The sequence below is a fragment of the Chelonia mydas genome, chromosome 1 (genome assembly GCF_015237465.2).
Source record: "Chelonia mydas isolate rCheMyd1 chromosome 1, rCheMyd1.pri.v2, whole genome shotgun sequence".
NCBI lineage: Eukaryota > Metazoa > Chordata > Testudines > Cheloniidae > Chelonia > Chelonia mydas.
This window is the reverse complement of record NC_057849.1, coordinates 218,064,947-218,136,423: the sequence shown is the minus strand read 5'-3', so window position 1 is coordinate 218,136,423 and position 71,477 is coordinate 218,064,947. Positions and strand designations below refer to the sequence as shown.

The following is a 71,477-nucleotide window of genomic DNA, read 5'->3' as shown; positions in this document are numbered from 1 at the left end:
GCTATTTTAAATCTACCACCTTCAGAAGTGGTTGATGAAAGAATTCTTCTGTTAACCTAGCAGTGTCTCCAGTGGGGGTTAGGTCAACCTAACTACATCACACAGGGCATGACATTTTTCACAGCCCTGAATGATGTGCTTAGGTCAACCTAAGTTTTAGGTGTAGAGCAGGCCTAAGTAAGAGACTGCCCAGCCCCAGAGAGCCTACAATCTAAACAAAATAAGACAGACTAAGAGTAGGAGGGGAAACAGATGCACAGAGAGGCGCAGTGACTTGCCCAAGGTCTCCCAGCTGGTCAGTGGCACAGCCAAGATTAGAATCCAAGTCTCCTGGTTCCCACATTAGTGCTCTATCTACTGAATCAGACTGCCTTTCCTGAAACCCTCCTCAAATTTCAGACTAAGCATGTTGTGCATAATAAAGGAAGCCTATTGAAGTAGGCTTGCTTTGACATCAGTAATTGGACATGGGGGAGGGCTCATTTCTTGGGAAACAGGATTAGGAAGGTAAATAAATCAGCAGGCTGGAAACAGAATGTCTGTGCTAACTGAGATAGGTAAATGGGTCAGTAAGCTAAGAGACAGAATGCGGGAACTAGCTAAGAGAAGGGGGAACACCAAGGAACCATTTACAATGGACAAAACAACAATGAAACAAAATAAGCCTAAAACGAAAAATGAGGTAAAGAGTAAGTCATGAATGGAGAGTGCATAGACAGAGCTTGTTGTACAGGGATTGGTTCCTACAACATAACCAAGTTAATCCCCAGACTTGCAGTGCAATGTATAGTAAATGCAATTGAATGTGTAAATCTATAATAAAAAAAGTATCAGAGGGGTAAGCCATGTTATTTTGTATCCACAAAAACAACTAGGAGCCCGGTGGCACCTTAAAGACTAACAGATTTATTTGGGCATAAGTTTTCATGGGTAAAAACCCACTTCTTCAGATACATGGAGTGAAAATTACAGATACAGGCATAAATATACTGGCACATGAAGAGAAGGGAGTTACCTTACAAGTGACAGGTTTCAGAGTAGCAGCCATGTTAGTCGGTATTTGCAAAAAGAAAAGGAGTACTAGTGGCACCTTAGAGACTAACCAATTTATTTGAGCATAAGCTTTCATGATCCAATGAAGTGAGCTGTAGCTCACTAAAGCTTATGCTCAAATAAATTGGTTAGTCTCTAAGGTGCCACAAGGACTCCTTCACCTTACAAGTGGAGAACCAGTGTTGACAAGGCCAATTCAGTCAGGGTGAATGTAGTCCACTCCCAATAACTGATGAGGAGGTGTCAATACCAAAAGAGGGGAAAGTGCTTTTGTAGTGAGCCAGCCACTCCCAGTCCCTATTCAAGCCCAAATTAATGGTGAAAGTTTGTAAATGAATTGTAGCTCTGCAGTTTCTCTTTGAAGTCTGTTTTTGAAGTTTTTTTTGTTGAAGGATGGCTAATTTTAAATCTGTTATTGAATGTCCAGGGAGATTGAAGTGTTCTCCTACTGGATTTTGTGTGTTACCATTCCTGATGTCTGATTTGTGTCCATCTATTCTTTTACATAGAGACTGTCCGGTTTGGCCAATGTACATGGCAGAGGGTCATTGCTGGCACATGATGACATATATCACATTAGCGGATGTGCAGGTGATTTAGCCCCTGATGGTGTGGCTCATGAGATTGGGTCCTATGATGGTGTTGCTAGAGTAGATATGGCGACAAAGTAGGTAACGGGGTTTTTACAGGGATTGGTTCCTGGGTTAGTGTTTCTGTGGTGTGGTGTATAGTTGCTGGTGAGTATTTGCTTCAGGTTGCGGGGCTGTCTGTAAGTGATGACTGGCCTGTCTCCCAGGGTCTGTGAGAGAGAGAGATCATTTTCCAGGATAGGTTGTAACTTTGGATTTGAGATGTATCTTGCACTCACTCTCTGCGTTTGAGTCTGATCAACTTAGTATGGTGGTGCTATATGCCAAACCAAAAATACCTGAACACCAAAATTTGGAATTGAACTGAATTCTTAAAAAGCCAAGGGAAAGATGTCTTGGAGGGAATCCGTAACATAGTGCTGCCATGACTCAGATTCCAGAGTCCATTTATCTGGAGCAGGTACAGAGTTTATTATATGTATAGCTTTGCTGTCAAGGATTGTGACCCAACAGCTTAGCAATCGCACAAGGATTCAAATTTGAGGAGGTTTCCAGGGCACTGGAGGAGTGGGTTAAATCCAAAGGAGGTCCCTATGGACTCCCCAGAGACATATTAGAGGGAGATTAGGACCGGATGGAAAAGGTACTCCACACATAGTACTGGATAAGAAACATAAAAAGGTAATAAGGTAATAAGAGTCTTCTGTTTCTCAAGACTTACTGTTAAGAATTGGACCCTTGACTCAGTAGTTAAAGGACTTAAAAATGCATTCCACTGAATGCATCCGATGAAGTGAGTGTAGCTCACGAAAGCTTATGCTCAAATAAAGGTGCCACTAGTACTCCTTTTCTTTTTGTGAATACAGACTAACACAGCTGCTACTCTGAACCCCAGTTCACAGTGTAACTATGGGATGTACCTGTGCAGCAGGGCCCACACAGGTTCCCATGACCCCCACTGTTTTATGAGACTGCTAAAACAAGTTAGCCAGGGTATGAGTTAAGAAATATGTCCAGAGAATATGTCTGCACCTCAGATCCCTCTTACAGTTAAAGTTGAAGAACAAAGTGACAAGGGTGAGATGATCATTACACTGAGATTTACAAGTTTCAGTAACAGGGCTCACTCACCACTCTGGTGCCTCCTGCTTGCTGTCATGGGAATTAGCTCTGTATGTTAGTGCATCCTCTTCGGATGGTGCCTCGCCACCATCACTCCTACTGTAGGACGCACATCTGTCCAAGGACCACAGTGTCCTCTTCAGCGACACAGCCCTCTGGCCATGACACACACAGTGCTCCCCCCTTCTGCAGGACCTGCAGTCCGCTGTTTAGCCACTTCCCTTAGTGGCTACTGCAGAGAATTGTCTGGCCACTTCCTTGTGGCTCCAGCATCCTGTTTGCCCTTGCCTCAGGGCCTCAGCCTGCAAACCTCAGCAGCCAGCCAGAAGCTGTCTCTTGCTCCCCTGGTCCCTGCTAGCAGCATTGCTCTGTCCAGGGTGCTGGCAGTTCTGTCAGCCCTCCAGAGACACAGTCCTTCCTCACTGGGCTCCCAGCAGAGAACTACCCTCCTCTGCCCGGCAGCTTCTTTTTCATATGGGCTTGCTGGGCCGTGATTGGCTGCTCCCTTCAGACCTTCTCTGATTGGCTGCCTCCTGCACAGCCTCCCTTAGAGCCCAGTATGAGGCAGACACCCCCTCACACTCCACATCCAGGAGCTGGACTCCCTTATTAACAATTGGGGAACTCCTTCCTGGGATGATTGGAACAGGTTTACATAATGGTGTTTGAAAGGAATAGCCTTGAAAGAGACAAGCCACCTAACTATACAGGATTGGGATAAGGTATTGCAGAGATCTTCGGAGTGCTTATGGTTACAGGTTATAAGTGACACAACTTTAGGGGGACAATTGGTAAGAGTGCTGTATAATTTTAGTTCAGCTCAAGTGGAGGTGTTTAACATGAAGCTCCTCTTCGAGGAGAGTCCAAGCAAACTAGCAGATCACCTCCTTCAGTGGCGGAATCTGGAAGAGCATGGTATGTGTAAGGCATTAACGAAAGGAGAGAAAACACACATTGAAATGTTGCTCGTTGTGGTGCCTCTGGAGTGAAAGGAATATTTTTTGCAGTTTGACCCGGATCAAGATCATTTGAACAGTTTCTTAGCCAGGGCCAAGCACTGGTGGCAGCTAAATCAAACACCAGTGTTGGTGGCGGAAGCCAAGATTTTTTGAGTGGAATCCAGCCCCAGAGGTAAGGGATTCCGGGGGAGGGGCCAAGGAGAGCAGGAACACAAAAGAAAATGGGTGCTGTTCTGGCAGCTTAAGAAAGGAAGGAGGAATTGGAGGAAGTAAAGAAATTGAAGGCTCACCTGGTAAACTTCCATTAATGCTGCCGCACCACTGCACCACAACTGTTCTTCATAGCGCCCCTTTCACAGGATGGCTGGGGATGCCCCATGGTAAAAACCAGTATAGCAAGGGTGAAAAAAGACATGTTACTAAATAGCAGGGCAGCAATAACTAGTAGAGGGTGCTTGTCATAAGGGGGAAATGTGATCAAATGGACCCTCAGAATTCACTTGAAAGGGAGGACCCACGGTCCCAGAGGCAGTATCCGTACCTAAGGAATCCATAGGTCTAATTCAGGAGGTAGTGGAGGCATTGATAGAACAATACATCCTAGGCAAACACTAGCAAACAAAACTTGGAAACGTTGTGGCATATTGTTGTATCAACCAGGCAAGGTATTAACAAGCTTCAACAGGACTTTATTTTCAAAGTGGAAACCTCTTTACCAAGCTGCTGCTGCACCCTCTGTAGCTTTCTCCCAGCCTCTCAACTCCTCCCCCATCCTTCCTCTTTCCTGTCCTTTCAGACTCCCAACAGCCAGTGCTCCCAATTCTAATAATTACAAGCAACATCTAAACACCACATTCCCTCCTCTCTTAAGAAACTCTCCCAATTAAAATAAACATTATTGTTCTAACCACAGGAACAAATATGAAACCAGACACTATACTGCTGGCAGAAATATTACATTGAAAACACTGTAGATACTACATAACATAGTCTCTAGTCCAGACAGGTGGTCGTCTGGGTCTGACAGGCCGTCTCTCAAGCCCCGGTTCCAGTGCAATGTCTTGTTGTGTTGGTACTACAGTGAAGTCATCCAGTGCAGACTGGGTGTTGGCATAATCTCCTCTTGGTGCATAGGCAGGTGCAAGATAAGAAGCATTCCATACCCGCCCATCAGAAAGTCCATAGGTATAAGGTCCCTTCTTCTCTATGATTTTAAGAGGAGCTGTGAATTTATGGTCCCCTTTGCATAAAATTCCAGGGTTTTGTATTCTAATGAAGGAACCACACTCAACCTTTGGTTCCTTAGCACCCCGCCGCTTGTCTGTGAAAGCCTTAGACTTTGCTTGGTTCTGTTCAACTGCTTTTCTCACATCATCCTTGGTTGGGGCCTCAGGTCATGCCTTTAACAATCCAGCAACGTTCAGTTTAGTATTCATCCGTTTCCCATGCAGTAACTCTGCGGGTGATCTTTGCATTGTGGCATGTCGTGTAGCCCGGTATGCTTGCAAGAAATCAGTAGTGAAGGGTATCCACAATCGCCCTTCCAGTTTAGCCATTTGCAAACTCTCTTTCAAACTTCTGTTAAACCGTTCGATTTCCCCATTGGCTTGAGGGTAATATAGGGATGACCTTCTGTGTAAGATGTTCCTCTGTGCTAGAAAAGTTTCAAACTCCAGGGAAGTAAATTGACTACCATTATCTGAAACCAGTTCTTTCGGGTTACCTTCCCTGCTAAAAACTGAAGAGAGGAACTTAATTACTGTAGCAGAAGAGATTTGTGACATAAACGCTACCTCAGGCCATTTACTGAAATAGTCTGTTGAAGTGATGACATAATGGCAGTCAATTGGAGCAGTATCAAATGGTCCTACAATGTCAATCACCACTTTTTCCCATGCAGATTCAGGAAGAGGAACAGGCTGTAATGGAGGGGTACACATGTCTTATCATGCATTTGGCAAGTGACACAGGATTTTATGAGTGCTTCAGTTTGAGAGTCCATCCCTGGCCACCAATACAGATCCTGTAATCGTTGTTTGGTTTGGACAATTCCTTGATGAGTATTGTGTGCCAGGTGTATGGGTTTTGACTGTAATTCTTCTGGCACAAGGAGCCGGTGTGTACCTCGTAGCACACAGCCATCAAACAAAGAAAGTTCATCCTGAACTGTAAAATAAGGCAGCAAAACTGGGTCAAGGTTTTTAGAGTGACTGGGCCATCTCTGTGTCAGAAATTCCTGTAGTTTTTGTTGAATTGGACACGCTGAACGAGCAGCTTAAAATTGTTCTCTTGTAAGTGCAGTGAGAGTGCTTGTAATAAGCACAACCACTACATCCTCATCCTCCGTTGGACCATCTGGTGAAGGCAAAGGCAGGCGAGAAAGGCAATCAGCGACCACATTTTAGTTTCCAGGCTTATATTCCAGTTCATAACTGAAAGAGAGTAGTCTTGCAGACCATCGAGCAATACGGTATCCCGCTCTTTCCAGTCCTTTTGTGGTGAGCAACGCCGTCAAATGGCCGTGGTCCGTGCGCAACTTGAACGTGCGGTCTCACAGGTAAGTTCTCCATTTTTCAGTAGCCCAGACACAAGCAAGTGCTTCTTTTTCAACTGTAGAATATTTTCTCTCAGCATTACTTAGTGTCCTTGAAGCAAATGCAACAGTCCTCTCTGTGTTGTCCTCATGCAGCTGTGTGAGAACAGCCCCAAGTCCATAATCAGAAGCATCAGTACTTACAATTGTGGGCAATGCAGGACTGAATAGTGCAAGTACTGGATTATGTACAATCAAGTCTTTCACCGTTTCGAAACTAGCTTGTGCATCCGTTGTCCACGCTAAGGTTGAACTTCTCTGTAGTAATTCCCATAATGGTTCAATGACAGAAGCATAATTGGGAATGAATTTTGCATACCAGGAGGTAAGACCCAAGAAGGAACGTAAGGTTTGAAAATCTGTTGGAGAGGAGCATTTGAAATTGCCAGGATATGATCTGGATCAGGTTTTAGTCCAGCCTGTGAAATTGTATGCCCCAGAAAGGAGAGTTTAGTTTGTCTAAATTTGCATTTGGACCTATTGAGCTGGAGGCCTGTTGTGCTGATGCAGTTTAGTGCAGACTGCAGGTTATTGTCAGACTCCTCAGAAGTATTTCCAAACACGATAATATCATCCAGATAGCACTGAACTCCATGTTGATTCTTCAGAATCAATGACAGCATTTTTTGAAAGGCACTTGGGGCAGATGCGAGACCATATGAAACATGTTTAAAATGAAATAGTCCCTCGTGTAATAAATGCTGTGAGGTCTCTGATATCTTCATGCAACATAACCTGGTGGTATGGAAATCAAGAGTAGAAAACATCTTTGCTCCACAGAGTTCTGCAAATACTTCTTCTATATGAGGAAGAGGATGGCTGTCAATCACACTAGCTTGATTTGGCTCCCTTAAGTCCACATAAAGGCGAATGCCTCCACCCTTCTTCTGCATCACTACGATAGGTGAAACCCGTTCCGAGGAGTCGATCTCTTCAATAATGTCCTTTTGAACAAGTTTTCTAAGTTCCTCTGAAACAGCTTCCCTGACTGAAAATGGCAAGCGCCATAACCTCTGTCGTACAGGCATCACATTATTCCGCATTTTAACTTTATGCAGAAACCCATAAGCACAGCCGAGTTTCTCCTCAACCTGGTGTTGGGTCCCAGCTGAAACTGGTGTGTGTACCGCAAGAGTGCTTTGCTGAGGAAGATCAATTTGTCCATTAACTACCCTGAGATTTAAAGCAGCCAATAAATCTCTGCCACGGATAGGAGTGCCTTTGTGGACAATGTAGAGCTCTGCAGTTACACAGCAATCACCAAAAGTAACTATTACTGGCAGGCAGCCATGTACCGGAATATGATTTTTCAAATAGCACACCAAGTGAAGTTTGGGTTCAGTAAGAGGCACATCTTTAAAGTGATGCAGATAGATGGAATCAGGTAGTATAGATACTGCTGAGCCAGTGTCCAACATTAGCTGAATAGAGTGTTGTTTGCCTGAGGGTAGGGCGGAAACGTTTACAGTGCACTTTACCTGTTCTGGAATATGTGCAGTAGTGATTTTGTCCACGCTCAGCACAGTAACATCTGGTATTGTAACTGTATGCACCTGTTCATTGAACTGCCTACTGCGACATACTTTAGCAAAATGCCCAATCTTTTTGCAACGATTGCACTGAGCTACTTTTACCAGACATCCTGTGTAGTTTGCAAGGTGTTGTGGGGATCCACAGCGAAAACATGCTTTTATTGTATTTTGAATTTGCTGATTAGGTGGTTTTTCATTAGTTTTCCTCTTGCAATTGTGTGTCTGCAGTGGTAGTGAACTTTTCTGCAAAGGAGTCACAGCCTGGATTGTGCCTCCTGTATCCATGCTCATTATTTTGGCTTCAGCTGTAGCTGACTCAATCTGAGTACCAATGGTTATTGCTTTTTCTAGTGTAAGTTGTGGTTCTAGAAGTAAGCGTTCTCTTACATGAATCATGGTTGTTTTCTCAACGAGCTGGTCTCTAATCATCTCATCTGCCATATTCCCAAAGTCACAAATTATAATCAGACTCCTCAGGGATGCAATATACTGCATGATAGTTTCCCTTGGTTTCTGCTCACTCTGGTGAAATCTGTAGCAATTAGCTACTACATTCACTTTTGGCACAAAAAAATTCTTTAATGCAGTGAGTGCAGTCTCATATTTATCATCTGCAAGGGGAAAAGTGTAAAATATATGCTGCCCTTCTGCTCCAAGGCAGTGGATTAGCAGAGCACGCTTTCTTACTTCAGAAATTTCTGTAGCACTGATTGCAAGCAGATAAGTCTCAAACATATGGATCCAGGTAGTAAAAGCAATTGGAGGCTCACCTGGGCGTTGCAGAAAGGGTGCAGGTGGGTTCAGAGGCAGAAGATCCATCCTCGTCACCAAAATGTTGTATCAACCAGGCAAGGTACTAACAAGCTTCAACAGGACTTTATTTTCAAAGTGGAAACCTCTTTACCAAGCTGCTGCTGCACCCTCTGTAGCTTTCTCCCAGCCTCTCAACTCCTTCCCCCTCCTTCCTGTTTCCTGTCCTTTCAGACTCCCAACAGCCAGTGCTCCCAATTCTAATAATTACAAGCAACATCTAAACACCACACATATGAATGTCTGTTTTGTTTTTTAGACAAAACAATTGTATGGTAGTAGGCCCAGAATGGTTGGTGGGCATATATGTAAATCAAACCCAGCTGTTTTGGTGCAAATAACAAACAATACATAACACCCCATGCCCCTAAAATAAGCACCTCCACCATAGACCTCCCCCGCCCCAAGAAACTATTCTCTTCCTCTATGGCCACTGACCACTCCATGTTTTAATCTGGTCTTTCTCTGTTCTTAGTAGACTTTGTTTTATCTAGACCACTTGAGTCTTAGGCTGTTTGGGAATTTCAGGCACACTATGCTGGGGAAGGAAAGCTTTTGATCTCCAAGAAGAGAGAAAATAACTGGGGCCTATCCCCATTGGCAGTCTAGGTTTAAAGGAAAAGAGTCTTCTCACATAAGATGTGTGACTTTCAGTGCTGTGGTATGACAGATGCAAGGCAAATGCCTACTTACTGCAGACTAGAACTGAGCTTAAGAGACTTTAAAAAGTCAAGCAGTTCTGAGAACAGTTGACTGTTGTGCCCATTAGCATTCTATGCCAGCAAATCACTTAAGACCAAATCCTGAAGTCCATTTTACTCTTCCCTTACTCATTTACTTCCACAGGATTTTTGCCTGGGTAAGGACTAAAAGACCGTTCAAACAGAAAAGGTTTTCCCCAGCTATTTGTCAGCACGCTCTTAGAGCAAAATGATGTAAGTGGCAACATCCATAATTCAGACTGATTTAATTTTTAGAAAATCTGGAATGTATTAAAAGCCTTTGACGGGGACACCACAGCAGACGTGAGCAAAACTGATCAGCCCTCACAGTTATCACAGTGCCTGTGCAAACAAACAGCGCTGTTACAGATATGCTCACAGCAGGGAGAGCCAAAGCAAACTCCTGAAATGCAGCCCGCAGCTTACCACTGTGTTTAGCTGCTGGTCGAATCTAATCAAGGGCAGGTTATTGCTGGTGAACTCAGACAAAAAGCAACTCCTATTTACCCAGCAAAGAAGGTACAAATATTGGGCCACCAAATGAGGTCTTTGCTTTACCCCCAGTCCTGCAAGGATGTATTTACCTGCTTAATTTTTGAATGCTGCATCCAATCAATTTCAAAATTTCAGTGAATATCCTAGGCATCAGTGGCCAGAACCCTATTAATTTTGGGGGGAAATCAGCAAATGGAAAGGGCGGAAAAATGAGGGGCACATGATGGGGACAAAATAGGCCATCTGGTTAGCACTGCCACAGCTTCAAGCACCTCTTCAATTGTCTACATATCAAACAACTTGTTGATGGCACCCGCTAATGCCTTCCAGCATAACAATACCCCATCTCATCTCTCTGCTCATCCTCCCAATGGAGTTTAACATGTCAACCCCTGACACCCTGTTTGATTTATCTCTTAGGCAAATAATAATGGTGAGGCGTAGGGAAGGGGAGAATGGGAGTGTGTACACAGCCCTGGCCTGGGGATGAGAATGAGAGACCCTGATATAGAAGGAAAGGGGCACATAGAGCTTGTGGCATGGGGAAGGAAGGGAATAAGAAGCAGCTAATATGGAGTATGAGGGGTAAACAATAGATATCCTGGTATAGGGGGAAGGGGGAAATGGGAGACATAGAGCAAGAAGGAAATGGGGGTGCACACAGAGCCCCTGCCATGAGAGGAAAATGGAGGACTTTGGAATGGGAGAAGGGGGAATGAGAAGGCACAGAGAACTACTGGCAGGAGGGGGGCATTAGGGAGATGCTGGTTTGGGGGAAGGGAGAATAGAGAGAAACAGGAATAGGAGGGCAAACACACCCTTTGGTAGGGGAACTGAGGAAGCCTGGTATCAGGGGGTGAGGGGGGAGGAAGGACACAGAGATCTCCTGGCATGGGGAGCATTGGAGACCCTGCTTTGGTGGAAAGGGAAATGGGAGTGCATCCAGAACTCCTTGTGTGGGGGAAGATAGGGGACCTTGCTATGTTGGGAAAGGGGAGGAAAGAGAAGAATGGGAGGGCACACAGAACCCCTGGTGGTGGGGAATTGGGGGACCCTAATATGGGGGGTGCGGTGAACACCAAGCCTCTCCTGTCGGAGAAGGAGGACATGGAGGGAAGTGGGAACAGGGGCTCTGGTATGGGAGGAGGGAAGAACGGGGGCACACAGAGATCATGACAGGGGGAGTTGCAATGGGGTCCCTGGGATAGACGGGGATGGGAGGGTGGCTGACAAAGAGCTTGTGGGAGAAATGGAGGGTTGCAAGGAGCTCGCCTACAGAAGGCATTAAGTGTGCAACTTTCTAGATATTATTATTATATCAGCAACGTGTCAGGATAGTACAGGCAGTAACAAGATACTACAGGCCCAGCCCTTAGGCCCCTAGTATTTTAACCCTTGGGCCCTCAGTGTGGACACCCTTGAGTAATAAAAACTTACACTGCACCTGGAAGAGACTCTGCCAAAGTGGCCAGTTAGCTTCTTTCATTCTTGAAAATATCTGGATATCAGCAAAATCCCAGGCTCAGACTGCATTTAAAGCACACTGGCTAAGTGTGTGTGGCCATGTCTCCTGCCAGTGGCTGGTCTCACTGAGGATAAGAATATACTAGTACTGCCAGCAAGGATTAGCACAAGTGGTAAATTAACTATATGTTTGGTGCTGAACATCAGACCCTACGGGTGAGCAAGAATGGGGCACTGTTATACTGAGCTGACATAACTGTGTATCATGGCATGCACACAGGAATCATGTTAGTCAAAGCTTGCCTTTATTAAATGGGCTATTTCGAACAGTGCAAAAGGAACTGGACCAAGAGCTACATACCTTTGAATCTGAAAAGCATGTGGACAGCAACAGTGCACACAAAATCATGCTTACGCTAGGTATTATTAGCTAGAACCACTAATCCAGCAGGCTTGACAACTGAAAAGTATTAAAAAAGACTCACCTCTGTAAGGATACCTTGAAGAACTTACTGAAGGTGTAGAGAGGAGTTTGACAAAGACAATGATAGGACTGCAACATTCTTGATTAACTCAGTAGATTTTGACTTTTCCCTTTTAAGTAGGATGTACAGAAAATAGGAGAAGCCTACTGCATTTAATAGAGTATGCGAGGCCGGCTGATTATCGAGTTGTTTTCATGTCTTTCAGTGCAAAGAAATCATTCAACAGGGTTGAGAGAGACACAATCTGTTTGCAGCCTTAAAAATGTTCAACTTTGGTCCAACTTTTTACAGTGGGCCAGATTCTGCAGTTAAAGTGATATAAACACAGACTAACCACCCTCAACTCAATAGAGGGGCTCCAGACTTACACCAGTATGTTTATGTTATGCTAAAGAATATACATAGAAAAAGAGCAATTGACAGGTGCCATCGTGTATGTCACTGACTTGTGGAATATAGCAAAAATATGGAGTTAAGTGTAATGTCGATTAATTACACAGAGCAAGTCACAACTCTCTCGTGGGATGAAAATACAAATTGTGATAATGTAGTAGTGCCACAAATTAACTATACATTTACAAGTGAAAGATTTTAAACAGGCTTCAAAATAATGGATAATGTCATGTGATTCGTGTGGTATGGCAAAGAGTTAGGGATTATACTTTCAGTATTGTAAGCACCTCATGATACAGGAGGATGGGGAGTACTTGATTTAAGAAAAATCCAATTGTCACCATTAAAAGTCAGTATCTGTCAGTCAGCATGCTGCTGAGATTACTATACAAAGCTACTTGGATGCATAAAATAGCCTTCTTTAGAGTCAGGGAATGAGAAAGCTGTTAACTAAGATCCAAATCCTATAAAAATATATGCACGTGCTTAACTTTATGCACGTAAGTTGTTTCATTGACTTTAATGGGATGCAAGAATGAACTGGATACTGTGTACTTCTGCCCTCTACTGGATGGAGTCAGAACTTCTCAATTGGGTGTAAAAGGCCCTGTACTAACAATCCATGGAGATCACCTTTAGCTCCTGGGCCTTTGGAGTGAGGAAATGTGAACTCCGTACTTATTAAAGTGCCAAATGATTACAGTACACAGTATAGTGATAACTGGGAAGTTCCTAATTGGCCAGTGATTTCATTACATTACTATTTAACTTGAAATGAAAATGAGTAACAATTAACAAGTCCCGAGGCAAAATATCTCCTGGGCCTCCCAAAAATTGTAGCTGTGTAAAAGGCCAGGACATGGCTGGAATAGGTGTTATTCAGTCACTGATACAACTACCACACTTATTTCATTTACCTCAGACAACTTCTTTACAGAGCTCCTACAATGTCAAACCATCACTAGAAAAACTACCAGGTGAGCCAGACATTGCTTTAGCCTTTTCCCCTTTGGAAAATATCAAAGATTCCCTGGCCTCCAATATAAGGAGCTTATCTCAGCAGTATATAAAGTACTAATCTCATCAAAGGATGTTATGGCAGCCAAGACAAGGGCTGGGAGAGGATTGAGGGAATGAGTCAGTGAAACACAGATGCAGAGGTCTGTGTAAGAACATTAATACATCTTCAGTTGCTCTACAGGAAGCAAAGGTGAGAATCAGGGCTAGCTGTTCTGTTTCTCTAGCCCCCAAAGTAGGATTTTGCAGCACCTAAAATTCTTTTGGTCTCAAAGGTGAAGTAGTAGTAGTTGGTGGGAGGCACTGTAGTGTGGATGGGGTGGGATCTAGTAAGAATATTTAAACATTTGGGAAAGATTTATGCTTGGTCTTACCAATCTAAAGTCTGTTTAATACCAATCACTGCTGTTATGTTACTGGTCAACTCACCAACAATGGGGTCCTACCACAAAGCCCTAAAAATAGCATTAACCTAGCATGGAGGTACCTAGTTAACAGCTGGATAAAAAAAACTCTCCCACCCCTTCTTCAACCAGCCCTCACTCATTTTCCCCCCGTCTCTCTCAAAAACCACTTGGTTGGAAATACTAGGTTAGATAAGACATTCCTCTAAGGATATGATGGAGTTTTAGAATCCTATCACATCTAAGATGTTTCTGAGAAGGACGTTCAAAATGGCGCAGGAAAGATTGTTATGTCAGGCCAGACTTATGGCGAGATTCAGCCCAGAATGTATAGCAGTGGAGATCCTGGCTGTGGATCTTCAGGGGTGGAAAGCTCTTTAAGAGAAAAGTTGCAATGATGGAAAGCAGCTGCAATCTTCCGCTGACTGCAGGGTGGCATGATCTACTGATTCAGTATGTCTTGTATACAACCTCTAGTGACAAGAAGTCTGTGGAGCCTCAGTCATAATGTGAAGCTACTCCTGCAGGCAGAAACCCCTGAGGGAGACAGCAATGGCATCACCAACTGCCGTGACTCAGGAATGATGAATCCCTCTGTGATGGGTTGGACCCCCCCTTCCGGGGTGCCACCTGATGTGCTGGGGTCCCACTGAGCCCGCCTGTGCCACCAGCCTGGGTTCCCCTTACCCTGTGCTGCTGTGACAGGCTCTCAAGCCCCCTTCCAGCACACACACAGGTAGAGACACACCCAGCTGTAGACTCTCACAGAGTCTGCGATCAGCTCTCTGTGGGAGGACTCAGCTCAGGGATTGCCCAGTACTCAAGTGCACCCTTCCTCTAGAGAGTAAACCCAAAATTGTATTGGCTCGCACAGTATAGAGATCTATATAGTGTAAGCTCATGAAATTCGCCCCCCTCCCTCAATGTGAAGGAAGATATGCACAGCTTTTTGCCCCCCAGTTATGAATTGCACAAACTGGGTTTTAGAATAAACAAAAAACAAGTTTATTAACCACAAAAGGTAAATTTTAAGTGATTAGAAGGGACAGCAAACAGAACAAAGCAGATCACTGTTTGTAGCCAATTTCTTTAATGTATTAAGCCTAGTTTGCATGTTTTGTTTTATTTGCTCAGTAATTTCTCACCCATAATGTTGTTTTATGCAGGTTGCAGAGTTTCTTGAAGGTAAACTGCACTGCTTGCAGCTTAAATTTCCAGGTATCCCCTTCACAGGCTGACCTTTCTTGCCTGGGCTCAGCCCCTACCTCCCCCAGGTGAGTTCCTTTGTTTCTGCAGGCGTTTTCAGCAGTCTTCCCTCTTGGGTGGGGAGGCGGTGCAGAAGAGCCTGGATTAACTCACTTCCCAGACTTAAATAGGATTTGCATATGGCGGGAATCCTTTGTTTCTCAGTTTGAACCCCACCCCCTCTTAATGGAAAAACACTAGATGTCCTTGATGGGGTCTAGTACCAGGTGACACGTTCACCTGACCCTGCAGTGTCAAAGCAGCATACCAGGAAACTTCTCAGGAAGGAGGGAGATTAGCATCTTCACAGTCCTGTTGTCCTTCCTAATAGCCCATCCAGGCTGTTTGCATACTGTCTGGAGGGCATTCCCCAGTTGAAAACACAGTTGTAATTGTTACATAGTCAGTATTTCTAACTTCAGATACAGAAATGATACATGCATACAATTGGATAATCACATTCAGTAAATTATAACCTCTCCAATGATACCTCACATGACCCATCTTGCACAAACCATATCTTAGTTATGCCATATTCATATCATAAGCATATCTCTATGAAGAATATGTAGCAGAGGGTCACACCTTCCTGCAGCACAGAAGCTCTGAATGGCACAGAAAGAGGTTAGTCCCACCTCCTTGTGCCAGCTTCAGTGAATCTAGCCCTTAGTCTGGGAGGTCTCACAGGCTAACATATAGTGCAGACAGAGCCATCCCTTGGGTAGGGCAAATTGGGGTGACTGTCCCGTACAGGGCCGTCCTTACCCATATGCAAAGTACGCAGCTGCGTGCTGCTCCAGCCCCTCCTCCATCTCTTCCCCATGGCCCCCGCCCCTGCTCTTCCCCAGCCCCGCCCCCACTCCCGTGAGGACTGCAGCAGGGCCGGGCCTGAACTCACTGGCAGCGGGAAGTGCAGCAGCCTGGCCGCAGGTGCACCACCGGTGAGTGCTGGGGGCGATTCCCCCCTGACCCCTAAGCCAGCCCCGCTCCCCCTGCGGAGGCCTGGGGCCCTCCCCCTCCATGGAGGCCTGCCCCCCCCCCCATGTGGGGGGCTGCATAGGGCCCCAGAATAGCTAGGGACAGCCCTGGCCCTGGACCCCGCACTTCAATAAAATTGGGACTGTCCCAATATTTAGCCCTTGGTCCCATGTCCTGACCGATATACAATCGAGATGCCATTTGTCCTGATATTCAGGTGAGGAGGCAGGCAGGGAGGTGAGGCGGCTGGGCGAGCAGGATGAGGAGTCCAACAGGGAGGCAAGTGGCAGGTGGGAGAGAAGTTAAGAAGCAGGCGGGAGGGTGGACAGTGAGGAGGCGAGCGGCGGGCAGGCAGGTGGATGGGGGGGAGGCGCGCTGGACAGACAGTGAGGAGACTAGCAGAGAGGTGAGTGGTGGGCAGTGAGGAGACTAGCAGGGAGGCTGATTTGTCCTGGGCCCCGCACGCCCCTAGGGATGGCCCTGTGTGCAGAATATGCTTTTATTCAAAATGTGGGACTCATATCACTGCTGCTAAAGACCCAGATTTACAGAGGTATTTAGGCATCTAAAAAGGCAGGCAGATACCTACTGGGATTTTCAAAAGTGCTTAGGTACCTAACCACCTTCATAAATCTGGCCCCAAGTGACTAAGGAGGCTGTGGAACACCAGGCAGGTGTAAAGGAGTTGGTGGGGAAAGAGGAGTATGTGGTTTGCCCGACCACCCCTTTAATTACACTAATGGAGAAAAAAAGTTTCCTGCCCACTTGATCAGCGATTTGTATGTTTCCTAGGCTTGAGAAGAGAATCATCCCTTCTTTAAAAACATACTTATAGCTAATTCAACAATGTTTTCGGTCTTCTTTATGTCTCTGCAAGAGGTTGGAACACGTCCCTGAGGAACTGGGGAAAACTATACAACCAGATTTTTATTCTTTTTTAAAATAAGAACTTTAGCAAAGTATACAACCAACCAACCAGCCGAGTTCCCTAGCAACTGAGTCACAATGAGCTTATATAGCCCCGTACTCGCAACGAGGACCAGGCTTTCTGCTTGCTCGCACATTCCTTCTGGACAGGCATGTGCTCTGCTGGAAAGGTTCCAGCAGCTGTACAGCTGGCTCAGTGCATTGTATAGGAGGATCGTACCCATACACGTTTCCTCTTTGTTACAACCAACAACCCCTTTATTCCTATGGGATGCAACCTGAGCACCCCAATCAAATGCACAAAAAATAATTCTTGGCAATATTGAGTTTATTTAACTTAATCAATTGCAAATAGACACAAATGGCAAAATAGCAACTGGACTCCTAAACTAAAATTTCCAGAACACCTCAGGCCCAGCATCAAGGGGTTATGCACTCTCCTCTATCAATAGCTTTGGCTTCTAGGTCTGCTTCTGTTATGAGGAACTCTTTGGCAGCTGACGCAAGCAACGCTGTTTCAGCTTTCACAGCCCATCCTCTAAGACCATCAACATCAAAGCCACATTAAGGTACCTTGTAACTCTCAGTAGTAGCTTGGGTCCCCCTGTAGAGCATATAGTTGACCTTTGTATATATTTACCTTCTCCACATTTCACTCTGCAAACATCTGTAAACCTACAGGACTCTGACCATCTATCCCAACGTGTACCTTGTCTCAGGCCTGCAGGTTTCAGGATTGTCCCAGGTCACACCAAAACAAGAGAGGGGGAAGGGTCTTGAAGCCCGAGCATCTACATTGCTATTTTAGCCCCACAGCCCAAGCCCCACAAGCCAAAGTCAATCGACCTGGGCTCTGAGACTCTGTGCCGCAGGTTTTTCTTTGCAGTATAGACCAGTGGTTCTCGCGGACCACTGCTGGTCTGCGGACCCCAGTTTGAGAACCTCTGGGGTAGACATATTCAATGGTACCCATCTGTGGCGGTTCAATGATGAGACAGAACACAGATTTATTCAAGCAAGCAAGCTGGTCAGCTGAAATGGGCTGCTGCCTGTCAGCTTTCCACCTTCCCTTTTATTATATTTCTCCCCCTTGCACATTACCTACTTTCACCGCAAAGGAACGCATGACATTGATTAATATTCTTGTTTTTCAGCTTCTATCTACTACATTCCTAATTCTCAGGCCTTAAGGCCAAGCCAAGGAAGCTTCCCACGATTACTGTCCTTTAATCAACTTCCCAGGGTTCATATCTGATCCTCGTCCTTGGACGGAGCAATGTGTTGCTCCTACACAACAGTCAGGGTGTGCCCTGACCGTTTGCAGGTGGATGGACCAAACATGAGCCCTTCACCCATCCATCCCTATTCATTGTACTGAAGCTGAGGTGCCTAACTCAGGCTTTGTGAGTTGCAGTGATCTTTCGGGTGCCTAAAAGTTAAGTGTTGTGATACTAAGCATCACAGTGCCTAAGTCCTTTTGTGCATCCAGGCCTCAGTGACTTGCCCAAGGTCACACAGGAAGTCTGTGGCAGAAGGGGGAATTAAACTCAGGTCTTCTGAATCTTAGGGCAGTGCTCTAACCCAGAACAGTTTTTCCTGTCTTTTGGAGGAGAAGGCTAAACATTAAAAAAAAAAAAATCCCCCAAAAACCAACCAAACCCTGGAGTCATAATCTTTGCTAAAGACACCTTCAGAAAAATTCAACCACATTACAGGGTGAGCTATAAAATGTCTGATGGATTTTAACATGAGAGGTTGATAGTGGCACACATTGTATAATATATTCCTAGTTAAACGTGCTGTTCCGTGTGTCTCACTTCTGTAAAAATACAAAAAGATTGGAGACAATCTGAAGGAGAGCAACTTAACTGATTCAAAATAGAGCTCATTGAAAAGCTTGGGTTTTTTTCCCCTTAAAGTTTCAACAAAAATTTTTCATGCAAAAAATATTTTTAGTTTTTCACAGGAAAATTTTGACTAGATTCTGCAACTGCACTATAAAACTAGCTGATTGTTTCAAATCAATGCAGAGGATTTTTAATCACACATCTTCCATTAAAATAAACAGAAGACGTGTTTAAATCCCCTTTACTGCTTGGAAATTGTCAACCATTAATTTTATTTCCACTTGAACTTTCAATCTCATAACAGTATCAGAGTCGACACAGATCTTATCTGTCTCCAAGTGGATCCTGTATAATGAGTAGATTAAATAAAAACAGATGCCGGAAAGGAGAGGATGGAGCTCTGCTGGTATTTTTAATCAGATCTAGTGGCTGTTGCAAAATTAAGAAACTCTGGTAACTATTGGCAAACAACATGAATCTGTCACCAACTGAATATATATTATTGGTCTGATATTGATATAAATTAGATCAGGATGCTGTCATAAATATAAAGGGAAGGGTAACCACATTTAAATCCCTCCTGGCCAGAGGCAAAACCCTTTCATCTGTAAAGGGTTAAGAAGCTAAGATAACCTCGCTGGCACCTGACCAAAGTGACCAATGAGGAGACAACATACTTTCAAAGCTGAAGGGGGGGGAACAAAGGGGCTGTCTGTCTGTGTGATGCTTTTGCCGGGAATAGATCAGGAATGTGGCTCAGAACTCCTGTAAAAAGTTAGTAAGTAATCTAGCTAGAAATGCGTTAGATTTCTTTTGTTTAATGGGCTGGTAAAATAGCTGTGCTGAATGGAATGAATATTCCTGTTTTTGTGTCTTTTTGTAACTTAAGGTTTTGCCTAGAGGGATTCTCTATGTTTTGAATCTGATTACCCTGTAAGGTATTTACCATCCTGATTTTACAGAGGTGATTCTTTTACTTTTTCTTTAATTAAAAGTCTTCTTTTAAGAACCTGATTGCTATTTCATTGTTCTTAAGATCCAAGGGTTTGGGTCTGTGTTCACCTGTACAAATTGGTGAGAATTTTTATCAAGCCTTCCCCAGGAAAGGGGGTGTAGGGCTTGGGGGGGGGATATTTTGTGGGGAAGACGTCTCCAAGTGGGCTCTTTCCCTGTTCTTTGTTTAACACGCTTGGTGGTGGCAGCATAGGGTTCAAGGACAAGGCAAAGTTTGTACCTTGAGGAAGTTTTTAACCTAAGCTGGTAAGAATAAGCTTAGGGGGTCTTTCATGCAGGTCCCCACATCTGTACCCTAGAGTTCAGAGTGGGGAAGGAACCTTGACAGGTGCTAATTCTACCCTAAAGATATACCCATTTTATATTCTTCCTTTAGAACTCTACATAGCAATGAAATCTGAGTTGTGAAACATACAGGCACTGGAACAGGATAAATGAACTCACATGCCACCAATGTTCACAACCCTTACTCACTTGATTAATACCATTGGAGTCAATAGGTCTACTCACATGAGTAAGGATTACTCATGTACCTAAGTGTCCAAAGTCTGGGAAATGCTGCACATGACAGGGAAGATTGAAGTTATAACTTAGGCTACGACTGTGTCACGGGGGTCACAGAAGTTACGGAATCCGTGACATCCATTGACCTTTGTGATATTTTTTGCCCCAGGGCTGGTGCTCCCAGCCAGCCCCGCCCCTGCAGTTCCTAGCCCTCACCCTGGTGGGGGGACCCTGTAGCTGCCCAGCCGGCAGCGGGGCCTGGTGGACCCCACAGCTGCCCAGCCATGGCGGGCGGCAGGGGGACCCCCTGCAGCTGCCCAGCCGTGGCAGGGGGACACCCTGCAGCTCTCAGCTGCCCCGGGGCAAAGGGGCCTTGCAGCAGCCCAGCTGGACCTCCCACTGGACCTCCCACACACTGCAGTGGTGGGGGACCCAGGAGCCCCAGCAGCAGTGAGTGCTGAACCCACCTACCCCTTTTGTCAGGGATATTTTTAGTGAAAGTCAGGGACAGGTCACGGGCATCCATTAATTTTTAATTATTGCCCATGACCTATCCCTGACTTTTACTAAAAATATCCGTGACAAAAACTTAGCCTTAGTTATGAGTATACAAATAAATCCACTCTTGTCTCCTGTGCAAAGCCCTAATAAACAGGTTTTGTGCTGGGACCAGAGATAAATAAATCATGTTTATGTTGGTTCACTGGCAATTCAAAAGAAAAAGAAAATGCTTTGGGTCAAATGAAACATTTTATTTTGATTGAACAGTTCTTAACATTTTTTATTTTCTGAACATAAAATGAAAGGAAATTTTGAAACACAAAGTTGTTTCAAACCAAAAAAGTTTAGATTTGTCAGAATTTAGGTAGGTAGGTAGATGGGGGTGGGGGGGTTGACGGAAACTATTAGCTGACATCAACAAAAATTCACTAAAAGTTTTGGTGTCACTACATCTGTATTTTTCACCCAAAGCGTTTCAGCTGAAAAAGTTTGTCCGGCTCTGGCAGGGACCTCTTCAAGGGAAAGAATCCTCTTAGAAATCCCTATCAAAAGCATGGAGCAGCCATACAGCCACAACAAACATGCTACTACTGCTTCAGTGCTGTTGTAGCAGCTGTGTTCTGTTACATATCACTGACCGTATCACGGTTTGGAGATTCATGAAGTTTACAGACCTGATGGACACAATCCCCAAAACTACCCCCAGCCTGACTCCATCCTTACCCTGCCAAAATAGGGCACATGTGCACAACTGTTCCCCAGCATGCAAGTAGTATATGATCTGTCTGTGGGTCCCTTACCTTCCACCCATTTCAACAAAACAGCAGCAATTCCAATGATTCCAGGCCTTGTGCACATATGCAGGAGCCAACAGGATTTACTCATTAATCTGAAGGTGTTATTCATCAATTACATGAAAAGGACAGCTCAGTTAAGCAACCATCTCCCCTTGCCATTTGCTTGTCATTCTGCCCTTGAACTTTCAGAAGCTATGAGGGCCTGTCCGTTATGTACTGGATATTGGTTTCTTGTAGCATATGATGCTTCCACTGGATTTTATTGTATGTTTGCTACATTTTGTCCTGTTCCTTTTGTTGTTCAGTGTCACATAAACTGTTATGTTTATAATACAAATGCATGTAAAAAGTAACATTAATTAATCTGTATTTTAATGCCCTGATCCTGCACAGCCTTGCACATGTGCTTAACTTTTCATACTATGAGTAGACCCATTGATTTCCACTGGATTACTTGCAGTGTGTAAAGTTAAACACATGTGCAAGCCTCTGCAGGATTGAGACCCTCAAGAGAAGGACCAGACGCTCTGGAGCAGATTACTGCATTTACAGGGCTGTAACTCTGGAGTTACACTACTGAAGTCAATGAAATCAGAATCTGCTCGTTTATCCATTAGGCTACCTAGTTTTAATTAATACGCATGGAACGTTTACCTGTATTATTGTGATCACCAGAGGACTCTACTATTGCTCACTGATGTAAATCTAATAGAAACCTATGATTAATGAGCAGAGACAATATTATTAATGACAACTTTTAAAATTCTTTATGGATAATATGAAATGCAAGTAAGTTAATTAGCTTGTTCACATTAAAATCTGCATGCATGCAACATTCCATAAAAGTTAGGTTGAACACCACGCAAAATCTTACTAAAATACTACGGTTTAGATATTATTTGAATAAGAGTGAGGAAATACAGAATCAGGCTTTCCATTTTGCATTCTGTCCCCTTGCTTGCATGCAACAGCTTTGTTGTTGTAGTTGCTGTTTTTTACATGATCACACCACATAGGTGCGATAATCCCAAATGCTATAGATCTGCCTCCATGGTTATAGAAGAAGGTACAATTCAAACACCAATTAACAGCATTAAATTTAAGTTATTTACAGTCTTATTAAAGAAATGGTATTAAAATTCAGTTTCAAAGCATATTAAGGGGAGTAATACAAAATATGGATCCAATTCTCCATTGCATTAATAACGTAAATGGATAATTTTCAACCTTTGGGTGGTATGTGAACTATTCACTGCAATGGGATATTATTTCAGTCATCCACTCAGGAGCAAACACTTGGTAAGAGGTGCATGACAAACAGCAAACAAACAAAATATTTGTAGCACTTTCAAGATTTTTGGCATACCAGGGGTAGCCTGAATATTTCTGAATACCGATTCATAGATTTTAAAGCCAGAAGGGACCATTATGATAATCTAATCTGACCTCCTGCAGAAAACAGGCCATAGAATTTCATCCAGTAATTCCTGCATCAAACCCTTATCTTGCTTGAGCTAGAGCAGTTCTTCTAGAAAGCTGCATTGAATCGTATGATCATGCTGAATGGTGCGACCCAGAAGTAGCAGTGGATCAAAATGGAATCATTCCCAGTATTCACTACTGTTAGTGAATCTTTTGTTCTTCAATATTCAACCAGTTATAGGTGATACTAACTTTGAATGTACTGTCATTTTTGTGATTAAAGTCTCAAACCTGTACATTTAATTTTGAGGGTTTTTTTTAAAAAAACAACCCCTAGACTAATAGTAATAATAAAAATCAATAACCACAGCTACAGAAGGAGTTCCATAAGGGATGAAATAGGCGCTGCAATCTGGTGCAATAGATGTACGCACATATTACAAACTCCTTTTGTCCTTATATCACCCTAAGAAGTGCAGACAGGACCCAGCCTTGGTTTATGAGGCTTTACAAGCCCATAGTGGGATGGCTGCAGGATATATGTTTTTTGTTATGTCATTCAAAGGCCTCAGGAGGAAGGTATCATAAGAATGGCCATACTGGGTCAGACCAAAGGTCCATCTAGCCCAGTATCCTGTCTTCCGACAGTGGCCAATGCCAGGTGCCCCAGAGGTAATCATCAAGTGATCCATCCCATCACCCATTCCCAGCTTCTGGCAAAGAGAGGTTAGGGACACGATCCCTGTCCACCCTGGCTCAGAAATGAAATGCAAATGTCTCCTGATACTACAGAGAGAAGAATACCACTAGCAGGGGTGTCATTTTCTATGAGGAAAGGGGGGCAGTTGCCTCACCCCAACTTTTCATAGGTCTATATGCTCCACTTTTTGCATACCCTCCACGTGCAACCCTTGACTTTGCAAGATATAATGTTCTATATGCTGAGACAAATTTGTCCCCCCAGAATTTTTCTGAAATGACACCCCTGACAACTACATCCTCCAGAGTAGGCCTCAAGGGCCAAATTCTGCCCTGAGTTACACCCTGTGCTACCTCACTGAAGTCAGTGGGGTTGCACAAGTTGTAAGTCAACATAAAACGTGCACCATTCCCCCTCCCGCTTATCCCCCATGTACGAAATCATTCGAAACAAAATCTTGGGGTCAGGCTCTCAGCTGGCGTACATTGGCATAACTCTGTCGATCTTAATGGAGCAACATTGATTTACACCAGCTGAGGGTCTGGCCTCTAATTTAAAAAACAAAATAAAAAAAAACATACTGTATAGCAATCATTGCTATTAACAAGGAACAAACCTGGAACAACGGCAAGCAAGCCCAGACTTGCTTAGCTATAGAAACTAGACAAGATCAAGCTTAGTGAGAGTGAGAAGCTCATTCACCATTCCTCCAGTGGCAAGGTACTGTAACTCTAATAATGTATTCCTCCCATGAGGCATGGCACATCTGAAGTATGTCAGATTGCTGAGGCTGTCATGTCAACCGTTTCAAATGTTTACAGGCTAGTGGGGATATTGAACACTGATTGCCATAAGGAAGGGGTTCTAAACTATTTATGACGATGTCCACTCCAGTACATAGGGGCATTTGTCAGGCCCTCGGCACCATGTAGCTCTCCTACAGCCTTTAATGTGGTGTTTACGTGGCGCTTAAGTGGTGCTGAAGGCTTTGTGCTTGTCCTCTCCAGTGGAATGGATGTCACCTTTAGAGAATATATAGGCTTCCCTTGGGATACTTCCCAAGGTTCCCTTCTTCTCACAAGCCACTTGTGGCTCTTAGAGATTGTGATATATCTATCTAACTAATCCAGTCTCTCTGGCCTTCATCCCATAGTGTCATAGGGTACGTCTACACTGCATTAAGACACCCACGGCTGGCCTGTCCCCCCTGACTTGGACTCGCAGGGGTCAGACTGTGAGGCTATAAAATTGCAGTGTAGCTGTTTGGGCTTGGGTTGAAGCCTGGGCTCTGGGACTGCAGGCTCCAGCCTGACCCTGAACATCTACACTGCAATTTTATAGCCCCACAGCCTGAGCCCCATGAGCCCGACAAGGGCCAGCTGTAGATGTTTCATTGCAGTGTAGACATACCCTAAGGGCTTCCCAATCATTACAAAAGTTCCATGAGAGTTTTGGGTACACACAGAGTGCAGGATGGGGTCCGCGATGCTCCTTCCATCCACAAAAGGGTAGCATTTAAACAACCAGACCTGCAAACATTCAGATCACGTTTCAGAAATGAACAAAACAAATATATTACATGTGCTCTTTTAAAATGTCCCCACCTTTGTCAGAGATTGTCCCACCAGGATCCATGCATGAAGGGACCCTCCACTCACAGATTACCTCCAGAAGGGGCAGTGCTTCCTCCCTGGTGCTGTCCCTTGATCCCTGCCAACATGTAGATCCCCAGAATATGGTACAGGAAAGTCTTGGAGCTGGTGTACAGGCAGATATCCTTACATCGATGGGTGCTACTTTGAGTGGATCTTTTGCAATCTGTGTTGATCTCAGGTATTCATAGAGCTGGGGGGGGGGCAGAACCCCCTGCTCATTCCATAGTGGAGGAAAGTGGGAAGAAAACTTCCATCTCCTCCCTCACTTATGGAACAAACTGTGGAAAATGCCCAGTCTCCCCCACAATGAGACAAAAAGCTAACCTCAGCTACCCTCATATAACTAGGGAGTGACTCCATTGACTTCAAGGAATCATAGAATCATAGAAGTTTAGGGTTCGAAGAGACCTCGGGAGGTCATCTAGTCCAACCCCCTGCTCAAAGCAGGACCAACCCCAACTAAATCATCCGGTTTTGTCAAGCCGGGCCTTAAAAACCTCTTAGTATGGAGATATTCTACCACCTCCCGAGGTAACCCATTCCAGTGCTTCACAGAAGGAGCTGATCTTAGTGGGATTAATCTGGATTCACACTGTTGTGGCCACTATTAGAGTCTGGTCCTTATCACAGAGTAGGTATGATATGATGAATGATATGGTAAAAGCTCCATGCATAACTCCCTTGAAACAAGACTGTAAAAAGGCTCTGGAGAGTATATTGGAAAGCACAATTCTCCTTTAGTCCCTCTCACTTTCCCAGGACAATACTAAGTAGATGCCTGTATACCACAGTGACTGGTGCCACAAACAGATGTATTGGTGACCTATTAGATCTTTTCTAATATCTGTGACTCTCAGTCATAGCTCTTTTCTGATCAAATTAAGGAAGTGCCTGGTTTTAACTTATGGTACAAAGGCTCCATAATCCATTGAGCTGTTTTAGAGATGGGCTCAAGGTACAAAATCTAGATTTGGATCCAGATTTCAAGCACCCTGAAGTTCAGAGGTATTTGGATCTGAGGTTCTGATATGAGCTCATCTTTAGTTTTATATTTATAAGTTTTAGTTTTATATTTATAGGTTTGGATTTCAAACACGCCCAAAGTTCCTGGGCATTCAGATTCCAAACACAACTGAAGTTCATATGCCTTCAAATCTGGAATTCTGATTTGGGACACTCTCCATAGTGTGTTTTTTGCACATCACTATAATAGTGAATATTTGGTTGACTTCTTGCTCTTGATTGTTTCCTGTGTATTTTTTTTTAATCCAACATCATCAGAAAAAATGAAGACACTAATTTTCTTCATCTTCTTGTGTATGCTGAAACCAATACAAAAATAAACTGATCAAATTTCAAATTGGGAATACAGGATTAATTTATCTGATAATCAATACTTTGTGTCCATGTGGAATAGTAGTTCCACTTTGCATTGAAGTACAGATATACAGGAGTTGACAGTTCTCACAGTCCTATGGGATTTATGCCTCCTTTCCCAAGGATTCAGTGTTTCTCATTATGAACTACACACTCATGGACATGTCTGATACAAGATCTGATCATCTTATCATGCTGAATGTGTCTTTCAAAGCACTGTGCACCTCAAACTCCAATTGACTTCCATGGGAATTGAAGGTGCTCAGAAGCTCACAGTATCTGGCCCATCCTCAGTATGTGTGTGATATTCTAATTTCACTCCATCTGTGGGGCAGATGGCAGAATACCAGTTGCTTGTTGTGAACTAAAATCACAAACCACATCCTTAGCTACTTGTCATCAGAATGACAGGAAACCTCTTGTGAACATGCATGTGTTGGATGGATTCCCTGATCATCTTTCAATATACAGGATATAGAAGTTCAAACACATACAACTGAGGATGTATCCAAAGATCTACTATTTCTTTATCTCATCTTAAGATGTGGGGCAACAATATCATTGGGTTTCCCTCAGATACGCCTTCTCATATACTTCATGTATTATGTGAAGGAAGAAGACATTGAAACCTGATCTTTTACCCACGAGTTTTAGACCCTTTGTTAGGTATTTATACATTTTAAATATATAGGGCCTCATCTAGCTGCCACTGAAGTCATTGGGATCCCTTCCGTTAACTTATGTGGGAATTGGTCTGACCCCTAGCACGGTGATTGCAAACAGAACTGTACCAAAGGTAAAGTATGCCTCATAGGTCATGAGGGAATAGCTCAAGAGTGAGGATCCTCAGCTCTGCATCATCTCGGATAAAATCCTAATTTAATAAGTTGAAACAAAGTAGCTGTAACACATGCGGGACCTTACAGAGATCCAGGATGGACGTCTTCAGCATTAGAATGAACAACGTGGAATAGCTACACAGTGATTTGAAAATACTCTCGTTTCATCAACCTAAGAACCTGCTCATTTGAGCAAGGACTTTTTTTTGTATTGTAGATGACTGAAGATTTTGAAGACAGAACTATAGGTCAAATATTAGAGTAACTGGTATGCCAGGAGATGGAAAGGGTGAGATTTATTTTGTCCGGAAGCAAGAATCCCTTCTTATTGATGTTGAACAAACCCAGAGAGCTTTCAGACCTAGAACAAAGGAATCTAAATTTTGTAGCCTGCAAGATTTACTTTCAGGGTTAAGAGGAAAGACATTTCTTAAACACTCTGCAAGATTTGGACCTCAGAATCAGAAAATCCCAAGGGAAGTAATAGAAGCTCATGAGGGGCAAAAAAAGAGATATACATAATCATGCTTGGCTGGCTACATCTTTATTTCTCTGCTTAGGAAGAGCTCCTTTCAATTCATCAAGATGATGTTTTTTACCTCAGGTTTCTCTTTGAAGCAATCTCCTCTTTTCCCCAGAAGAGAAAGGTTTTATACACAAGCTTCCATCCCATGATAACTATGACTTTTACTCAGGAATATTTGGATATTTTGTGGTGCTAAGGACAAGTCATTTCTTTACTTATTTATTTGTAACATTACTCTGAGGTTGCTATTATTATCAGATTGTTTTACTGTAGTGTCTAGACATCCCAAGTGACCCAACACTCCCCATCCTGAAAAGTTTACAGTCTAAATAGACAAGACAGACAATGGGTGAAGAAATGAAAGTATTGTGATTACTGAGGCATATAGAGTTTAAGTGACTTAATGTCAAATAAAGAATCTGTGGCAGAAATCAGAACCAATCCCAGATCTCCTGAACATACATTTAATGGGAAAGAACAGTCTTCAAATGCTATAGTTATTTAAAAATAGCAATGGTTTCCAAGTCAAAAAATTAGAGCATTGTATCAGTAGTTCAAGAAAACCAAAGTGTAGAATTACTTAATTGTAATTACATCAACCTTAACTTTGACCCTTTGTTCTGGTTTGTCTTTCCTTTACCAGTAGGAAAACCTTAGTAGCTGTGATTAAAATAAAAAAGGCACCTAAGTCTTTCTTGTTGTGTATATAAATTTTATCAAAAATATGACTTTCTTCAACTAAAACCTGCAGCCACCCTGTGAGGCTCTGGATGAGATCATTTGAGCTCCTAAGAACCTGCAAATTACCACAGATTTCAGGGCCACCTGAGCTTTTATTTACAGACTCTTACAACTTATCCATACTTCATGCTATGTAAAGTGCACCAAATGAGACTCCCTTACACTGACACCCACTTAAATGGAAACGCAGACTCCAAACCCAGACGTACATGCACTTACCAACATATGAATTACATATCCTTACACATCATCTTTGAATTTGGCCACTTCTATCAAACGCTTCATTACAACCCAGATCTGCTGCATTCCCTTCATTCAAGAAAACTTCAGTACCACAAATATTTACACATGTATTTAACCTTAAGCACATGAGTAGTCCCACCGGTGTGAATATGAATACTCACATAATTAAAGCTAAAAGTATTTGCAGGACCAGGGACTCATTTGTCTGGAATGATTATTATCATTATTTATTATCATTATTAACTACAGTTTATTGCTGACCGTTTCATTATCCTCTGATTTTCACAGATTTTTCTTTTCTCTTTGAAATTTAGAATTGCCAGGATCACCTTTTTTATCTTTTCTTTTTCTCTGAGGGGAAAACATTTCCTGTGTTTCAGGTTTCAGAGTTTCAAATGTTCTGAATGTACATTAAATGAATCCAGGAGTGATGGGATTAAACAAAGACTAATGCTTCTCATCCCTCAATTCCTTCATATTAAATACATTGGATTTAGCAAATTTAAGGAAAGCATTAGTCTGAAATGGAATACTCTCAGCCAATCAGAGTGCAGAGGTGCTGAGGAATAGTTACTAACTCAGTTAAGCAAGGTATTTAACAACATACCTAATTTTAAGCATTAGAGAGATATGGTGGGTGAGGTAACATCTTACCAACTTCTGCTGGTAAGACAGACAAGCTTTCAAGCTTACACAGAGCTCTTTTTTAAGCATGTGAATAGTCCCTTGATTCACTGGAATGACTCATGTGCTTAAAGTTCGACATGTGCTCAGGTACCTTGCTGAATCCAGGCCTCATACCTAAATCTGGCTCTCAGGCAGGACATTTCCAGAAAGAAGTCTTTGCTCCTGCTCTAGGAGATTGCCAATTAACTTGAGTGCTAGTCTGGACACTCCACAACTGTGTATGACCTGGAACAATCAGTTTTGGAATGTTCAGACCAGCATTTACAAATATGTTAGCTCATTTGGATTAACGGGCAATAGATTAACTCGAGTTAAAATATGGGCAAAAACTGTAGCGTAGACACATCCTTTATCTACATATCTCTAACTCACTGCACTCAGAATAGCTTCTACCCTTAGAACTCCTCATTCAAATGGGACTCATTGACTGCGACCATCAACTTATCATCTCTTCCCCCCAACCAACAGTCCATCCGTCCTCTCAGACACCCTTCTCCTTAAAGTTTGCTAAAAAGCTTTGCCCTGTTGCTAGTTTCATGGCAATTAAATGACGCTTTAAAAATACAAATAAATTTGAACCATAGAATTTAGAGATGAAAATGACCTCGTAGTCAATCACTCCATCTCTGGGACCAATGCAGAACTCTTCTCTACAATATGTTTACTGGTGTTTTGCCCAATCTAGTTCTAAGTATGCAAATACCACTTCCCCGGAAAGGAACATTCCACACCTAATCAATCTCATAGTCATATAAATGCTCAGTGTTCATAGACTAAATAACAGAGCAATGTTGCCTACTGGGTAGAGCACTGGACTGGGACACAGGAGACCAGGATTCTATTCCCGACTCTTTCACTGACCTACTAGGTGACCTTGGGCAAGTCATTTTGCCTCTTGCTACTTCAGTTTCCCGATCTGTAAAATGGGGGAAAGGATACTGATCTCCTTTGTAAAACATTTTGAGTTCTTCTGATAAAAAGCAGTAGATATTGTTATTAAGGTCAGGGAATCCAATTGACATGCCCAGTAGATAGAAGCATTGATGCAAAAGGGCCCTGTGCACTACAGGTTGTTTTATGGAACTGGAGGAATGAAGTGGAGTGATGGGACAGAAGGTGAATGCTATTTTGCAACAAGACTCTGTTCTAGGATTCTGGATGAAGGACAATGAAGAATTCAGTCTTAAATAGAGATGAGGGGTATTCTTGCATTAGTCATAGCATATAAAAATAGTTGAAACAAAATGACATGTGAGCTTCATGTTAAATCCATTTAAGCTTAATACTCTAAAGAACAGTTCAACCTTAAGGAACAGCTCCTCACATAATGCTGCTAACATCTCTGTCACCTTGATTTAGACCATTTAAGTGTCAGTCAGGCAAGTTAACAATGCCTAGTGGCAAATTTTCCCATGAACCAAAATCTTTGGAAAATAATATAAGTTTTGCAGTTCCTTGTGACTATGTGTAACTTTCCTATGCAAAAGGATTTCTCCTTTATTTCCACATTCCTTGTGCTCTTTGGCCCAGCTGTGTTATGTTTCTCCATACAAAAAGGGCAACCATTTATTTTCAGTCTAAAAGAAAGAACAAAAGTAAAGTCTCCATGAGAACCCAGTGTGTGCATCTCTTCAGAAAACAAAAAGGGCTGCTGTCTCTACACGCAGGTAGCATTCTTTGAAATTTACCATTGTAGATCACAAAACCAAAAGGTGTTACATTACCTGAATTCCATACACCACATCACACAGAAGCTGACTATCCTCTTGAGTGGCAGAAAATTGATTAGGTGGGAGACTCTGGATTTCAAAGAATATAAGATGAGTGAAAGCACTGCATTTGTGTTTGACAAAACTGAACATGTGTGGGGGTGTAAATCTCTACAGAATAAAAACTTCAGAGGTAATGATTTGGAATATTATGAGATCATGCGCAGCATAAGGATATGCAATGTTGAATCCATATAAAAGTCACCTTTGAAGTAACAAACACCTTTGGTACATACATGTGTTTTGGAAAGATATTATGTATGGCCCATCACTTGCTCCTCTGACCTGTTGTCTTATGGCTGTGTGGCCTGTACTCCATTTGATCCAGGTGTACATTTCTTGCTGATGTAGTGAGTTCTTCCCATCTGGAAGACAATTTGATCCCAGTCCAAGGGGCTCAAAGGCACCTTTGAGGTTCAAAGCTCTGAAGACAGGTAAAGACATTTATAACCTAACTTCCCAAGCGTCCAGCACAAGCTGTTCCCACATTTGCAACTTTCTGTAAAGTTATCATCTGTCCTAATCTGTTAATAAAATAAACTGGAAAGGGAATTTTTGCATGATTATTTTAGCATTTTTAAGGGCTTTTTGGGGGGTGGGGGGTGTCCTTGAAACACACCAGTAAACCTGTGGATTACATAACACATGGGAAATTGTTTAAAACATTTTGTTTCTGTACATACACTATTTTTGCAAAGCATGTGTTCTGCTCCTATTAAAATCAATTACAGTTTGTCCTTTAGCTTCAGTGGGAACAGGACTGGGACTTCCAATTTTAAGCTGTTTGGCTTTTAGAACTATTTTATTCTGATCTCTTTTTTTACACCATGGAGCACATGGGATTAGCAATTGTTAATAAGTAATTATTATAAATAATAATCACGCTGTTAGTAATTGTGCAATACATTGTCTTAAAAGAGAACAATTCAGCAATACTGAAAACTATATAAGGCAAGATGGATCCCAGTGGAGCAATGTATCTGTAACCATAAACTATACAGGGCTTGTCTATATGAATACTTGATGCATGTAAATCTACCCCATACTAGCCTGCTGCACACTCAGGATCCACATGGACTCAGCTGACATGCACTAAAAAGTTCCGTAGTTAAAAGAACATTCACATTGTGACACTGGCTGGCCTGGGGCCAGCTCATGCCAAGATCCAGTTGTCTCAACTGGACACTGACAGATACATGGCTGAAATCTGTCTGGCTCACTTGTGGGTTAACATTGATAAAATAGGTATTGAAATTATAAGAAAGTGTTCAGTGTTTGGACTCAATTGAATGCTTGCGAGCTGCTCCATGCATTAATCTTACTTGTAATATCTGTGCTCCGTATTGTAATGTAATATTTGAGCAGTTGTACTGTGAGCCTCTGCGACTGTATGAATCACGATACAGGATAGGGACATCATTTAGTGTGAAGAGCTGCTCTGCGACAGAAATTGTTATCCCCCTTCTGAAAGAGGAGAGCCATAGATACCAGACAGGCTCTGGCTAGATCTTAAAAATGGAAACTCCCTACATCTGGACTGAGAAACCGTCAACGAAAGGACTAAAGACTCTTATTGATGTTCTGCTCTCCTCCCCATAGAAATGAGTCATGCAAGTGGATTCCTTCTATCAGCTGAGTGTGCAGCTCACAGCACATGGCAGGATCGGGATAAAACCCCCAGATTAAAAAAACTAAGAATGTCTATGCTGCTTGGACTCTGTGGGGGAAGAGATCCCAGCTGCTTAGCCTGGGTTAGCCCTAAAGGACAAATAGAACTTGCTGATTATGGAAGCCTATATTATCTTCTGAAAGTCAATTATGTGTCTATGTTTGCTTGCTTTAACCTTGTAAATAACTCTCTAATTTTCTTTTCATATTTAATAAAGCTTCATATAGTTTACTATAGGATTGACTACACCAGTTGTCTTTGGTGTGAAACCTAAAGCGCAATTGACCTGGGCTACGTAACTGCTCCTTCAGGATTAGGAGTTACCTGAAATTTGCTGTGATTCTTTGCATAAGGGGCCATCTGTCACAGAGATATACTTACCTGGGTGGCAAGACAAACTGGAGTACACAAGGGGACTGTCTGTGACTCGTGTTAAGGGTGTTAATGTGCCTGAGGTGTTTGTACTTGGTGCTGTTGGTTGGTGAAATCTAAGTTTAGAACTCACAACCAGTTTGGAGTTTGTGCCCTGGATTTTAACAGTCTACCCTGAGGTTGGTTGCTCTTCCATCACCATTGGAAGCATCACACACATTTACATGTGATCATGTAATTAAAGACTGTATCATAATGCATATACACAAGGGGGGCAAATGAAGGTTGCATGGGCATTTAATAATTTTGGAGTGCTTGGCTTTGCAACATTAATGTTCTTTTAACTTAATTTGTGTGTAATTTTCCTAGGTTAAAAAAAATGAAAAAACAGAAATCCATCATGTGGCATCACATTTACACCCACATGGTTGATAAGCAGGAATGAAACCTTTACATCCCCCACACAGACCTCTGCCACTTGAGCTAACAGTGTAACTGACAGCAGTAGTAGGTTGACATCTTCTATGTGGACCAGCATTGGAGTGGGTTCAGGCACGCACTTTCACAGTGGGTTTTACGAACAGCTGAGGAATGGTGAGACTCAAGAATCTTGGGTTCCATTCCAGGCTCTAGAGAGGAATGTATTCTGGGGGGGCACAGATACTTCTTCCCATCCCCCCCCCAAGCTTTACCCTTTCTGCTCCATTCCCTCCAACCTGTTCCTGTCCCACTCCTGTTTCTTCATCACCCATGACTCCTTGTCCCAATTCCATTCTCCTCACCTAGCCACTCCCAATCTCTACTTCTTAGGTTTCCAGGCAGTCCTAAATCTACCCCCTCAGGGCTTCCCATCAGAGTCCCAGTTTCTCTCCTCCAGTCCCAGTATCTTTGCACAGCCAGCCCCAGTTCTCACCTTGCACCCTAGCTCCTCAGCAGATCTACCCCCCTACCATTCCCATTCCCCTTCCCACTAATTCCAGTCCCAGTCTCCTTACCCAGCCAACCCCAGAGTACTCATCTCCTCATCAGATTTCAGTCTGCCCTCCACCACAAACTCCCTCCCAGGCTCTCAATTCCAGCCCCTTTTTCAAAACAGCAATTAACTCCACCCTGACCTAAAATCTCATCCACTCCCACAGTTCACAAACTTTCATTTGAATTGCTTTTAGAGGTGTTTTCTTTCCCACTCTTGAGCACTCAGGAATCCTTGGGAATATGAAACCACAAACATGTTTTATTGGGGACAAACTAAAAGAAACATTTATTTACATAAAGTGAAATTAGGAAAAACTGAATAGTGTATTAGTACATGGCAGATTCCGCCCCCCATCCCAGTTATTAATTGCTTAGTTCATTAGGGCCCAAAACTCTTATTCACCAAACAATCCCTGCTTATCTAAACCTCGCTCACCCATTCAATCCTCAGCATGCCTAGTGAAGACTGTTCCACCAGGTCTTGTTTAGTTAGGCCCTCAACTGCCAGGCTAGCTCACCAAAGCAGCTTTAGCAACTCCATTACCCATAGAGCCAATCTCACATTATTCTCTCGACTGGGTTCAGAATCTTCAGGCAGAAAATCCAAAGTATGATCCTTGAAACAGAAACCAGACTTACCAATAGCATATTTGAAATCTCTGAGAAAGTCTATGATCCTCACACTGAATTTGGGCTAACTACCCACTTAGAATCCACTACCCACCCGCTCAGGGTGAGCCACTTTTCCCAGACTACACCTTTCAAAATTTCTACAACTTCTCTAAGTACATTTACATGCCTTAGTTAATATCATTTCCAAAAACAGAACACAAATTCCAAACAAGAGAACATAAAACCCTGTATAAAACTGCACTGGGGTGAAATTATGATATGCAAATGAAGTCTGCCGGGGCTAGCTTTTCTCCTTACTCCTATTAGGAAAATAGAGAGTTTCTTTCCTTCTTTAAGCTTTCTCTGGGACTTACTCTGGGGAAAGAATGGGTCTATATTTGCTGCAGATATAAGGAAACAGACAATGTACCATTGCCTTGCTTGGTGCCAGAAAAATCAAATCTGTTAGTGGTTTTATTCGGGACCAGTTAAGTCCAATGCCTAAGGTGTGATGACTTCATACTTTCCAGGAGCTTCTGCATGCTCATTAATTAGATGTGTATGGTTAGTTGGGACAGAGTTAAGTATGCCTTGGCTTCTCTGAGCAGGATGTTAAGAAAGGGGTTATAGGTGTGATCCAAAGATTTAAGCTTAATTTATTTCCAGTGAGCATCAGGGGGTTGTGGATTTTTATGGGCTTACTCCACTCCAAGTATACAAAGCGCTGTGTTTCATCTCTAATTTCCCTCCAAGAAATGACTGCAAGAGACAAAGTTTGTATTTGTGGGCAACTCTATGCACAAAAATGGTGGTACTTCTTTCATTCAGCCTAAGAATGTTCTCTGCACCTCCTGCACACCCTTCCCTTCCAAGAATTTCTTCTTCTTTACTTCCCCTTTCTTCTGCCTCTTTTTAGTAGATTTGTGAAGTGTTAATCATCTTGGAGGACATTTGTGTATTTGGCAGCCATGGTACAACTGCACGCATCTCAAGTGAAATGTCACACACAGAGACACATATCTATATTTATATTGAGAGAGACTCCCTACCCAAAATACCATTTGGCCTAATGGAAGGTGCACCAGGCTGGAAGATTACACATTTTGGTGCAATGTCTTCAATTAACTGGAATTAATGTCTCTGCAGTTCACAACCCATATTATGGATCAAAGCCTCTTACCCCTACTCTAAACAGGGAGGCAGGCAGGTATTGTTCCCATTTCACAAATTAGGTAACTAAACGGTTGCATAAGGTCACTAAAAGTAGAATTGGGAGTATAATCCAGATCTCTAATACAACTGAGCCAATTCGCATCCGATTTGCCACTCTGCCTTTTCAAATGAATGTGCCAAATGTGTGTGCTTGGCTGTGCTATGTACCATCACTGCTCTGACAACTAAACCACAGTCTTCTACCAGAGCCAGGAATAAAGTCCTGATGACCAATATTTCATTGCTGTCTCACAAACAGCTGTACAATCCACTGACAAAGTGTAAACCTCTAAGGGCTTAATCAGGTGCTAATAGCCGGCTTCTGCTACTAGCTGCTTATTTAACTCAGTTGGAAGAGGTCTGTGCTGTGGAAGTTCTGAGTTCAAACCCTGCTAACAAGCCATGTTGGAAAAATAGTATGCAATTATATAATTAAACACTGTGAGGCAGATTCTTAGCCACTTACAATTAGACCAGCTGAGCAGCGGGCTCTATATCATAATGCATAAGCACAAGAGGGACAGCAGAATTAAAGTACTCTTAATTATGGCATTTCCTAACTTTCGAGTACTTGACTTTGCAACTTTAATGTTCTAATATAGTTTTCATATATTACAAAAATAGAGTAGAACTTCAGAGTTACGAACACCTTGGGAATGGAGGTTGTTCATAACTCTCAAATGTTAGTAACTCTGAACAAAACTCTGGTTATTCTTTCAAAAGTTCACAGCTGAACATGGACTTAATACATCTTTGAAACTTTACTATGCAGAAAAAAAATGCTGCTTTAAACCATTTTAATTTAAATGAAACAAGCACAAAAACAGTTTCCTTACCTTGTCAAATCTTTTTTTTAAACTTTCCCTTTATTTTTTTAGTAGCTTATGTTTAACACAGTACTATACTGTATTTGTTTTTTTTTTTTTTTTTTTGTCTCAGCTACTGCCTGATTGCATCCTTCCAGTTCCAAATGAGATGTGTGGTTGACAGGTCAGTTCCTCACTCTGGTGTTCCTAACTCTGAGGTTTTACTTAAAACTTGAAACAGGTTCCTAACTCTGAGGTTTTACTTAAAATTTGAAACAGGTTCCTAACTCTGAGGTTTTACTTAAAACTTGAAATAGCAATAAACTTCAATCTCTCTCTCTCTCTCTCTCTCTCTCTCTCTCTCTCTCTCTCTCTTCCCAGTCTGCAGAGGACATAGTTTGATTAGTCTGTAAGATTAATAATGGTTCACTGGTTGGCTGTGTGTGAGAAGGACCTATTGAGAAAAACGTAATTAAAGAAATGAGATTTGCATTTACGTCATTCTTCTCTCTTGCAGTAGTGAGTGCCATAGTCTAGTTTCAGCTCTGTGAAAGTTCTGTCTCCTGCACCCACCATCTTCCCCCTGCTGGTAGATAGTTTCATTGTTCCAGTAGGTTGTAGCCACTGTGTGTGGTCATGGTTGTGGAGGGAGACGTGATATCTCAGCTAACTAGGGCTAATCCTATGGAGGGCTTTGGACTCCGTATTCAACCGGAAGCCTGTGCAGAAAGAGGAGCATCACAGTGATCTGTTCACAGTATCCTGTGTTGCTTAGCCGGTGGCTTACTGCCTATGATGAACTTTTACATTCCTTAGTATTTCTAGACACCACGACACCTTTAATCCTGTTCCTCTTTTGTCATTTGGTTCTGTCTCCCCATATTTGTGCCTGCATCAATGCCTATCACTTCCTTCCCTTTACCATTTTTCACTACTTAAAATCTGACAATTTTACTCTTAAAAACTTCCCCTTACCCAATCCCAACCTGTACTTGCTCCTTGGGCACTCTGGGCCTTCTCAGCATAGCTCCATTGAAGTCCATGTCTTTTATCTCCCACTTTTGCACTAGCACAACTTTTACACAGATGATCCTCAAATGTACAGGCACCTTTTGACACACTCTGCCTGCCTTGACCACGATATGTGGTCAGCTAAATGTCTCCAAGAAAAAAATATTTTCTAGAGCAAGTGGACAGGGCACGAGGATGCTCCTGTGCAGCTTCCCTCGTTAACTCAGAGCTCACACTTGTCTCTACCATCCATAATCCTAACGTCATCTTTCCCCCTGAACTCCCCTTTCTCATCACGTTATGGCTACAAACCATCTCCTCAGCAATCTCCATGCACCCTTCTGTCTGCTATCCTCCTCTGCTGAAATCCCCATGATGTACACCTTCAGGGGGGTACAAGTTAACGCACCGCCCTGTACACTGGGGAATTTTGGGAGGCAAAGTGCTTCTGGTGTTCCCTTTGGGGTGGGGCAGCTCCACAAAACCCCCAATACATGACTATGCTGAAATGGCATGACCTAGCCTTATATAATGAGGCTAGCATGCCCAAGAAGTCTGTCTCATTATGGCTAGTTTATTAAAAAAATTGGCTCTGTGTCTATCAAAGCAGCCATATTACAAAAAGATTAGCATTTATATCAGCATAAGATTATAAGAAGGCCATACTGGATCAGACCAATGGTCCATCTAGCCCAGTATCCTGTCCTCTGACAGTGGCCAATGCCAGGTGCTTCAGAGGGAATGAACAGAACAGATAATCATCAAGTGATCCATACTCTGTCACCCATTCCCAGCTTCTGGCAATCAGAGGCTAGGGACACCCAGAACATGGTTTTGCATCTCTGCCCATCCTGGCTAATAGCCATTGATGGACCTATCCTCCATGAATTTATCTAGTTCTTTTTTGAACCCTGTCATAGCCTTAGCCTTCACAACATCCTCTGGCAAAGAGTTCCACAGGTTCACACTGTGTGAAGAAATACTTCTTTTTGCTCTTTTTAAACCAGCAAAATAAAACCAGACACACGTAAGGAGAATTTGGTCCCCTCCTCAATTCAGAGCTCACCTCTGTTATTTGTCAAGCTAGGCTCCCGTCCTATTACATTGCCTCACTTTTTTGCTCAGGCAATTTTGGAGCAACCCAAAACATCATCTTGATCTTATCCAGGAAAGATCTAGGTTGGGATGGGGTATAGCATATGGAATCATAGAGTTTAAGGCTAGAAGGGCCCAGCAGATCATCTAGTCTGACCTGCTGTATATCACAGGCCACCACCACCACCCAGCACACACACATTTAACCCAACAACTCATATGTGTTACATTATGTATACACACAAGAGGATAGAGCTGTATTTGATGCACAACCCTTTGATTTTTCTGACCTTTGTGTGATTAAAATTTCAGCTTTAAATCTTGTCAGCCTTAAAATTCCAGGGCCTGATTCACTACTGTTTTTCTCTGCTATCAAGCCGGTGTAACTCCATTGATTTCAGAAGACTTACAGCAGTGTAAAACTGGACTAACATAGTGATGGATGAGGCTCTCACTCTTTAGTATGCCATTAATTGAGGAATTGGTACGGGGCACACATCCTCAACAGCATCTGAACCAGGCTGACATGTATTATTATTTTTATGCATTTCTGCAAAATAATCAGGAAAGTAAAATTGACCCAGGACACCCTTCATCAGCATCAATCAGCGCAGCTTTGTAAATTTCTGAGGCAGTGCTGTGAGCATATGTAGCTGAAAGGGTTGTTGATACAGTAGTAGCTGGACAGAACTGATGACAATCTCCAAGCATGATCATGTTTGTATGTTTTTCCAGTTTATTCATAACAACCCTTGATAACAAGGACAATGGCAACTGACTTTTTCACATTGGTGTGGGGATTATTTTTTAACACACAAAACTGATTGGGTTTATTGTAAAATGAACATTAACCCTTTGATGGTGGCCAACTTGCCTGAATTTGGTAGGGACATGGATGCAACATGGAGATTTCTGTTGATGTCTATGGCAGATGTAGACTTTAGGATTATACACAGGACAATTTTTTTTAAAGGGTTCAGTCCAGAACAGGACAAATGTATATATTTGAATTTGGCAAGAGAAAGCTTCAGCATTCCTGGCATGACAAGTGCAGAGCTTAGAGTCCTCACTGGGACACCACAGGGGATGACATCCTTGGCAGAAAGAGCATACACATTGAATTTCTGGCGAGGAACACCCAAAAGGGTTGGAGTGCAGACTCTGGGAGGGTGTGGAGGTGGTGGTGCTTACCTGGGGATCCTAGGCAGGGTGGGCCGGGGGTCCTCTGTGTGCTGCTACCTCCAGGCACTGCCCCCACAGCTTCCTATTGGCTACAGGGGTGCCTGAGGCGGGAGCAGTGTGCGTAGACACAAACCCACCCCACCCAAGGGCCACAGGGAGGGAGCCAGCAGGTCTTGGCAGGACAAAGGGCCTAGGGTTCATTCCTGGCATGACAAGCATATGGGGATTACATTCCCCCCAGGGAATAGGACATCCCTATTTAATTGTTAGCAACACAGACATAGGGAAGAATTGCCAATAGGGCAAACCTATGACTTATTTTGGCAAGAGAAATATACAGTAGAGTAGGGGTTGTATTTCATGCTAAATAAACTCATAAATGCTGGCAGGATACATGTGTATCTGATTCCCAAGGGGGTGTGCACCACTCCAGTCCCTGGTAGCATGCATTGCTCTCAGAGTCCTCAGGGAAAGGTTAAACAAACCCATCTGATTCCTGGCAAATTATGATTTTTCTGCAGGCCCAATTAACATGTGCTTGGATTTCTGGTGCTTTTGACCTGCCCTGCATAATTTCCATCACAACACATGTAGAACTTCTTCTAAGCAAGTATGACTCCTGTCAAAACAAAGCAGTGGATTAAGCTGCTGGCAAGATAAAAATGTATAATATTAATGTATCAGACGGGCAAGACGGTCAAACTAACTGTTTGTGAATAAAGACTTTGTTCTCCTTGCAAAGTGTTCACAGATTGAGCTATGCAAATATAGTTTGAAATATCTGCCATATCATCTGTATGAACAATTTTCCAGTTTACTGTTTGGTCACATCTTTCAAGGTTAGAGAATGGCTGTGCCACACCCACTCTACTTGGAGCACCACCAAGCAGTGCTACCCCAGGAGTAGCACAGGGAAGGAACTGGTCCCCCTTGCTCTCAGAGTGAGGAACAATTTGTGATGCTATAGGCCAGCAGCAAGTTACAACAGCCACCACGCTAGCTCAGGCTACACGGGTTGGTGCACTGAGAGGCAGAACCAAAGCTCCACCTGCTCCCTGAATCACTGGTGGAAATCAGAGACTCAACCAAGGAGAGGAAGGTATCGTGAGGGACAGGATGAATCAAAGAAGTAGAACTCTACATATGAAGATCTCTTCCTTGGTTTCCATCAGAATTGTCATTTGGGCCTTAGCACACATAGCAAATGCAACACTTGTAACTGGCGCTCTCTGTTTCACCATGGGAGCTGTGCCTTCTGTCTATAGAAGTGGCTATCACCTTCCAATTGAATGTCAGGGAAATGAGCACACTTATTAGTAGAGCCCTACCAAATTCATGGCCATAAAAAACATGTCACAGACTGTGAAATCGGTATAATACAGGATAAAAGTAAACAAAAGACCAGATTTCACAGGGGAGACCAGAGTTTTTCCAGTTGGGGCTCCTGACCCAAAAGGGAGTTGCAGGAGGGGGTAGCTAGGTTATTTTAGGGGAGTCACACTCTGTGTTCCCTTTAAGCTGCGTGCTGGAGCGGCATCCAGGAGTGATTGAAGTGCCACACAGTTGATTAGCAGAGCCTCTCACATCCTAGAGATGGTGTGTATTCAGGTGCCCCTCCCCCGCTGCTTTGCAGACACTTCCTGTCCTTTGCCTTGGAGCCCCTGCTGCTCCTGGGTCCTTCCTGCTGGCTGTGCCGGGGCGGAAGGGATACTGATGTCAGGGTATCCCCTTACTCCTGTACCCCAGCAGGGGAGAGGGGATAGCCCCGAGGGTCTGAAGTCTGAACACTGTTCCAGGAGGAGTGAGTGCCTTTAACTTAAAGAGACAACACATGGTCCTTCAGAGACTTCTCCAGCACACACAGTCTCTTGTCTGTCTATCTCCTCTCTCACACACACACACTCAGTCTGTGTGTCTCTACACACACACACACTCTCTCTACACACACACACAGAGTCTGTACACACACAGTCTGTGTCTCTGTGTCCAGGGGTGGCAGGTTTGTAGACATTTTGGTGGTGTCCAGAACGCCCAGAGCCCGTCCCCCCCTCAACTCCGCACCCCAAACTCCCCCACACACACCTGCCTAAGGCTCTGGGAGGGAGTTTGGGTGGGGGAGTGGGTCTGGGTTGCAGGCTCTGGGATGGAGTTTGGGTGCTGGGTGCAGGCTCTGGGCTGGGGCAGGGGGTGGGGGTATAGGAGGAGATGAGGGGTGCAGTTTCTAGGAGGGAGTTTGGGTGCAGGCTCTGGGAGGGACTGCGGAGGGCTGGGGTGCAGGCTCTGGGAGGGAGTTTGGGGGAGGGAGCGGGGGTGTGGGAAAGGGGTTGGGGTGCAGGCTCTGGGAGGGTGTGGAGGTGGTGGCGCTTACCTGGGGATCCTAGGCAGGGTGGGCCAGTTGTCCTCTGTGTGCTGCTACCCGCAAGCACTGCCCCCGCAGCTTCCTATTGGCTACAGGGGTGCTTGAGGAGGGAGCAGTGCGCGTAGACACAGACCTACCCCACCCAAGGGCCGCAGGGAGGGGCCAGAAGCCACGTGGAGCGAGCAGGCAGGGAACCGCTCAACTCTGCTGCACTGCCGACGTTGGGTGGGGGCCCCGGGCCATTTTAAATCGCCCAGAGGACGCGCTGGGGGGGAGCAACCAAAGGCGGAAGGCGGGTCCAAGGGAGAGACCCGGAATCAAATATTGCTGGAGCCGAGCTCCGGGCCAGGATATTCCTGGAGCCCAGGCACCACGGGCCATAGAAGTCGCCGACCATGTCTGTGTGTAAACACACACACATAGCGTATTGAAAACTCACCTTCCAAAACCTACTTGTGTTATTTTTGTTTCTTTATACTTCCTAGTACTTACTGCAATGCACATATATTATCTGTAATTTTATTCTTTCAAAGTGTGTTCTCTTAGTTTTTTTACTGGTCTATGCATTTTATAATTTTTAAATCTCTCTTATACTTAAATTGAACTATTTGAAGAGTGAGTTCTAATATGCCTAACCCGTCCTGGCTGGAGTAATTATCCATATGGTAGCTATTTAAAAATCTATATTATATCTAGGTTTTCTGTTTCTACTAGTGGCACACATTACCTCGGTGTTCCCAGTTGACTAAGGGCTCCTGAAGAGAATGGTGGGTAGGTGGGCCAACTTTTGGCCTTGCTGTCCGTAGCAGTCAGGCCGAGAATCAAAAGCCATCCTCCCCAGGCTCACAGCCACCCAGGGGCTCCTTTGCACCATCTTGCCTCCGTTCGTGCCACGCTCTGACTAGCTAAACTAGGCAACCCACGGGGAGCTTCTCAAGGTGACCCCTGGCATGGGCTCGGGTGAGAAAAACACCTGGAAGTTCATCAGCTGTGGCAAGAAGTGTGAAGAGTAGGAGTAGTGACGGGGCTGTAGCTTTCCACATCATCTCAATTTGGACAGCTTTCCATTCCCCGTTTCTGTGTAATGTCCCTCCCACTGGTTTCCTTTGCGGAGCTGTACAATTCGGGCAGGGTGGCCACTTAGAAATCTTTTCCTTTCTTTTCTTTTGAGATTGGGAGCATTCGGACAGTTTGAGTGTTTCAGGGTGTGTTTTTTCCCATTTGGAGCCATTTGAAAGGTTAGCCGAAAGAGGAGAGATTTTCACAAGAAAGTTGGCTTTCTGCACACATCGGGCCCTTGGAAGTAACGTTTAGCTACGTCAATGCGTCCGAGTGGGGTTTCTACAGTGCCTCAATAGCATGCTTGTTTGGCTTCGGCATGGTAGAGTCCCATGCCTGCGTCTTCCTTCTCCGCATGCGCGTTTGGCTTCGGCTAGGTAGAGTCCCATGCCTGCGACTTCCCTGTGTCCCAGGGATGGCTACTGTGAAGCCAGCAGACTTTGGGAGAAAAGGGGTAGAAAAGAAAGTAACTCGAGCTGATTTAGAGGGGTGGTGCCCCTGGGCAGAGTGCTCCTCCTGCTCCTTCCTGTCTGAGCTGTGGGCTCCGGGGCTGCCTGTGGGAGGATGGGGTCCAGGGAATCCCAAGCTCACCCTGTGCAGGCTGACTCTGAAGCCTCTCCTCTAGCTTGGGGTGCCGAGTATTAAGCCTTCCTCTGGTGCTTGGGCTGGAGAGCATGATCAGCTCTCGGGTATATTTGGGTGGAGATAGTGGCCGGCAAGAATTCAGGCCATCAGGTCAAGCCGCTGGGGACAATGCGGGTGAACCAACAGCCCTGCGCTTTTGCTTCCTGGGCCGCCAGCTCAAGCCTCATCGCCTATGAGTTGGGAAGGCAGCTGGCCAGGTTCACCCTTCCCCTCCGCTCCCCGGGCCCAAGTCTCTGTGCCTTTGAGCCAGCAGGCCGAGCAAGGACCCCAGAGAGGGGAGGGAAGCAGGTGGCCGGAGCCTCGCCCTGCCAGCGCAGGCTGGTCCCTTCCCCCAGCAAGGCTCTTGCCTGCTCTCTGCAAGCCACTCAGCCCATCTCCTTTTGGCCTCTCCGACCCCTAGGAGTCAGCCAAAAGAGCAGAAGCCACACTCTGCATCCAGCACACGGAGTGGCCAGCATGGGGCTTGAACCCATGACCTTGGCGTTATTAGCACCACGCTCTAACCAGCTGAGCTAGCCGGCCCACAGGAAGCACTAGCTTGCCTGACCCGTTTGGAAGGAGTCACCGGCCGGCGCCAGGACAGCGTGGCGTCCGGTATGACATGGTTGGATCAAAAGCTTCACAGGCCAAATGGGGGAATTAGTTCAAGTGGTAGAGCCCTCACTTTGCATGCGAGAGGAAGCGAGATCGAGGCCCGCGTTTTCCAGCGTCAAGGCAGCGATGGTACTTTCTCTTGTCCTTCTTTTAGAAGCCATTGAGAGTCAGCGGGCTAAGCTCCTCCGGTGGCCTCCATCCCTCTCCCCGCTTTGCCTCCCAAAAACCCAGCCCCTGCCGAGCAGAAAGCTCTGCGTCCCCGGCCCTTCTCTCCCTTGCGCTGTCCTGGAGGCTGGAGACAGGTTGGGGAAGTTAGCGCACACGGAAGAGCATGGGAGAAGTAGTGAGATGGATACACATATCCTCCAGCCTGCTCCGCTGTAGTGGGGGACCTGCCCCTTTCTTGCTGAGCTGTCACTAGAGTGAGATCCCTTTCCCCCTCCCTCCCTCGCTGCTAGTCTACACAAAGCTGATTGGCTGGGAGGGAGTGCCACTCAAATACAGAATTACTCCCATCCCAAGGCTCCGTGAAGGGAATGAAGAGATGAGCGGGGCTGAGGGGAGGGGCACGAGATACCACCTAAGCTGAGACCGCGACACCACACAGCCTCCTGATCTCAGCCAGCACGGCAGCCGTGGAGCAGAGCACACCGACAGCTTGGAGAAAGCCAAAGCGGGGCAGGGCTGCGTTGGTCAGGAACGGTGAGTCTGCAGGTGTCTATCCTGGCAGAGGCAGGGTCGTTTTGCTGTACGCTGTGCCAGCGGCCAGGGAGCCTGTGTGAGCCCTGCTAGAGTTCCTGAGCTGGGTCTGCTCCTGGCTTTGTTTGGGTTAGAGGAAAGTGGCGAAGATAAGAACAGCCGCTCTGGGTGAGGCCAACGGTCCATCTAGGCCAGTATCATGTCTTCTGACGGTAGCCGATGCCAGGTGCTTCAGAGACAATGGCCAGATCAGGCAATCATCAAGTGATCTATCCCTGCGTTGTCTTCTGAAGTTTGGTGCTTGTTCCAGGGGCTAACTCTCACCCCTCACCCCCTCTCCCGACACACCACAGGGAGGGAGTGTTGGTGTTTGTGCCGAAGCGTGTGGCTGGGGCTCGGGCCCCTTCCCCAACTCTGGGTAGCCCCCCCATCTCAGGCTGTGTTCTGCTTAAGGCCACAGAGCCTATGCCTGGTGCCTGGGAGTCAGGCCAGCTGTGGGGAATTAGCTCAAGCGGTAGAGCGCTCGCTTTGCATGCGAGAGGTAGTGGGATCAATGACCACATTCTCCAAGCAGTTGACTAAGGGCTCCGGGTGGGCCAGCCAGCCGACTTTTGGCCTTGCTCTCTGTAGCAGTCAGGCCGAGAATCAAAAGCCATCCTCCCCAGGCCCACAGCCACCCAGGGGCTCCTTTGCACCAACTTGCCTCCGTTAGTGCCACGCTCTGACCAGTTGAACTAGGCAACCCATGGGGAGCTTCTCAAGGTGATCCCCTGGCGTGGGCTGGGGTGAGAAAAGCACCTGGAAGCTCATCAGCTGTGGCAAGAAATGTGATGAGTAGGAGTAGTGACGGGGCTGTAGCTTTCCACATCATCTCAATTTAGGCAGCTTTCCATTACCCTTTCTGTGTAATGTCCCTCCCGCTGTACAATTTGGGCAGGGTGGCCACTTAGAAATCTTTGCGGAGCTGTACAGTTCAGGCAGGGTGGCCACTTATAAATCTTTTCCTTTCTTTTCTTTTGAGATTGGGAGCATTCGGACAGTTTGGGTGTTTCAGGGTGTGTTTTTTCCCATTTGGAGCCATTTGAAAGGTTAGCCGAAAGAGGAGAGTTTTTCACAAGAAAGTTCGTTTTCTGCACACGTCGGGCCCTTGGAAGTAACGTTTAACTACGTCAATGCGTCCAAGTGGGGTTTCTACAGTGCCTCAATAGCATGCGCGTTTGGCTTCAGCTATGTAGAGTCCTGTGCCTGCGACTTCCCTGTGTCCCAGGGATGGCTACTGTGAAGCCAGCAGACTTTGGGAGAAAAGGGGTAGAAGAGAAAGCAACTCGAGCTGACTTAGAGTGGCGTTGCCCCTGGGCAGAGTGCTCCTCCTGCTCCTTCCTGTCTGAGCTGTGGGCTCCGGGGCTGCCTGTGGGAGGATGGGGTCCAGGGAACTCCCAAGCTCACCCTGCGCAGGCTGACTCTGAAGCCTCTCCTCTAGCTTGGGGTGCCGAGTATTAAGCCTTCCTCTGGGGCTCAGGCTGGAGAGCATGATCCGCTCTCGGGTACATTTGGGTGGAGATAGGGGCCGGCAAGAATTTGGGCCATCAGGTCAAGCCGCTGGGGACAATGCGGGTGAGCCAACAGCCCTGCGCTTTTGCTTCCTGGGCCGCCAGCTCAAGCCTCATCGCCTATGAGCTGGGAAGGCAGCTGGCCAGGTTCACCCTTCCCCTCCGCTCCCCGGGCCCAAGTCCCTGTCCCTTTGAGCCAGCAGGCCGAGCAAGGAGCCGAGAGAGGGGAGAGAAACAGGTGGCCGGAGCCTCGCCCTGCCAGCGCAGGCTGGTCCCTTCCCCCAGCAGGGCTCTTGCCTGCTCTCTGCAAGCCACTCAGCCCATCTCCTTTTGGCCTCTCCGACCCCTAGGGGTCAGCCAAAAGAGCAGAAGCCATGCTCTGCATCCAGCACACAGAGTGGCCAGCATGGGGCTTGAACCCATGACCTTGGCGTTATTAGCACCACGCTCTAACCAGCTGAGCTAGCCGGCCCACAAGAAGCACTGGCTTGCCTTATCCATTTGGAAGGAGTCAGGACAGCGTGGCGTCTGGTATGACATGTTTGGATCAAGAGCTTCACAGGCCAAAGCGGGGAATTAGCTCAAGTGGTAGAGCCCTCACTTTGCGTGCAAGAGGCAGCGGGAGCAAGGCAGCGATGGTACTTTCTCTTGCCCTTCTTTTAGAAGCCATTGAGAGTCAGCGGCCTAAGCTCCTCCGGTGGCCTCCATCCCTCTTCCCGCTTTGCCTCCCAAAAACCCAGCCCTGGCCGAGCAGAAAGCTCTTCGTCCCCGGCCCTTCTCTCCCTTGCGCTGTCTTGGAGGCTGGAGACAGGTTGGGGAAGTTAGCGCACATGGAAGAGCATGGGAGAAGTAGTGAGATGGATACACATATCCTCCAGCCTGCTCCGCTGTAGTGGGGGACCTGCCCCTTTCTTGCTGAGCTGTCACTAGAGCGCGATCCCTTTCCCCCTCCCTCCCTCGCTGCTAGTCTACACAAAGCTGATTGGCTGGGAGGGAGTGCCACTCAAATACAGAATTACTCCCATCCCAAGGCTCCGTGAAGGGAATGAAGAGATGGGCGGGGGTGAGGGGAGGGGCACGTGATACCACCTAAGCTGAGACCATAACACCACACAGCCTCCTGATCTCAGCCAGCACGGCAGCCGTGGAGCAGAGCACACCGACAGCTTGGAGAAAGCCAAAGCGGGGCAGGGCTGCGTTGGTCAGGAACGGTGAGTCTGCGGGTGTCTATCCTGGCGGAGGCAGGGTCATTTCGCTGTACGCTGTGCCAGCGGCCAGGGAGCCTGTGTGAGCCCTGCTAGAGTTCCTGAGCTGGGCCTGCTCCTGGCTTTGTTTGGGTTAGAAGAAAGTGGCGAAGATAAGAACGGCCGCTCTGGGTGAGGCCATTGGTCCATCTAGCCCAGTATCATGTCTTCTGACGGTAGCCGATGCCAGGTGCTTCGGAGACAATGGCCAGAGCAGGCAATCATCAAGTGATCTATCCCTGCGTTGTCTTCTGAAGTTTCGTGCTTGTTCCAGGGGCTAATTCTCACCCCTCACCCCCTCTCCCGACACACTCCAGGGAGGGAGTGTTGGTGTTTGTGCCGAGGCGCGTGGCTGGGACTCGGGCCCCTTCCCCAACTCTGGGTAGCCCCCCCATCTCAGGCTGTGTTCTGCTTAAGGCCACAGAGCCTGTGCCTGGTGCCTGGGAGTCAGGCCAGCTGTGGGGGAATTAGCTCAAGCGGTAGAGCGCTCGCTTTGCATGCGAGAGGTAGTGGGATCGATGCCCACATTCTCCAAGCAGTTGACTAAGGGCTCCGGGTGGGCCAGCCAGCCGACTTTTGGCCTTGCTCTCTGTAGCAGTCAGGCCGAGAATCAAAAGCCATCCTCCCCAGGCCCACAGCCACCCAGGGGCTCCTTTGCACCACCTTGCCTCCGTTAGTGCCACGCTCTGACCAGTTGAACTAGGCAACCCACGGGGAGCTTCTCAAGGTGATCCCCTGGCGTGGGCTGGGGTGAGAAAAGCACCTGGAAATTCATCAGCTGTTGCAAGAAGTGTGAAGAGTAGGAGTAGTGACGGGGCTGTGGCTTTCCACATCATCTCAATTTGGGTAGCTTTCCATTCCCCCTTTCTGTGTAATGTCCCTCCCACTGGTTTCCTTTGCGGAGCTGTACAATTCGGGCAGGGTGGCCACTTAGAAATCTTTTTCTTTCTTTTATTTTGAGATTGGGAGCATTCGGACAGTTTGGGTGTTTCAGGGTGTGTTTTTTCCCATTTGGAGCCATTTGAAAGGTTAGCCGAAAGAGGAGAGTTTTTCACAAGAAAGTTGGCTTTCTGTACACGTCGGGCCCTTGGAAGTAATGTTTAGCTACGTCAATGCGTCCGAGGGGAGATTCTACAGTGCCTCAATAGCATGCACGTTTGGCTTCGGCTAGGTAGAGTCCCGTGCCTGTGAATTCCCTGTGTCCCAGGGATGGCTACTGTGAAGCCAGCAGACTTTGGGAGAAAAGGGGTAGAAAAGAAAGCAACTCGAGCTGATTTAGAGGGGTTGTGCCCCTGGGCAGAATGCTCCTCCTGCTCCTTCCTGTCTGAGCTGTGGGCTCCGGGGCTGCCTGTGGGAGGATGGGGTCCAGGGAATCCCAAGCTCACCCTGCGCAGGCTGACTCTGAAGCCTCTCCTCTAGCTAGGGGTGCAGAGTATTAAGTCTTCCTCTGGGGCTTGGGCTGGAGAGCATGATCCGCTCTCGGGTATATTTGGGTGGAGATAGCGGCCGGCAAGAATTCAGGCAATCAGGTCAAGCCGCTGGGGACAAGGCGGGTGAGCCAGCAGCCCTGCGCTTTTGCTTCCTGGGCCGCCAGCTCAAGCCTCATCGCCTATGAGCTGGGAAGGCAGCTGGCCAGGTTCACCCTTCCCCTCCGCTCCCCGGGCCCAAGTCCCTGTCCCTTTGAGCCAGCAGGCCGAGCAAGGAGCCGAGAGAGGGGAGAGAAACAGGTGGCCGGAGCCTCGCCCTGCCAGCGCAGGCTGGTCCCTTCCCCCAGCAGGGCTCTTGCCTGCTCTCTGCAAGCCACTCAGCCCATCTCCTTTTGGCCTCTCCGACCCCTAGGGGTCAGCCAAAAGAGCAGAAGCCATGCTCTGCATCCAGCACACAGAGTGGCCAGCATGGGGCTTGAACCCATGACCTTGGCGTTATTAGCACCACGCTCTAACCAGCTGAGCTAGCCGGCCCACAGGAAGCACTGGCTTGCCTGACCCATTTGGAACGAGTCACTGGCCGGCGCCAGGACGGCATGGCGTCCGGTATGACATGGTTGGATCAAGAGCCTTACAGTCCAAATGGGGGGATTACCTCAAGTGGTAGAGCAGCGGGATCAAGGCTTGCGTTCTCCAGCGTCAAGGCAGCGATGGTACTTTCTCTTGTCCTTCTTTTAGAAGCCATTGAGAGTCAGCAGGCTAAGCTCCTCCGGTGGCCTCCATCCATCTCCCCGCTTGGCCTCCCAAAAAGGCAGCCTTTGCCGAGCAGAAAGCTCTTCGTCCCCCGCCCTTCTCTCCCTTGCGCTGTCTTGGAGGCTGGAGACAGGTTGGGGAAGTTAGCGCACATGGAAGAGCATGGGAGAAGTAGTGAGATGGATACACATATCCTCCAGCCTGCTCCGCTGTAGTGGGGGACCTGCCCCTTTCTTGCTGAGCTGTCACTAGAGCGCGATCTCTTTCCCCCTCCCTCCCTCGCTGCTAGTCTACACAAAGCTGATTGGCTGGGAGGGAGTGCCACTCAAATACAGAATTACTCCCATCCCAAGGCTCCGTGAAGGGAATGAAGAGATGGGCGGGGGTGAGGGGAGGGGCACGTGATTCCACCTCAGCTGAGACCGCGAGACCACACAGCCTCCTGATCTCAGCCAGCACGGCAGCCGTGGAGCAGAGCACACCGACAGCTTGGAGAAAGCCAAAGCGGGGCAGGGCTGCGTTGGTCAGGAACGGTGAGTCTGCGGGTGTCTATCCTGGCTGAGGCAGGGTCGTTTTGCTGTACGCGGTGCAAGCGGCCAGGGAGCCTGTGTGAGCCCTGCTAGAGTTCCTGAGCTGGGCCTGCTCCTGGCTTTGTTTGGGTTAGAGGAAAGTGGCGAAGATAAGAACGGCCGCTCTGGGTGAGGCCAATGGTCCATCTAGCCCAGTATCATGTCTTCTGACGGTAGCCGATGCCAGGTGCTTCAGAGACAATGGCCAGATCAGGCAATCATCAAGTGATCTATCCCTGCGTTGTCTTCTGAAGTTTGGTGCTTGTTCCAGGGGCTAACTCTCACTCCTCACCCCCTCTCCCGACACGCTCCAGGGAGGGAGTGTTGGTGTTTGTGCCGAAGCATGCGGCTGGGACTCGGGCCCCTTCCCCAACTCTGGGTAGCCCCCCCATCTCAGGCTGTGTTCTGCTTAAGGCCACAGAGCCTATGCCTGGTGCCTGGGAGTCAGGCCAGCTGTGGGGGAATTAGCTCAAGCGGTAGAGCGCTCGCTTTGCATGCGAGAGGTAGTGGGATCAATGACCACATTCTCCAAGCAGTTGACTAAGGGCTCTGGGTGGGCCAGCCAGCTGACTTTTGACCTTGCTGTCTGTAGCAGTCAGGCCGAGAATCAAAAGCCATCCTCCCCAGGCCCACAGCCACCCAGGGGCTCCTTTGCACCAACTTGCCTCCGTTAGTGCCACACTCTGACCAGTTGAACTAGGCAACCCACGGGGAGCTTCTCAAGGTGATCCCCTGCCGTGGGCTGGGGTGAGAAAAGCACCCGGAAATTCATCAGCTGTTGCAAGAAGTGTGAAGAGTAGGAGTAGTGACGGGGCTGTAGCTTTCCACATCATCTCAATTTGGGCAGCTTTCCATTCCCCCTTTCTGTGTAATGTCCCTCCCGCTGTACAATTTGGGCAGGGTGGCCACTTTGAAATCTTTGCGGAGCTGTACAATTCGGGCAGGGTGGCCATTTAGAAATCTTTTTCTTTCTTTTCTTTTGAGATTGGGAGCATTCGGACAGTTTGGGTGTTTCAGGGTGTGTTTTTTCCCATTTGGAGCCATTTGAAAGGTTAGCCGAAAGAGGAAAGTTTTTCACAAGAAAGTTGGCTTTCTGTACACGTCAGGCCCTTGGAAGTAATGTTTAGCTACGTCAATGCGTCCGAGTGGGGTTTCTACAGTGCCTCAATAGCATGCGCGTTTGGCTTCGGCTAGGTAGAGTCCCATGCCTGCGTCTTCCCTCTCAGCATGCGCGTTTCGCTTCGGCTAGGTAGAGTCCCGTGCCTGTGAATTCCCTGTGTCCCAGGAATGGCTACTGTGAAGCCAGCAGACTTTGGGAGAAAAGGGGTAGAAAAGAAAGCAACTCGAGCTGATTTAGAGGGGTGGTGCCCCTGGGCAGAGTGCTCCTCCTGCTCCTTCCTGTCTGAGCTGTGGGCTCCGGGGCTGCCTGTGGGAGGATGGGGTCCAGGGAATCCCAAGCTCACCCTGCGCAGGCTGACTCTGAAGCCTCTCCTCTAGCTAGGGGTGCAGAGTATTAAGCCTTCCTCTGGGGCTTGGGCTGGAGAGCATGATCCGCTCTCAGGTATATTTGGGTGGAGATAGCGGGCGGCAAGAATTCGGGCCATCAGGTCAAGCCGCTGGGGACAATGCGGGTGAGCCAGCAGCCCTGCGCTTTTGCTTCCTGGGCCGCCAGCTCAAGCCTCATCGCCTATGAGCTGGGAAGGCAGCTGGCCAGGTTCACCCTTCCCCTCCGCTCCCCGGGCCCAAGTCTCTGTCCCTTTGAGCCAACAGGCTGGGCAAGGAGCCCAGAGAGGGGAGGAAAGCAGGTGGCCGGAGCCTCGCCCTGCGAGCGCAGGCTGGTCCCTTCCCCCAGCAGGGCTCTTGCCTGCTCTCTGCAAGCCACTCAGCCCATCTCCTTTTGGCCTCTCCGACCCCTAGGGGTCAGCCAAAAGAGGAGAAGCCATGCTCTGCATCCAGCACACGGAGTGGCCAGCATGGGGCTTGAACCCATGACCTTGGCGTTATTAGCACCACGCTCTAACCAGCTGAGCTAGCCGGCCCACAGGAAGCACTGGCTTGCCTGACCCGTTTGGAAGGAGTCACCGGCCGGCGCCAGGACAGCGTGGCGTCCGGTATGACATGGTTGGATCAAGAGCTTCACAGGCCAAATGGGGGAATTAGTTCAAGTGGTAGAGCCCTCCCTTTGCATGCGAGAGGAAGCGAGATCGAGGCCCGCGTTTTCCAGCGTCAAGGCAGCGATGGTACTTTCTCTTGCCCTTCTTTTAGAAGCCATTGAGAGTCAGCGGGCTAAGCTCCTCCGGTGGCCTCCATCCCTCTCCCCGCTTTACCTCCCAAAAAGCCAGCCCTTGCCGAGCAGAAAGCTCTTCGTCCCCGGCCCTTCTCTCCCTTGCGCTGTCTTGGAGGCTGGAGACAGGTTGGGGAAGTTAGCGCACATGGAAGAGCATGGGAGAAGTAGTGAGATGGATACACATATCCTCCAGCCTGCTCCGCTGTAGTGGGGGACCTGCCCCTTTCTTGCTGAGCTGTCACTAGAGCGCGATCCCTTCCCCCCCCCTCGCTGCTAGTCTACACAAAGCTGATTGGCTGGGAGGGAGTGCCACTCAAATACAGAATTACTCCCATCCCAAGGCTCCGTGAAGGGAATGAAGAGATGGGCGGGGGTGAGGGGAGGGGCACGTGATTCCACTTCAGCTGAGACCGCGAGACCACACAGCCTCCTGATCTCAGCCAGCACGGCAGCCGTGGAGCAGAGCACACTGACAGCTTGGAGAAAGCCAAAGCGGGGCAGGGCTGTGTTGGTCAGGAACGGTAAGTCTGCGGGTGTCTATCCGGGCGGAGGCAGGGTCGTTTTGCTGTACGCTGTGCCAGCGGCCAGGGAGCCTGTGTGAGCCCTGCTAGAGTTCCTGAGCTGGGCCTGCTCCTGGCTTTGTTTGGGTTAGAGGAAAGTGGCGAAGATAAGAACGGCCCTTCTGGGTGAGGCCAATGGTCCATCTAGGCCAGTATCATGTCTTCTGACGGTAGCCGATGCCAGGTGCTTCAGAGACAATGGCCAGAGCAGGCAATCATCAAGTGATCTATCCCTGCGTTGTCTTCTGAAGTTTGGTGCTTGTTCCAGGGGCTAACTCTCACCCCTCACCCCCTCTCCCGACACACTCCAGGGAGGGAGTGTTGGTGTTTGTGCTGAGGCGCGTGGCTGGGACTCGGGCCCCTTCCCCAACTCTGGGTAGTCCCCCCATCTCAGGCTGTGTTCTGCTTAAGGCCACAGAGCCTGTGCCTGGTGCCTGGGAGTCAGGCCAGCTGTGGGGAATTAGCTCAAGCGGTAGAGCGCTCGCTTTGCATGCGAGAGGTAGTGGGATCGATGCCCACATTCTCCAAGCAGTTGACTAAGGGCTCCGGGTGGGCCAGCCAGCCGACTTTTGGCCTTGCTCTCTGTAGCAGTCAGGCCGAGAATCAAAAGCCATCCTCCCCAGGCCCACAGCCACCCAGGGGCTCCTTTGCACCACCTTGCCTCCGTTAGTGCTACGCTCTGACCAGTTGAACTAGGCAACCCATGGGGAGCTTCTCAAGGTGTTCCCCTGGCGTGGGCTGGGGTGAGAAAAGCACCTGGAAATTCATCAGCTGTTGCAAGAAGTGTGAAGAGTAGGAGTAGTGACGGGGCTGTGGCTTTCCACATCATCTCAATTTGGGCAGCTTTCCATTCCCCCTTTCTGTGTAATGTCCCTCCCGCTGTACAATTTGGGCAGGGTGGCCACTTAGAAATCTTTGCGGAGCTGTATAGTTCGGGCAGCGTGGCCACTTAGAAATCTTTTCCTTTCTTTTCTTTTGAGATTGGGAGCATTCGGACAGTTTGGGTGTTTCAGGGTGTGTTTTTTCCCATTTGGAGCCATTTGAAAGGTTAGCCGAAAGAGGAGAGTTTTTCACAAGAAAGTTCGTTTTCTGCACACGTCGGGTCCATGGAAGTAATGTTTAGCTACGTCAATGTGTCCGAGTGGGGTTTCTACAGTGCCTCAATAGCATGCGCGTTTGGCTGCGGCTAGGTAGAATTCCGTGCCTGCATCTTCCCTGTGTCCCAGGAATGGCTACTGTGAGGCCAGCAGACTTTGGGAGAAAAGGGGTAGAAGAGAAAGCAACTCGAGCTGACTTAGAGTGGCGTTGCCCCTGGGCAGAGTGCTCCTCCTGCTCCTTCCTGTCTGAGCTGTGGGCTCCAGGGCTGCCTGTGGGAGGATGGTGTCCAGGGAACTCCCAAGCTCACCCTGCGCAGGCTGACTCTGCAACCTCTCTCCTCGCTTAGCGTGCCGAGTATTAAGCCTTCCTCTGGGGCTTGGGCTGGAGAGCATGATCCACTCTCGGGTACATTTGGGTGGAGATGGCGGCCGGCAAGAATTTGGGCCATCAGGTCAAGCCGCTGGGGACAATGTAGGTGAGCCAGCAGCCCTGTGATTTTGCTTCCTGGGCTGCCAGCTCAAGCCCAATCGCCTATGAGCTGGGAAGACAGCTGGCCAGGTTCACCCTTCCCTTCCCTTCCCCTCTCCTCCCCCTTTGAGCCAGGAGGCCGAGCAAGGAGCCCAGATCGGGGAGGAAAGCAGGTGGCCAGAGCCTTGCCTTGCCAGCGCAGGCTGGTCCCTTCCCCCAGGAGGGCTCTTGCCTGTTCTCTGCAAGCCACTCAGCCCATCTCCTTTTGGCCTCTCCAACCCCTAGGAGTCAGCCAAAAGAGCAGAAGCCATGCTCTGCATCCAGAGTGGCCAGCATGGGGCTTGAACCCATGACCTTGGTGTTATTAGCACCACGCTCTAACCAGCTGAGCTAGCCGGCCCACAAGAAGCACTGGCTTACCTGACCCATTTGGAAGGAGTCAGGACAGCGTGGCGTCTGGTATGACATGGTTGGATCAAGAGCTTCACAGGCCAAAGCGGGGAATTAGCTCAAGTGGTAGAGCCCTCGCTTTGCGTGCAAGAGGCAGCGGGAGCAAGGCAGCGATGGTACTTTCTCTTGCCCTTCTTTTAGAAGCCATTGAGAGTCAGCGGGCTAAGCTCCTCCGGTGGCCTCCATCCTTCTCCCCGCTTTGCCTCCCGAAAAGCGAGCCCTTGCCAAGCAGAAAGCTCTTCGTCCCCGGCCCTTCTCCCCCTTGCGCTGTCTTGGAGGCTGGAGACAGGTTGGCGGAAGTTAGCGCACATGGAAGAGCATGGGAGAAGTAGTGAGATGGATACACATATCCTCCAGCCTGCTCCGCTGCAGTGGGGGACCTGCTCCTTTCTTTCTGAGCTGTCACTAGAGCGTGATACCACCTCAGCTGAGACCACTGTGACAATGCTTCTTGTGGGAGCCAGCTGAGGTCACTCAGCTCTAGTCTACACTGCGGGGTTAGGTTGAATTTATCTGCTTTAGGTCAATTTTAAAATGAATGTGTCTACACAACCCACCCTGTTCCATCAGCGTGAAGGGCTCTTAAAATCAACTGTTGCACTCCTCCCTGGCGAGGGGAGTTGCGCTTAAATCGACCGTGCTGGGTCGAATTTGGGGTAGTGCAGATGCAGTTCGATGGTATTTGTCTCTGGGAGTTTTCCCAGAGTGCTCCAGTGTTACCGCTCTGGACAGCACTTGGAACTCTGATGCACTAGACAGGTATACAGGAAAAGCCCTGGGAAATTTTGAATTTAATTTCCTGTTTGGTCACCGTGGTGAGCTCAGTAGCATAGGTGACCATGCAGTGCCCCCAGTATCACAAACTAGCTCCAGCATGGATTGAAAGGGAGACAGTGGTTCTGATTGCTGTATGGGGAGAAGAATCTCTGCAGGCAAAACTCTGATCAAAAGAAGAAATGCTAATATTTTTGCCAAAATCGCTCAGGGCATGGTGGAGAGAGGCTACAACAAGGACACACAGCAGTACTGCATGAAAGTTAAGGAGCTCAGGCAAGCCTACCAAAAGAGAAAGGAGGCAAACGGTTGCTCTGGGTCAAAGCCCCATACATGCCATTTCTATGACCAGCTGCATTGTATTCTAAGGGGGGACCCTACCACTACCCCACCACTGTCCATGGACACCTGCAAGGAGGGAGTGTCATGCAACTGGGAGGAGGCTTTTCTGGATGAGGAAGAGGAGGAGGAGGAGGAGAATGCACAGCAAAGAAGCGGTGAATCCGTTCTCCCCGGCAGCCAAAACCTTTTAATCACCCTGGAGCCAATACCCTCCCAAGGCTGGATCCCCGACCCTGAAGCCGGAGAAGGCACCTCTGGTGAGTGAACATTTGTAACTACAGTACAGGGTTTAAAACCAATAGTGGTTAACGTCTGATTTGCCCTGAAGAATTGGGATGCATTTGCAATCAGTACAGCTACTGGAAAAGTCTGTTAATGTGTCTCAGGTTGGAGCGGGAATCCTCCAGGGACATCGCCATGAAGCTCTCCTGGAGGCACTCTGGAAGCCTTTGCAGAAGGTTTCTGGGGAGGGCTGCCTTATTTCGTCCTCCACAGCAGGACACTTTACCACGCCAAGCCAGTAGCAAGTAGTCTGGAATCATTGCAGCACAAAGCACGGCAGCGAATGATCCTGGGTTCTGGTCGCATTCAAGCAACATTCGGTCTATATCTTTCTGAGTTCGCCTCAGGAGAGTGATATCATTCATGGTCACCTGGTTGAAATAGGGGAATTTTTGTAAGGCAACAGTAAAAGGACTCTGTTTATGCTGGGTTGTTTGTGCTTGGCTAAAAGGGATCATTCCAGAGAATAGACACGCGGCTGGGGGAAGGGTGAAGGGATCATCCCAAATAGCCACATAGAGGGGTGGGGGAAGGTGTGTGCTGCACATCCACCCAAAAACCGCAGCCCCTCCTTTTAAATGTGAAACCCAACCAGCATTGCTTGCTATGGGAAAGGAGGGCGCTGAAGTTTGAAACCATTCCCACATGTTATGAAGGCGTAAGAAGCCAAACCCACGTACCCTTTGGCTTACCGTAGCTTCCTGGAAACCGAATTCTGTTGCCCAGCCATGTGTGATGTGTCACCATACCGGCAGACGCTCAATATAAAAGGCAAAATGCGACTTTGTACCTAAAGCACATGTGCTGTCTGCTGTGAATTGCTTGATTCACTGTGAAAGTCTCCCTTTTGTTCTCAGAAATGTATCGTCTTAAATTTTACTCTCCTTTTTTATTCCCCCGCAGGTGCAAATGTTTCTATGCTCCCCCTATTATCGCCATCCCTCAGGTTATGGCAGATTAGAAGGCAAAAAAACCACACTCGCGCTGACGTGTTTTCTGAGCTCATGCAGTCCTCCCGCACTGATAGGGAACAGCTGAATGCATGGAGGCATTCAATGGCAGAGGCCAGGAAAGCATTAAGTGATTGGAGGCGATGCTGATGCTAATGGGGGAGCAAACAGATATAATGAGGCATCTGGTGGAGCTGCAGGAAAGCCAACAAGAGCACAGACCCCGCTGCATCCATTGTATAACCGCCTGCCCTCCTCCCCACGTTCCATATCCTCCTCACCCAGACGCCCAAGAACGTGGGCGGGGAGGCTCCGGGCACCCAGCCACTCCACTCCAGAGGATGGCCCAAGCAACAGAAGGCTGTCATTCAAACAGTTTTGATTTGTAGTGTTGCTACAATACGCAATGTGGCCTTGTCCTTCCCTCCTCCCCCACCCCACCCCACCCCACCTGGGCTACCTTGTCAGTTATCTCACTTTTTTTTTTTAATTAATAAAGGAAGAATGCATGGTTTCAAAACAATAATTATTTTATTTCCTTTGCCAGCTGTGATTGAAGCCAGGAGGGTGGTTGCCTTACAGGGAATTAATGTCCCATGTTAATGTCGGTGAAACGTCCCTTGTGATCCACCAGTGCTTGCAGCACCATTGAGAAGTACTCCTTGTGGTTTGTGTACTGGTTGGCAAGGTGGTCCGGTGCCAAGATAGGGATATGTGTGTCGTCTATCACCCCACCACAGTTAGGGAACCCCATTGCAGCAAAGCCATCCAGTATGACCTGCACATTTCCCACAGTTACTACCCTTGATAACAGAACCTCAGTGATTGCATTGGCTACTTGGATCACAGCAGTCCCCACAGTAGATTTCCCCACTCCAAATTGATTCCCGACTGACCGGTAGTAGTCAGGTGTTGCAAGCTTCCACAGGGCTATCGCCACTCATTTCTCAACTGTCAGGGCAGCTCTCATCTTGGTATTCCTGTGCTTCAAGGCGGGGGAAAGCAACTCACAAAGTTCCAGGAAAGTGGCCTTACGCATGTGAAAGTTTCTCAGCCACTGTGAATCATCCCACACCCGCAACACTATGCAGTCCCACCAGTCTGTGCTTGTTGCCTGGCCCAGAATCAGCATTCCACTGTATCAACCAGCCCCACTGCCACCATGATATACCAATTGCCACATCCCGTGCTTTCAGGAATGTCTGTGTCCATGTCCTCCTCACAATCATCCTCATGCTGGCGTCTCTTAGCCAGGTTCTGCACATACTCCAGGATAATGCACGAGGTGTTTACAATGTCCACAACAGCAGGGGTGAGCTGAGCAGGCTCCATGCTTGCCATGCTATGGTGTCTGCATGGGTAACCCAGGAAAAAAGGTGAAAAACAATTGTCTGCTGTTGCTTTCACGGAGGGAGGAAGGGGAGACTGATGACATGTACCCAAAACCACCCGCGACAATGTTTTTGCCCCATCAGGCATTGGGAGCTTAACCCAGAATTCCAATGGGCAGCGGAGACTATGGGAACTGTGGGATAGCTACCCACAGTGCACTGCTCCGTGAGTCGATGCTAGCCATGGTATTGAGGACGCACTCCGCCGACTTAATGTGCTTAGTGGGGACATACACAATCGACTGTATAAAATCAATTTCTAAAGATTGACTTCTATAAAATCAACCTAACTTCATAGTTTAGACATACCCTCAGTTTTGGTGAACTTCAAACAGAACGGGGCAGACAAACCTGGCGGATATTCCAATACTAAGATTTACAAAGCCAGCACAAAACAGCTTCTATATTACATAACAAAAATCTATTCCGCACATGGATGGAAAAAATTAGGGGGAATATTGGTCGCATTATTTCCACCTTTACTTTTGCACTGCCCAGCTCTGAAGGCAGTGCCCCGCCAGCAGCAGCATGGTATTGCAATCCTTATTTCTTTGTTGCTGCTGGCAGCGGCTCTGCCTTCAGAGCTGGGCTCCTGGCCAGCAGCCGCCATTCTCCAGCTGCCAAGCTCTGAAAACAGCCCTGATGTCAGCAGCAGCCCAGAAGTAAGGGTAGCAAGGGTAAGAAGTAAGCGCAACCCCGCTACAATAACTTTGTGACCAGCCCACACAAATCCTTTTTGGGTCAGGACCCCCTACAATTACAATACTGTGAAATTTCAGGTTTAAAATAGCTGAAATCATTACATTTATTATTTTAAAAATCCTATAACTGTGAAATTGACCAAAATGGACGGTGAATTTGGTAGGGCTCTTCTTATTAATCCAGGGGAGAGACGATTTTTAAAAAGGAGATGTAGTGGACACCAGTAATTTTCTTCCTTCTCTTTGGCCTCTCTCTCTCTCTCTCTCTCTCTCTCTCTCTCTCCTTTTGCAGTTAACCTTCCAGTTGGAAGAACTTCTTAACCCAACTAGTAACCATAAGAACATTGAATAGGGCCAGACTTGCCCTGTTGTAGTGAAAGAATATGGAGTTGTCTGAACTCAAATAATTATGTCATGTTGGACCCTAACTAACACAATGTTTAACCTAGCTTTGTAGTCACTGTAGTCAGAGAGAAGTTGACATCCATGTTTTGATGCCCTATCTGAGGGACCATAAAGAGGCCTTTTTAGAAAGCAGTACTCAGTGATGTTTGCAAATCAGGGTCCTTTAAGGTGTCTCCAGTTGGGTATCTAAACATTCAGGAACCCAAACTCACCTGTCATTTTTGAAAATCTTGACTGTAGTATTTAATGGTGTGTCCACTGGTTGGATTAACCTGTACTGGAACCTCTACTGGTTTAACCACAACCAGCTGAGATGATGCTAAACACAACTTGTCCCTACCTACATTGACTGCAAAGTCATGCTTAATGTTGGGTTAGCTAATGTGACTCCTTGCGGTGGTGTTTCTAACGCCACACCCAAGAGGAGGAGACTTAGAGTGGTGGTGGTCTGTGACTCTCTTCTGAGGGGGACAGAGGCTCCATCTGCTGATGTGACATGTTGTCCTGGGAGCTGTGCTGGCTTCCTGGAATCCACATCTGAAACAGTATGGAAAGGTTTCCAAGGTTCATCTGTCTCCCTGAACACTACCCCATGCTGCTCATCCATGTGGACACTAATGATGCTGCCAGGTCGCAGCATGAGCAGATCTGCAGTGACTACAAGGCTTGGGGAGCACTGTTGAAGGAGTCCGGGGCACAGGTGGTATTCTTGTCCATCCTCCTGGTTGTGGGTGAGGATCCACAGAGGGACACATGTACCCTGGAGATGAATGCATGGCTGCACAGATGGTATTGCTGGGTGGGTTTCAGCTTCTGTCATAAATATAAAGGGAAGGGTAACAACCTTCCTGTATACAGTACTATAAAATCCCTCCTGGCCAGAAGCACAAAATCCTTTTACCTGTAAAGGGTTAAGAAGCTCAGGTAACCTGGCTGGCATCTGACCAAAAGGACCAATAAGGGGACAAGATACTTTCAAATCTGGGGCGGGGTGGGGGAGGGAGAGTGTGGGAGGTTTTAGTCTGTCTGTTCTGTATGCTTGCCAGACACAGATCAAGGAAGCAAGCAATCCAACGCCATTAGAATTAGTAAGTACTAGCAAGGGAATGCATTAGCTTATTTTTGTTTTGGCTTGTGATTTTCTCTGTGCTGAGAGGAAGGTGTATTCCTGGTTTTCTTTTTGTAACTTTAAAGTTCGGCCCAGAGGGAAATCCTCTGTATTTTTGAATCTGATTGCCCTGTAAGATTATCTTCCATTCTAATTTTACAGACATGCTTCTTTTACCTTTTTTCTTTCTAATAAAGTTCTGTTTCTTTTAGAATCTGATTGGGGATTTTTTGTGTGTCCTAAAAAAAACCAAGGTTGGTCTGTGCTCATCTTGTTTATTCTCAAGCTTCCCCAGGAAAGGAGGTGCGGGGCTTGGGGGGATATTAGAGGGGAGTAGGAACTCCAAGTGGTCCTTTCCCTGAGTTTGTCTAAATCACTTGGTGGTGGCAGCGTTACCTAATCCAAGGTACAAGAGAGAATTTGTACCTTGGGGAGTTTTTAACCTAAGCTGGTAGAAATAAGCTTGGGGGGGGTCTCTCATGCGGGTCCCCACATCTGTACCCTAGAGTTCAGAGTGGGGAGGGAATTCTGACAGCTTCTTTGACCATGGGATTCAGTTCCAGGAAGAAGGAGTGCCGGGAAGAGATGGGGTCCACCTAACCAAGAAGGGGAAGAGCATCTTCACACACCACTCACCAACTTAGGGGTGGCCTTTAAACTAGGTTCAAAAGGGGCAGGAGACAAAAGTCGAAAGTTAGGTTTAAAATGGTGAGCTTAACAGAGGACTAAATGTTGGGGGGAAGCAGAAAATTACAACAGGGACATACAAGAACAAGGGTGATAACAGTGGGGGAATCTGCTCAACCTCTTAGATGTTTACACACAAATGCAAGGAATATAGGAAATAAACAGGAAGAACTGGAAGTATTAGTACGAAAGAAAAAATATGACTTACTTGGCACCACAGAGACTCTATGGGATAAATCTCATGACAGGAATAACTTGTTCAAGAAGGACAGGCAGGGAAAAAAAGGGAGAAGGTATTGCATTATACATCAGAAATGTATACACTTGTTCTGAGGTCCAGAAGGAGGTGAGAAACAGACCAGTTGAAAGTCTCTTGGTAAAGATAAAAGGGTGGGGACAGGGGCCATGTCATAGTAGTGGTCTTCTATAAACTATAAAACCAGTTGAAGGTGATGAGGCATTTCTAGAACAAATAACAGAAATATCCAAAACACAAAACCTGGTAGGGATGGGGGACTTTAACAACGCAGACATCTGTTGGAAAAATAATACGGCAAAACACAAAATTTCCAATAAGTTCTGGGAATGCATTGGGGGCAACTTTTGTTTCAAAAGGTGGAGGAAATAACCAAGAAGACAGCCTTTTTAGACCTGATTCTAACTAACAGGAAGGAACTGGTTGAGAATCTGAAGGTAGAAGGCACTCTGGGTGAAAGTGTTCATGAAATGATAGATTTAGTGATTTTAAGGAAAGGAAGGAGTTAGAACAGCAGAATATAGACAATGGACTTCAAAAAAGCAGATTGGAACAAACTCAGATTGGAACAAACCCAAACTTTCGGTGGGAAAGGTCCCAGGGGAAGAACATCTTTGGGAAAAAGGCATTCCGGAGAGCTGGCAGCTTCTCATAAAGACAATATTAAAGGTGCAACAGCAAACTATGCCAGTGCAAAGAAAAGATAGGGAGAATAGTAAAACACCAATATGGCTGCATCAGGAGCTCTTTACTGACCAGAATATCAAAAAGGAATCCTACAAAAAGTGGAAACCTGGACAAGTTGCTAAAGATGAGTGCAAAGAATAGCACACAAGCATGTAGGGACAAAATCAGAAAAGCTAAAGCACAAAATGAGTAATACCAAGTGTGGGACATAAAAGACAATAAGAAGAGGTTCTATAATTATATTAGGAGCAGGGCTGGATTAAGGCATGAGCTAACTAAGCTACATTTTAGGGCCTTGCAATATGAGGAGCCTCTAAAAATGAAAAAAATTGACTCCATTTCAAATTTTATCAAAATCGGTTGATAAATAAAGGAGATATGGGGAAAGAAGATTCTCTCTAAATACAGACATTTTCATTCAAATATGACAAAAAATATACACATTTGGCTACACAAATACCATTACCCTACCCTTACCCTTCACTAATTGTTCATTATTGACAGGTGGGAGGACCAGGACTGAGAAAAAAAATGATAATTGCACTTGTAAAATTAGTATTTCTATGAGTAAGTCTGCTATCAGTCTCCTAAGGCAGCGATTTTTTGGCCACCTGCTACTGGTAAAATTCTGACCATGCCTTCATAATTTATTTAAATAAATAAATAATTGGTCTTACTGCCGATAAAATCGGGAAAAATGTGAGTTCGGACACGGCTGTGTTGTGAAGCAATCCTACCAAGCTCATACTCATATGGGATTCATCGTAGGGCTGATGTCATGTATAGTGTCCCCCTTAGCTGGTAATAGCCAGAAGACCGCCATCTTTTGTTTACAGTCCAGCATGCTCAGTCGTATAGTGCCTTCGCTCCTGCTTTTCTTTGTTTTCTTAAGTGTTAGTGTGTTCTTTCTTCTTTTGATCTGTACATACATACAATTTTGTATTTTAGTGTGCACACCGCTCTCCGCTTCATGCACTATCCATGCTTCACATGATTGAGTTTGCAGGTGATCGTCTTACGGACTTGGATCGAGTGGCTCTTGAGGAGGATAAATGTGTGTTCGCTTCCCTCCGTCAGTTTCGGGAACCTTCACAGTAAATATCAGAGAATGCTGATGAAAGGATAAATAGAGGGTTTTGAGAGAAGTGAAGGAAGATATACATATATATCCAAATATTCTGAGTACTGGGTGAGCAAGTTATTTCAAACTATGTGCATATATGATTTATAGGCTATTAAAGCCTCTAATATTCAATATATTTGCTTGAATATAGACTAGTTTTTCTCACTTTAGCAATGCCTGACTAGAGATTACCAGTCTTTTTTCTGGTAAATTCTCTCTCTCTTTCGTGTGTATAGTTTGTTGTCATTCTGTGTGTCCAAGGTGTTTACTCAAGATTAATTAGTGATCCTGGGGGAGACAGAGGATAGAGAAGCAAACATGAAGAGAGATGTCTGCCTAGAAAATGCTGTAAGAAAAGCTATCTGCCCTAAGCATTCTGTGTATTGAAAGTGACAAACTCCGTAGCTTAGCATTTGAGGACATCATCAATGATTCTGCTTTTCAAAAATCATGAAAGAAAATGTTTTGAATTTCACTGTTAAAATTAATGTGATGTGCAAACAGACATACTGCAGGTAGTACTGCTTCCATTAGGTAAGCTGGTCTGTGTAACTGTGACTGCTTTTGTGTTGCTGTAGATATAAAGCTTTCACATCTACTAATTAAGAAATCAGACGAAAATATGTTAATTTGAAACTACTTTATAATGCAAACAGGCATATTGCATGACATGTTTTAGTTAGATTATTCTATTTTTACAACTTCGCCTTTTTATATATGCAGATATAAAACTTGTGTTTATATAGTCAATGTACTTTCTGTGAAAATAATAAATTCAATATTTTTATGGTACGGGGCCTCTTACACTTGACATAATTTAGGGCCTCAGAACGTCATAATCCAGCCCTGATTAGGAGCAAGAGAAAGACCAAGACCAGGTTGTCCATTTAGTGGGGAAGGAAAGTTAACAACAGTGACATCAAGAAAGATGAGGTGTTTAATGCCTATTTTGTTTCATTCTTCATTAAAAACATTAATGGGGACCATAGAATCTATGAATCTAAGGCCAGAAGGGCCAGAAGGGACAATTGTGATCATCTAGTCTGATCCCCTGTATAGTATATGCCATGGAACTTCCACAAAATAATTCCTAGAGCTGATCTTTCAGAGCAACATCCACTCTTGATTTAAATATTGTCAGTAATGGAGAATCCACCATGACCCTTGGTAAATTGTTCCAATACCAGATTCTTAACACAATATTAACAACAAGGGGGAAGGAATGCAAGACAAAATAGGGAAAGGATATTCAGATAAGTTAAATGTATTCAAGTTGGCAGAGCCTGATGGAATTCATCCTTGAGTACTTAAGGAACCACCTGAAGCAATCTCAGAACCATTAGCAAATTATCTTTGACAACTCATGGAGGATAGGTGAGGTCCCAAAAGATGGAGTCAGGTAGTTATAGTACATATCTTTAAAAAGGGGAACAAAGAGGACTAAGAAATTATAGACTAGTCACCTAGAAAGATAGTGGAACAAATTATTAAACAATCTGTTTGTAAGTGCCAAGAGGATAATAGAGTTATAATAGCATGGCTATTATATAAATAAATAAATAGCATGGCTTTGTCAAGAACAAATCATGCCAAACCAACCTAATTTCCATCTTTGACAGGGTTACTGGCCTAGTAATATGTCTGAATCATTCACATAAGCAAACTAGAGAAATGTGGTCTAGATGAAATTACTATAAGGTGAGTGCAAAACTAATTGAAATTTGCAGATGAGATCATGCTGGGAGGGGTTGCAATCCCTTTGGAAGACAGGAATAGAGTTCAAAATGACCTCGACAATTGAAGAATTGGTCTGAATTCAACAAGATAAAATTCAACAGAGACAAATGCAAAGTACTACACTCAGGAAGGAAAAATCATCTGCACAACTACAAAATGGGGAATAACTGGCTAGGCAGAAGTATTGTTGAAAAGGCTCTGGGGGTTGTAGCAGATCACAAATTGGATATGCACCAACAATGTGATGGGCTTACGAAAAAAGCTAATATCATTCTGGGATGTTTTAATAGGAGTGTCATATGTAAGACCCAGGAGGTAACTGTCCCACTCTATTCAGCAGTGGTGAAGCCTCATCTGGAGTACTGTGTCCAGTTCTGGGTGCTACACTTTAAGGAAGATGTGGACAAAGTGGAGGGAGTCCAGAATAGAACAACAAAAATTGTAAAAGGTTTGGAAAACCTTGACCTATGAGGAAATATTAAAAAACTGGGCATGTTTAGTCTTGAGAAAAGAGGGCTGGATTAGGACCTGACAGTCTTCAAATATGTTAAGGGCTGTTATGAAGAGGACTGTGATCAATTATTTTCCATGTACACTGAAGGTAGAACTAGAAGTTATCAGCTTAATTTGCAGCAAGAGAGATTTAGGTTAAATATTAGGAAAAACTTTCTAACTACAAGGGTAGTTAAGCTCTGGAATAGGCTTCCAAGGGAGGTTGTAGAACCCCCGTCATTGGAGGTTTTTTAAGAACAGGCTAGACAAACACCTGTTAAGGATTGTCTAGGTTTACTTTGTCCTACCTCAGCACGGGGGGCTGGACAAGATGACATCTCAGGGTCCCTTCCAGTCTTCTACAGTATAAGTTTCTAGTGAAGACCTGTGAGGCATGAAACTTAAATGTTAAAAAATGGAAGGAGTCTTGTAATAATCTTTTGATTAATTGTGCATCAAACTGGAAATTATGTGGCTGTTTATGGGAGCATTGTATGGTAACTGCCACACAAATACTATAGTCTCTTCTGCCCCTGCTCCTTCACCATTAGAATCGGATACACAGTCTCCCCTAATGTGGATTTCCTAAGGTCTGCAGGAGAGTAGCTCAGTGGCTGCTGCTTGTTTTCCTTCAGACAAGCCTGGATGCTAAGTTAAACACAGACACTCCCCAAGTCATCCCTGAAAGAAGGTTTGTGTGATACATGATGTCCTGAAAAAGAGCTGCTCAAACTTTTTCCATGCATCTGAAGAAGTGAGGTTTTTACCCACGAAAGCTTATGCTCAAATAAATCTGTTAGTCTTTAAGGTGCCACCGGACTCCTTGTTGTTTTTCCATGTAAACACTGAAAAACTGAATGCTATAAAACCAAAATATTTTGACTTTGAAATTCTGCCGTGGTGCCTCATGGTAGTTGTCGTTCAGTTGCCTCTTGTCCCCATTGTCTTCTATGGGCTGGGCTCCCTGGCTGAACTACATCTCTCATGATGCCCCATAGCCAGGGACTCCCATGATGCACCATCTCCCATCTCCAAGAGGGAAGACCGTGGTGTATCATGGGAGATGTAGTCTGACCAGAAAGCCCAGCCTATCAAGGTGAGTGGGGCACCTGAACTAGAATCCCCATTAGGCCCTGCAGCAACATTTCAGAATAAAAATATTTTGGTTTTCATATCAATTTTTTCAGTGTTTTGAATTTCCTCCAAAAATTGAAATTTGCAGAGAGAACCAAGTTCTGGATCAGCTTTAGTCCTTAGATGGAAGGTTCTCTCTCCCACTTTGTCCTGTTAAGGAAGATGTACGGAAGCAGGCACAGGAAATCCAAACTCTTCCTAGTGGGGAAAACCAAAAAACAGACAAAATAAGAGGGTGAGGAAAGCAAACTGATGGGAGGAGAAGCTCAAGAGCAGAAAGCAACATTTCTGTGGCAAAATCCAGGATTTGTCCATCAGCTTCGCTGCATAATTGCATTTGACATGAGCATTTTGATCACCTGTCCTGTATTTTAAGGGGCATCTTTATGTGAAGCCTAATGTGCCATATCCACATTTTCCCTACTTCAGCAAAAGAACATACGCTGTGGTACCACACAAATGTGAAAATTTGCACTGTATTTTATTTTGTACCATGAACAAAATATAGTATACTTAAATCTTTCCTCTGAGTGTGGAGGGGATGGCTAAGATGACCTCTTGAGCTCCCCTTCAGGCCTACATTTCTATGATTCTATTGGGGGCGGGGAGGGGGGATGTCTTTCCTTTAAAAATAAACATTACTCTGCATTTTTCATACAGATTTTTTATATCTCCTTGAAACGTAGCGATTCACTCTGCCTTTGGTGTCTGGCTGAGCCTAACATCTTTTTCCTTACACCTGGATTTCAGTGGCTGAAGTGTCACCTTGGCTCTGGGTTTAGACAATGTTCTTTAGTGTAATACGTGCAATAAAGGTAAAGTACAATTTTTTTAAAGTACTTTTGTCCTTTACTGCATCTTATTGAAGAACTAAGGAGCCTTTTAAAACTTGAAATCTGCCTTTCTTAGCCCTTGTTGGCTATTGAAACTTATCCAGACTACTTCAAGAAAACAAAAGGCCTGGCAGGATTGCACCGATCCCCATAGAAACTGAGACCCCATTAATATTCCTGGTGCATGATGGAAAGGTGTCCCACTTTCTGTCTCTTCTCATACAAACAAGTGTTCTTAGGCTTCTCCACAGCATTCACCTATTATACACTTGCCCACACCCCGTGTGCCAGGAAGTAATGCTGTGTATTTGTAACTAGTGTTCACAAAGCAATGACTCTTGCCTTGTGTATGAAGAATGAAACTTTCATTGGGATAGTTTTTTGCTCTTAGGTAGGTCCAAGATGCATACAGAGAAAGCTCAAGATATCCTTCATTTGGACATTCTGTAGCCACTCCCAGGACTATATCATCCCACTTTTGAGTAGAGTTTGAGGCTGTGGTTCAAAATGAGTGCTCCATTAAGACAAGACATTCCAGGAAATGGGTAGGGCGGCATTAATATCAGACCACTGGAACCACTGCTCCTCCTTAGGCTTCTCTGAGGCAGTGCCCTATACACCATAGTTCAGTCCTATTATATTGAACTTTTTAATATAACCTGGATTCCACGTATTACTAATGCTGACCATCATCAGTTGCATGACTTTCCCAGGCCCACCAATCTCTTGTGAGACTGGCTGCTAGTGTAAAGAGCCAGCATGACTACTCCAGTCTGATTCAGTCCGAGATTCAAGCTGACAAACTGCAGTGAGGTTGACTGGGGGTGGGGAATTCTGGAATGTCACACAAAACTCCCAGAATCCCCCACAACTCTCCCAGTAGATAGGAGTAAATATTTGGAGGAAAATTTAAAGCCTGTCTTAATTCTCAATAACGGTGCTGGGCACCAGGATGTAGATGCTTCAAGTGTCCTAGAATACACTGGTACATACACTGTTGTACGGTGTGCTGTGTGGGATGTGTTAACATGGTTCTGTCAGGAATAGTGTTGCTGGCTGGATACTCTGAACCAAGAAAAAGAGACAACTAACAGTCTGATGCCCTTGCATGGATTTGTTCACTTAGCTCTGTATCCTGCCTCCAGAATCAACCTCAGCAGCTGGCCTGTATGAAGAAGATTGACTCAGACTCTTGGGCAAAATAAGCTTTTGTCCCAGGCCACACTCATGGCTTCAAGGCTGAAGTAACCTTTGTACTATCTATTCCTTCATCCTCTTTCACTGAGGGGAATTACCTTTGCATCCACTGGCCCTATCTCTAGAGCCCTGCAAATCTGCAGATATCTGCAAACCATGTTTGCAGATCGGATGTGGGTACACATTTTGTATCAGTGCAGGGCTCTATGTATCCCTGCTTCCACCACCTTCAAATTCCCTATTTGCCGTGACACACAGGTAACTTCGCAGAATCAGAGAACATACAGAGGTTGCACACTCCTTGCATTGATGTCACAAATCCTGTCCCCCTGCATGCAGAAAAATTAAGCCACTTGTAGACCTGTTAAAAGTGGGGGTGAGGGGAGCAAGGGAAATTCTCAAAAAAAAGGGAGGGGGTGTCAGATTTTTTCCCTTTATTTTTAAATGAAAATTTTCAGTTATAAAAATTCCAACTACTTTCAACGAACTCTCACCGGTTCCACTGTTCACAGGATCCTCCATGTCTGGCACATGTCAGAGTCTCTTAAAGGTACAGTTCCCCACATGGGGGATGAGCAGAATTTGCCTCATCACATAAACACACCATAATCATACCCCAGAAGAGCAGGATGATTTGCCCCATCTTGTAGATTCATGCTAATCATCTCTATTTGTCCAGCCAGTGCTGCAGACAGCTTGTGAGTAGCAGTGTGAAGGATATCTTTGCCTTGCAGAGAGCTGAAACAGATGAAAGAAGAGTGAAATGATACATAGAATCATAGAATATCAGGGTTGGAAGGGACCTCAGGAGGTCATCTAGTCCAACTCCCTGCTCAAAGCAGGACTAATCCCCAATCTTACATTTTACTTGTAAGAAGAGCAAAGCTGATGCCACAGGCGATGCCAGTGAACTACCTGCAGGAAGATACGGCAGCATAATGAAAGGTGGAAGGGGCATCATATAGTTCATTTGTGGATACAGTTGTAATTGGGTAGTATAAGACTCTCTCCTGCTTCATCCCAGCTCAAGAAAACCTCCTGGAGGTTTCTTATGCTTCCTGAGTTTCCTCATCTCCAGTGGGTGTTTGTTTATTGTTTATACAGCACATTTCTAGAAGGTGAGAAAGATGCTAGTGAGGTAATTAAATCCTGGATGATTTTCATAGCAATCCTAGCTGTCAGTGTTGGATTCACTAGTGGCTGCGCTTACTGCAACCCAGCACCGAATTAGCTCCCACTCCTGGCTCCCCTGTTCTTGGGGGACATCCATC

General features: G+C 46.0%; 1 long non-coding RNA gene and 7 other non-coding genes across 9 annotated transcripts; 2 read left to right on the top strand and 6 right to left on the bottom strand.

The window, feature by feature from the left end:
- Window positions 1-44,856: 44,856 nt before the first annotated feature.
- TRNAI-AAU lies at window positions 44,857-44,930 on the bottom strand. Its single transcript has one exon. It is a non-coding gene; the product is annotated as a tRNA-Ile (tRNA).
- Window positions 44,931-47,649: 2,719 nt separating this feature from the next.
- Window positions 47,650-47,723, bottom strand: TRNAI-AAU. Its single transcript has one exon. It is a non-coding gene; the product is annotated as a tRNA-Ile (tRNA).
- Window positions 47,724-48,956: 1,233 nt separating this feature from the next.
- Window positions 48,957-49,029, top strand: TRNAA-UGC. Its single transcript has one exon. It is a non-coding gene; the product is annotated as a tRNA-Ala (tRNA).
- A 1,353-nt stretch (window positions 49,030-50,382) lies between these two features.
- On the bottom strand, window positions 50,383-50,456 carry TRNAI-AAU. Its single transcript has one exon. It is a non-coding gene; the product is annotated as a tRNA-Ile (tRNA).
- A 2,753-nt stretch (window positions 50,457-53,209) lies between these two features.
- TRNAI-AAU lies at window positions 53,210-53,283 on the bottom strand. Its single transcript has one exon. It is a non-coding gene; the product is annotated as a tRNA-Ile (tRNA).
- A 1,262-nt stretch (window positions 53,284-54,545) lies between these two features.
- On the top strand, window positions 54,546-54,618 carry TRNAA-UGC. The gene has a single exon. It is a non-coding gene; the product is annotated as a tRNA-Ala (tRNA).
- A 1,365-nt stretch (window positions 54,619-55,983) lies between these two features.
- Window positions 55,984-56,057, bottom strand: TRNAI-AAU. The gene has a single exon. It is a non-coding gene; the product is annotated as a tRNA-Ile (tRNA).
- Window positions 56,058-64,236: 8,179 nt separating this feature from the next.
- Window positions 64,237-70,944, bottom strand: LOC119565252. 2 transcript variants are annotated; one of them, XR_006284648.1, is made up of 3 exons: window positions 70,822-70,944; window positions 67,351-67,427; window positions 64,237-64,801 (listed from the first exon to the last, which is right to left on the bottom strand). It is a non-coding gene; the product is annotated as an uncharacterized LOC119565252 (long non-coding RNA). The 2 variants fall into 2 exon arrangements; XR_005223881.2 differs by having other exon boundaries at window positions 70,701-70,879.
- Between the last annotated feature and the right edge of the window lie 533 nt (window positions 70,945-71,477).